Source organism: Calliphora vicina, chromosome 3, assembly GCF_958450345.1.
Source record: "Calliphora vicina chromosome 3, idCalVici1.1, whole genome shotgun sequence".
Lineage (NCBI taxonomy): Eukaryota > Metazoa > Arthropoda > Insecta > Diptera > Calliphoridae > Calliphora > Calliphora vicina.
This window is the reverse complement of record NC_088782.1, coordinates 91,596,724-91,668,812: the sequence shown is the minus strand read 5'-3', so window position 1 is coordinate 91,668,812 and position 72,089 is coordinate 91,596,724.

Genomic DNA, 72,089 nt, shown 5'->3' with positions numbered 1-72,089 from the left:
TCTAGCTGAAGTGTTTTCGAGTTGATTTACGATTGCTCAGTTTACTATCGCTAATAGGGGCCAGTACGTAACCCCTCAAATTTGGTCACCTCGGGTCTCAAATTGTTTTAAAAAAAAATCGCCAAAATTCCATTTATGATCACAATGAACTGAAATTTTAAATATATGTAAATAGTCCTTGAGAAGATCTACAATAAATACTCATACATGTGTAGGTTATCTCTATCGGTTAAAGAGATATTCAGGTTTATTAATGAAACGCATTATATTAAACAAGTAAGAGAGATATATTCGGTGCCGAATCTTATATACCATTCACCAAATTATACTTCAAAATAAAAATTTTAAATATTTTAAGGTAAACAAAATTTTTATTTTTTCAATTTTTTGGAATTTTCTTTTGTAATACAGTAATTTTGACTTACCTGCACAATCAACTTTGCACGATATTTTGTGCAAGTAAGTTAAAAATGCAGTTAACCTCAATGCACTTACCTGCTCATTGATGCTGGTAAGTGCATTTACTGTTTACTGCACAAAAAAGCAGCTAACGGCAAATAATTTACACGAAGCATTGTGATTTTTCCGTCTAAAAATAATTTCAAATTGGTATTTTAGCTACTTTTACAACTATTAAGAAGTGTACAACATATTTTTTCATTAAAAATCGTATTTTTCTTATATGTTTTGATTTAATTTTGTATTAGGCAGCTAAATTAAATTTTTTTCATGAAAACCAGTTATAGCTTCCAAAAGTATTATGCACTTATCTTAAATGTGCAGGTATGAACAATGTACTTAAATTAACGAATTTATATGGAGTTTGGTAAATAAATATACAAAACACAAGTTTTGTGCACTTATATGCAAAATGCTCTTAAGTGAAAGTCAGGTAAGTCAAAACTACTGTATATAGCGAAAAAAAAAACTTTCGGGTTAAAAAATATTATATGGTCTTATATACGTCATTGCAAAGGTCTTTGAAACATCTATCATTAGATATCCATATTGTATATATTAATGACTTAGTAATCCAGATATAGGTTAAAAATCGAGGTTGTTCTGGTTTTTTCCTTATGTCTCAGCCATTTGTGGACCCATTTTCTCGATGATTTCAACAGACAGACACACGGACATGGCTTAATCGACTCCGCTCTCTATAAGGATCCAGAATATATATACTTTATAGGGTCGGAAAAAAATATAAAACTTTAATTAATGTAAAATTTTAAAGGTTAAAGATATCATAACAAAATTTGGAACCAATATAGACTCAAATGTCCTTAAATCAATGACATTAGAATTTTTGATAGTTTTTATTTTCAAATACCGAAATTCCTAAAACGGGGAAAATGTGTTCCAAAAACTGATTTTTTTTAGAAAAGTGCCTACTGTCACGTTATTTACCTTGTGAAAGAAAAAAACTTTGTAAGTATATATTTAAGAAATATATAGGGCTATACAAATATGAAGTTATTTTGGTCGATCGGTGCTTTGGTAGTAAAATAACACAATATCAAAAAACTAAAAAAAAAATACATTAGAAATTGAAATGTTTGTCAATAAATAGCATTTCTGCTTTTTTACTAGGCCAAGTAGTCTACATTGTGAATACCGCTATTATAAACATAAATAGATATTATTGTGCGTATGACTTAAAAATGAGAGATTTTTTTCAAATTTTTAGCTTTTATATTGAAACATTTGTACAATATAAATTTATTCCAATTATTGGCCATAGTTAGCTATGACCTTTTCCCATCTTTCCGGAAACATATGGATTCCGGTCCAAAATAATTACTCATCTTTAGAGACCAAGAACTAATCAAGCCAATTTCGGATACTCTGTTCTGAAGTAAAGCGAATCCCAGAGAGAGCATGGTCTGGACTATAAGACGGGTGAGGCAAAACTTCCCAACAACATATTTCTGGATGGCAAGTTTTTGTCATGATGGAATATAACAGTTTTATATCTTTTTTTGACCAATACTCAAACGAAACAGTTGCGTTCGGTACAGGATCCCTTTGATGGTCTGGCCAGAATTCAGCAACTTTTGGTCCCACTAAATACAAAGCATTACCTTAACACCATCGATATTTCTTCACATACGATCTCTTACGCTTCGAGTTGGATCCATTTTTTTTATCGCAAGTAATGATTCGGTGCAAAAATGGTTTTCTTTTATAGCATTCAAGCAGCATTTCAGACATTCTATCAGACTATTTCAAAGTCTCTCAGCTTCAATTCGTGTGGTACCCAATTTCCCTGCCTTTGCTTGTAAATGTTTTGAAATTATTGATTGAGTAGCTCCCAATGATTTTGCAAGCTCTTGTTGATTTTGACAATAACCTTCACGGAGTAATGCCTCCAATTCTTGGTCTTCAAACATTTTTGGCTGGTCTGAACCAAACAAACCATCCCTCGCACGTTGTTACCGATGAAACCATAAGCTTTGATCAGAAATTCGAGTGATTCAGTGGCACTTTTGCAAATTGAAGAAGTAAACCAAAACTTCCGACATATGACGCTTTGTTGGCACAAAATTCGACATTTTCGAAGCAAAAAAAAAAATTATTTTTGATCGATATTGACTTTTATGCGAGGTAATGTATTTTTCGGAAATGGGATATGGGAGATAAGACCTATTATGGGCCGATCGATTTTAAAGTCGATTTAAAAAGACATCAGACCCAATCGAGAAAAACTGAGTACGCAGTGTAACTATATATGATCACTACTTTCTCGTATATATAAAATTTTCCAGGTGTATGGAAAAAATATTAAAATTGTTACAGGGTGTAACAACTCATTAATTGAGTTGTAAATACTGAATGTCAGATTAGTTTCTATTGTACGATACGTATCAGGTAAAACGCTCCATCTTCTTCGGATAAACGGAACTAATTATGAGTAATACATTTTAAAGGATTTCAAAGAATCATAATGTCACATTGAAAAATTATAAAGTAAAAGAGTGAATTAAAAATGCCTGAATGACATTTCCTATTTGGCATATCTTTTTATAATATTACCATCCTTAAGAAATATACTTATGTGTAACGATATCATTAAACTTCTTATATAAAATGCATCACAACTCGTTTTTCCTGCGACATAAGTATTTATCAAAACTGTGCACTATATGCTCAATCTATTTTAACATATATAATTTAATTGAGTCAAGCTAATATCAGTGATATACATCCCCGAATACAAATTGAACAAAGTACAAGTATAGATTTTGCGATTCATTAAGCACTGGTTATAATCGATTATCAGAAATAAAAAGCTAAAGTTGTTGTACAAGTCATATTTTTAAATTAATATGGAGTCTTTTATTTTAAATGAAGCAATTCACTTGACTTCAAAAGCTCAAAAATGCAAATCATTGTTATATGCTAACAAATAGTCGTCCTTCTTAAAATAAAATCGCAGTATTTCCCATCAACATTGTGAATAATAAGATATTTTTAATTATAGTGCATAATTTGTACATTAATCTTTGCAGAGTATTAAACATCTAAACGGTTTGAATTGTACCAAAAAATAACAGACGCCAACAATTGTAATTAATGAAAAATTCCTATGTTAATTTAGTATTTTTGTTTCATTACATTCGCGAAATTATCCATTACAAAGAAAATTAAACATTCGTAAAAAAACATAATATGTAAGTAATTTGTTCCTTTTCGTATCTAAAATTTACATAACACAAGAACAAGTAAAGCAGATTTCTATTTTTATATTAAAAGTGGCGAATAAAACAGATTAAATGTATTTTTAGATGAAATATTATTATATCCTTCACCACTAGTGGTATATATCGTCACATTAAAAAATGCAAACGGACGTAACTACAATTTTACTTTTTTAACAGGAAAAGAAAAAAATTAAATACAATCAATAATAATAAAGTCTAACGTCCATTTGAATTTCTTTAATAAAGTTCTCATTTTTGATCGCAAGGATCTGAAAATTTGCGTGAGCATGTAGTTTAATAAAAAGAACCATAATCAAAACCTGGATTTTGAATTTTTGTGTATGTATGTATATTAGAATGACAGACGATATTTTTTTAGATTTCAAAGATTGCCGGGTAGAATTTGTGACACTAGGCTTAAAAGATAAGTGCTGAGAATTTGAGCCAAATTGGACAACGATTTCTGGACGCGCGTCGAGGTCAACGTTCAGATATATGCAAATTTTTACTATTTATATGGAATAAATAGATGAAACCCTTTAACTTTCTGCATTGTTTTCTAGAAATATGTAGACTTATCTATATTAAAGAATATTACATTAACATTTTTTTTTTTAAATTAACCGTATTATCGCCAAAATTCGAAAAAAATACAAATTTTTAAGTTTTTGTAAAAAATTTGCTACTAAATAAAATGTAAAAGTGTATGTGATTATCGTTGTAATGAGATATACATAAATGACAAAATTTGGTTAAAAAATGTTTAAGTTATTAAAAATTCGCCAGACCATTAACTTGACCAAGAAATTTATGAAAAAAATAAAAAAAAATTTCGAGAAAAATTAAATTAAAATAAAATCTAATTTTTATTTAAAACTAGTTGACCACCACGGCTTCACCAATAGCAGTTACTCTGTTCTTATTTGCAAATAAAATATCTAAATTTGTACTGCATACTTAGGGAGCTTTTATATTAGAGTTGACTGGACTCAAAAAAAATCCTAGTTTTACCCGGAATTTGTTTTCTTTATAAACCATCTCCTGAAAATTTCGAATAAAAAACAAGTAAGAAAGTATGGTCGGTCAAGCCCGACCATATAATACCCTACACTAAGTAAAAGAGCAAAAAAAATTTTCTTTTAAAATTTCAATAATTTATAATTTTGAGTGATTTTCGGAAGTGGGCCTTATATGGGGGCTATGACCAATTATGGACCAATCACCATGAAATTAGGTCGTTTGATTTATCTCTATATTAAAGTTAACTATGTGGAATTTTGTGTGTATACCAACATTTTTAAGCGATTTATGCACGTTAAAGTGTTTTCGGAAGCGGGTCTATATGGGAGCTATGACTAATTATGGGCCGATCGTAACAAAATTTGGTGACATGAAATTTGTGTATATAGAACTTATTTGGAGCGGAATTTGTGGAGATACATATACAAATTAAACATTTATGACAGATAAAGTCCAATTTCGGGAGGACATTTGTATGGGGGCTAGGTGAAATAATGGACCGATTTCAGCCAGTTTCAATAGGCTTGGTCCTTGAGCCGAAAAAATAATATGTACCAAATTTCATCGAAATATCTTCAAAATTGCGACCTGTACTCTGCACATAAGGTTTACATGGACAGCCAGCCGACCAGACGGACGGATGGACATCGTTTAATCGACTCAGAAAGTGATTCTAAGTCGATGGGTATACTTTAAGGTGGGTGTTAGACTAATATTTTTGGGCGTTACAAACATCTGCACAAACGCATAATACCCTCCCCACTATGGTGGTGTAGATATTTTGAAGATATTTCGATCAAATTTGGTACATATTATTTTATCGGCTCAAGGACCAAGCCTATTGAAACTGGCTGAAATCGGTCCACTATTTCACCTAGCCCCCATACAAATGTCCTCCCGAAATTGGACTTTATCGGTCATAAATGTTTAATTAAAAAACGCGATTTTTCGCTATTTTTTTTGGGAAAAAAGCACTTTTATTCTCTTTAAGTTATCTAAAAAATCTCTAAAAGGATGTATAATGAATTTGTACTTTTTGAAATATTTTAAATGAAAAAAAATATAATTTTTGATACCGAGGGGACCAGGTCCATTCAAAAACGTCTATTTTTTCTGTAAAATTCAAATTTAGGGCAAAAATTCTGAAATCTCATAGTCGATATCAAAATATAGTAATGTATTTTGGATGACCCAATATGTTCTTAATTATTTTGTAAAGGGTTTCGATAACCCCGCCCTTGGTATGGATATAATAGCCTAAAAACTAAAAAAGTCCATTTTTGGGATTTTTCAACACTTTTTGGGATTTGCGGGATTCCTGATTACAAATTTTAAAATTAGTTTTTATTTTTGCATTTTCAATAAAAAAATCTATATAAGTGTAAAATTTCATTAAAAAATATTCATAAATAAAAATTTTATTTCAATTTGAAAAATTTGTATCTATGCTAAAACTCAATAAAAAGCATTTTTTGTCATATTTTTCAAAAAAGTATTCCATACATTTTTTAATTGTCAAAAGTTATATACATTTTTGAAAAGTAGACAAAGTCCTCTATCCACTGATATATAACATGTCTACCTCATGTTTTTTTTTCGTGACAAATTAATTGGGGAAAACTCAACAACTCGCAGAGAATTTACCTAACATAGAAATTCATAAAAAAAAGTATGTTGCCTACGTAACAGCATCTTTATGAATGAAAATAACAGTGCTATGTAAATTCTCTGCGAATTGTTAAGTTTTCCCTAATTAATTTGCCACGAAAAAACATGAGGTAGACATGTTATATAGCACTTGAGGTCCAAATGACTCTGAACTTTGAAAAACACAGTCATTTTGACCCCTAGTGCTCTTAAGGGTTAATTTCCATTTGACTAGACTTCATAGACTTCATTTTATATTTTTCTTAAGTTTCATCAAAATCTGCCCAAAAATATATAATATTTCGCTATCTTTCCATTAGAAATTTCAAATATTGAAAAATTTGACTTTTGACCTTCACGATTTAAGGGTTAACGTTTCCGATTTTAGGAAAACTTTTAGACTATATTTTAAATTACCTGCACTATAATATTCTGAACAGATTTTACTTAAAATTATTAACAGTAAGGAAATTGGGCTCATTCGCCAAAATATGGCCAAAAAATTAGTTTTTCTCGAAAATCGCAAAATTTATATCGCAGGTACGGGAAAACTATAGGAGGTATTGACATATATTTTCACATTTTTACTCCCTTTTATGTTGTAAATATATCCCCATGTGATGATCAAAAAATTCTGAAATTTGTTTAACAAAATTTTTAAAAATTTTAAATTAGAGTTTTGAAACTGACGTTTTTTTTGGTTATACCTGCGAATAGGTTAACTGTATCCTATGAAGATAAAAACTCATATACAAGTAAATATGGATATATTTTAAGTAAGAATAAACTTTTGTTTTAATATTTCTCAAAATATGTTAATTTTGTTCCTACATTTATTGTTCTAGTGGCCTGAGACACGTTAATGGCCTGGCGATTTCTTAATAACTTTAAATTTTTTAACCAATTTTTGTCTTTAATATCTCATTAGAACGACAATTACGTACACATTTCTATTCTCTTTCTATTAAATTGCAAAAGTAATTACTTAATAGCAAAGTTTTTTAAAAAAAAAACTAAAATAAATGCATTTTTCCCCAACACCTCAAAACTAAATCGAAAGTCGGCACTGGTTGCCCTTCTTAGAACAAGCTAAACATTTTTTTGGTGGTATTTTAGGTCATTACGAAAGTTTTCAGCGGGTACCGTTTCAACATTTCAAAAAATTTAATTCTAAGGGACACTCTAATATACATATATTCTGTATTCTTATAGAATGAAGTGGAGTCGGTATAGGGATGCCCGCCTGTTTGTTGAAATAAACTCACAAATTGAATAAAATAAAACGACGACTGTATCGATATTTCGCCAGTATTTTGAATACTAAATGTGACAGGCATTCAAAGACCTTTTCAACGACGTATTCGGACCGACAATGGGTCAATTTTGGGACAAATAAATTGCAATATATTGATTTTATGAAAACCTTACTGTATACATAAAATTTATCATAATTATTACAATAAAAAGCGCCAAAATGCGATTAATCAACAAATCTGGCAGCAGTGATTCAATAGAAAATATTTTTATCTCTTACCATGATACAATAATACACAAGGTAGAAACATTATGCATAGCTTTCAATATTTACCCCAATAACGTCAAACTGTGGATTTAACACTTAAATTTGTTATCTTTTTTATCGCGATATTTAATAAATTTAGACATGTTAATTTTTTGGAAAAATATAAAATTGTTATTCCACTATTTTATAAAAAATACATGTTTGAAAATAATTTTTTTTAACAAAACTAGAAATTATTTATTTTGTTCATAGACATTTCATTAGGATTTTTTTCATATTTTCTATAGTTTGACGATACAATTCGGTATCTCGGTAACTCTTAGAGATATAGTACCGAAATTTCACAAGGTTGTGGGGATTGTTCAGCTTCGGAGTGGGTAGCCCTTCAAAGTTGATCACCTCAGGTCTCACATTATTTTAAAATATCGCCAAAAATCCATTGTTTAGAATTTTTTTTTGGAAAAAATTTTTTGCTTGGATTTCGTTTCTTTAATTTTTGTATTTTTGAGAATATTTTTTATTTTATTAGTTTTACTAGAAATGTATTCGAACAAATAAACAAATAACAAATAAATATTATTCAATTCTAAAATATAAATTTCCATTTAGCGGTTTAAATTATTTGAACACTTAATAGGAATACCGATTAATGCTTAACCGATTGAATGCCCTAATATACTCACATAAATACACTAATTACACTCACACTCACTTAATCTCATCTACGACACATTTGTATTAAATTTATTAATCACTTCATACAGAAAAGTTGATTTTTGTGCAAAATAAATTTCTTTTCAAATTATTTACACTTCTTGTTATTGTTATTGTGACAGTTCAGTTCAATAATCTTACGCCCACACATTTATTAAAATTAGACGTGCCCTTAAAAAATGTGTTGATTTACATTGAATCGGTTTTATTTTGTTATTTAGTAGCTAAAACAAACTAATTCAAAAGTTATTAATTTGAATAAACAATGGTGCTTTTTTTGATTTCATAAAAAAATGTGGTGTTTTTAACTTTATTTTTGAAAAGTTTTCTAAAGAATATTATCTTTCCAATAAGGAATAAAACTTTAATATCAAAGAATATCAGCATAACCCACATCTTTCGCAATGTTTATCAATTTTCCTGAATGCAGACATTGTGTAAATCAGTAGTTAGCAAATAGAGACATCTGCAACAACATAAGAAACTGAATGAAATATTTGTATTTTTACACTCTATTGTTTACATTCGGGTTGTGTACATGTAAATTGACCAAAATTTACTTCGTAACCTGAACAATATTAACATTTTTATAATCAAGCAAATAATACAGCAAATATTCTTTTTGGGGCCAGTCTAATGTAAATACATATGTATATTAGAGTGCTCCAAGATTGTACTCTTAAGGGTTAATTTCCATTTTTGTACTGTTATTGTGAATACTAGACTTCATTTTATATTTTTCTTAAGTTTCATCAAAATCGGCCCAAAAATATATAATATTTCGCTATCTTTCCATGAGAAATTCCAAATATTGAAAAAATTGACCTTTGACCTTCACGATTTAAGGGTTAAAGTTTTCCGATTTTAGTAAAACTTTCAGACTATATTTAAAATTACCTGGACTATATTATTCTGAATAGCTTTTACTTAAAAATCATTACAGTAAGGAAATTCTGGTCATTCCCCAAAATTTGGCCAAAAAATTAGTTTTTCTCGAAAATCGCTAAATTTATATCGCAGGTACGGAAAAACTATAGGAGGTATTGACATACTTTTTTCACATTTTTATTCAATATTATGTTGTTAATAAATCCCCATGTGATGATCAAAAAATTCTGAAATTTGTTTAACAAAATTTTTAAAAATTTGAAATTGGAGTTTTGAAACTGCCGTTAAAAAAATTTAATTTTTTTGGTCATACCTGCGAATAGGTTAACGGTATCCTACGAGGACAAAAACTCATATACAAGTAAATATGGATATATTTTAAGTAAAAATAAGCTTTTATTTTAATATTTCTCAAAATATGTTAATTTTGTTCATAAATTTCTTGTTCTAGTGGCCTGAGACACGTTAATGGCCTGGCGATTTTTTAATAACTTTAACATTTTTTCACCAATTTTTGTCTTTTATATCTTATTATAACGACAATTACGTACACATTTCGATTCTTTTAAATTAAATTGTAAAAGCCATTATTTAATGGCAAAATTTTTACAAAAACTGAAATAATTGCATATTTTCCCCTTATAAATGCACCTCAAAACTTCAGCGTCGTTGCGCCACCAGTTAACGTTATCCTATCATCCTAATATTTTACACAATGTGTTTCTACAATACATAGAACAATTCTAGAGGGGGGGACGGTCAAAATTCGCAATTTTATTTTTTTGGAGCACTCTAATGTATATGCATGTATATAGCATCTCACATCCACACACCGTAAAATCAAGTAATATATTTAATGTACAATAAATTTCAAAATTCAATACTCATTGAAAAGTGGCAAAGATATTTATGGATTTTCATTTAAACAACTGAGAGAATGAAAAAACTCAAAATTAAACGAACTGTGCTAAAAATACTACAAAAAAAATTAAACGCAAACACATCGGCGGACGATCGATAAGACAAATACAAACATTTTGTAATCATATTTGTCTGTCTAGAAGTTAGTGAGAAGAGAATGAATGTATCATTCATGCGTACAAATGGTTTTCAAGCTTAATTTTTCAATACATCACAACAATTTCCAATAAGTCGTTTGAACAAAATTAACAAATATATATTAGAGTCACATTTTCGTAAATCTTAACAAAATGAATTCTTACTTAAATACTGAAAACAAAACTTCGTATTAAACTACAAATATTTAGAGCCTGTATTTATACCCCACACCACCATAGTGGGGAAGGTATATTGGGTTAGAGCTGATGTTTGTAACGAGCAAATATATTTTCCCAAAACCCACCTACTTTCTGATTACCCCAAGAACGAGATTGCCACCAATGATGAAGCCTATTGAATTTGGCTAGAATCGGTTCAATGTTTCTCGTAGAGCTCATACAACTGCTAAACTTGCACTACCAAATTTTGTAACTATCGGTCTATAATTTACCATAGCTCTATAAAAGGACCAACAAATTTCATTAATGATCATAAATCTCTGAAATATATTAGTATCCAAATGAAATTCAAAACAAATAAGTTTCTTATATAAACACACTATTCCACCTAATTTTATGATGATCAGTCCCTAATTAGTCATAGCTCCGATATAAGGTCCGCTTACTACAATCACCACTTTAACAAGCATAAATCCATTAAAAATTCATACATTACTGTATCTATGAGGTGGCTTTTATTTTATTATACCCTTCGCCATCAGTGGCAAGGGTATACACATATAAGTTTGTCATTCCGTTTGTAATTTCTACATTTTTCATTTGCGACTAGGGTTCGTAATTTCCCGGACTTTTTTCTTTCCCGGGAGGAAATTAAAAAATCGTTTCATTCCCGGGAATTTTTTAACACTAAATTAAATTAAAAACCAGAAAATTGTTTCCGAATAAATTGACTTATAATTGAAACAGGGTTTTAAAAGTATAACAAACTATATTTTGTTGTACATACAATGTCGGTCCAGCCTTTATAAGGGTTTCTAATTTAATAGTGGCATTTTATCGGTATTGTCACAGTCGAAGTTTTAATCAGTATAAAATCAATAAATTCTTTGTTTAATTAAAAAACTTAAGAATTTCGAATATGTTAAATCTATAAAACATGCGTAGTTAGAGATATTTTTCATATCTGATTGTAGATAAACAAATTTGAACCACTATTATTGGTAAATATTGGTAAATAAATATGAATAATATTCATTGAGTATCCCCAACCCCCATTTTCTCAATATCTGGTTATCGTTTTTCGTAATGATAAACCTCCAATTAACATATTTTTTGTATGCGAACTGTCAGTTTATCGTCACGATAAAAAATAACCAGAAATTGAGAAAATGGGGGTAAAATTTGTAATGTTAGGCATCTTAATAATTCCTTTAACCATAGAAAGATAATCTTATTCATGCGTAAAATTTACGCATGCGTTTTGGAAAGCGAAATTTTGCCATATTGTTGATTAATTTAAAATATACTAATGTTGATTACTTTTTTCAATACAGTTGAATATCTTCTTTATACATATGGGGCATTTCATGTCAAGTGAACCAACTTTTGAAATCGATGTCTTCCGATCGGGATGAAATTTGCACCAAGGTTAGCTCTATTGGATAGTAACTCAGACACAATTTTTCAACAACATCGGTCGAGAACTCTCTGAGTTATAGGGGGTAAAATTTTGACAATTTGGTCAAACAGGGTTTTTTTCTTATCCATGTAACTTATTACCTATTGTTCTTAGCAAAATGTGTCCCAAATAGTATAGATAGCTATTTCTTCGATCTTTCGAAAAAAAATATTTAAAAAAAAAATAAAAAATTTTTAATATTTTTTTTCCGAAATCAAAAACTTTTTTGACTTTTTTTTAAAATGCGTCCTTTTTTTTTTTTTTTTTTTTTTTCTTAAAATAAAGTTTAGATATTTTCCTTGAACACCTACTTGGTCGCTTAGTGGGATGCGAGTGGGATATCTATCAAAATAAATATTTTGTAACTCAAAACATAAAATTTTTGACTTTTTTTGCAAAATCAAAAACTTTGTTGACTTTTTTTTTCAAAATGGACCCTTTTTTAATCTTTTTTTTTAGGTCAAACAAAAGCTTAGATATTATCCTTGAAGACCCTTTTGGTCGCTTAGTGGGATGCCAGTGGGATATCTATCAAAATAAATATTTTTTAACTCAAGACTTACAATTTTTGACTTTTTTTTTGCAAATACGATTTTTTTTCCAAATGGGCCCTTTTGCCAAAAAATCAAAAATTGTATATCTTGAGTTACAAAATATTTATTTTGATAGATATCCCACTCGTATCCCACTAAGGGACCTAAAATATCTTAAAGGAATGGACCTAAGCTTTCTTTTGACTAAAAAAAAATTTTTAAAAAAGGGCCCATTTTGAAAAAAAATTCGAATTTGCAAAAAAAAAGTCAATAATTGAATGTCTTGAGTTACAACATTTTTATTTTAATAGATATCCTACTCACATCTTCCTAAGTGACAAAATAGGTCTTAAAGGAAAAGACCTAAGCTTTCTTTTGAGCAAAAAAAAATTTTTAAAAAAAAGTCCCATATTGGAAAAAAATTTCGATTTTGCAAAAAAAAATTAAAAAATTGTTACAAAATATTTATTTTGATAGATATCCCACTCGCATCCCACTAAGGGACTAAAAATATCTTAAAGGAATGGACCTAGGCTTTCTTTTGAGCAAAAAAAAAAAATAAAAAAGGGCCCATATTGGAAAAAAATTTTGATTTTGCAAAAAAAAAGTCAAAAATTGTAAGTCTTGAGTTAAAAAATATTTATTTTGATAGATATCCCACTCGCATCCCACTAAGGGACTAAAAATATCTTAAAGGAATGGACCTAAGCTTTCTTTTGACTACAAAAAAAATTTTAAAAAAAGGGCCCATTTGGAAAAAAAATCGTATTTGCAAAAAAAAAAGTCAAAAATTGTAAGTCTTGAGTTAAAAAATATTTATTTTGATAGATATCCCACTCGCATCCCACTAAGCGACCAAAAGGGTCTTCAAGGATAATATCTAAGCTTTTGTTTGACCTAAAAAAAAAAATTAAAAAAGGGTCCATTTTGAAAAAAAAAAGTCAACAAAGTTTTTGATTTTGCAAAAAAAGTCAAAAATTTTATGTTTTGAGTTACAAAATATTTATTTTGATAGATATCCCACTCGCATCCCACTAAGCGACCAAGTAGGTGTTCAAGGAAAATATCTAAACTTTATTTTAAGAAAAAAAAAAAAAAAAAAAAAAAGGACGTGTTTTAAAAAAAAGTCAAAAAAGTTTTTGATTTCGGAAAAAAAATATTAAAAATTTTTTATTTTTTTTTTTAAATATTTTTTTTCGAAAGATCGAAGAAATAGCTATCTAAACTATTTGGGACACATTTTGCTAAGAACAATAGGTAATAAGTTACATGGATAAGAAAAAACCCCTGTTTGACCAAATTGTCAAAATTTTACCCCCTATAACTCAGAGAGTTCTCGACCGATGTTGTTGAAAAATTGTGTCTGAGTTACTATCCAATAGAGCTAACCTTGGTGCAAATTTCATCCCGATCGGAAGACATCGATTTCAAAAGTTGGTTCACTTGACATGAAATGCCCCATATATTTATTATCAGAAAAAACAAAAACAAAACTATTTTTGAAAGAGTATGCGTAAATTTTACGCGATTATCTTTTTAGGGTTAAGAGTATAAACTTTAAATTAGATTCATTCTTAATAACCAAATTTTTCAGCTGTGGCATGAGTTGAGTGATAATAATTCGGTTATTTCAACCGTAATACTTCTTTGGAAACTGACTATCTGTTGTAAGACACGAGAAAATCTATGGATATAATAGAATGATTCAATTAGCAACAAATTTGGCCATCGAAACGAATCTAAAAATTGTAACTTTTAGAAGAAAACTTATGAAGAAATTCCCGACAAACATTTCCCGAAAATTAATCAAAAAATAATCCCGGGAATTCCCGGGAAATTTTTCCCGCGTAGCAACCCTATTTGCGACCCCACAAAATATATATATTCTGGATAGTTATAGATAGCGAAGTCGATATAGCCATGTCCGTCTGTATGTTGACAAATATTTTTTAACCCCAATTTTTTTTTTCACCAAAAGTTTTTTTTTCGCTAAATTAAATAACAAAAAAAAAATTTAAATTTAAAAAAAAAATTATTTTAAATTTAAAAATTTTAAAAAACAATTCGAAAATTTTTTTTTTTTTCAAAAAAATGAAAATAAATCTTTGGAAAAAAATACATTTTGTTTACCTAAAAGTATTTAAAATTTTTATTTTGAAGTATAATTTCGTGAAGGGTATATAAGATTCGGCGCAGCCGAATATAGCTCTCTTACTTGTTTTTAGGTATTTTTGTACAGACCTGTCCAAATAAAAAATTCTTAAATAAAATGTTTTTGTTTTAAATTTTAGTGGTTACTATGTATTTGTACGGATTTTTGTACTGAACATTTTCAAGTTTTGTACTGAAAAATCAGCGTAGTGATTTTTCAAAAAATATGCTGGCAACACATAAATTTTTAATCAGCATTTATTTGAATCAAAAAAATAAACTTTTCAAGTAGTTTTATGATTTTTTTTTATCAAGTTATAATGGATTATCGATGTCAGACATTTTTTATATTCTATTTTATATTCAAACATCATTGAAAATATTGCTAATTTTACCCAAAAATAGAAATAAAATGTGTAAATTCTAACCGTTATCTAATATTGCATTTGGTTTTTCGATGGCGTGGAAAAATTTTTAGGATGATCAAAAATCCAAAAAGTGCAAAATAAGGGTTAACCTAATATACATACATATGTTAGGGCGGATTAGTGTTTTTAATCCGGTTTATCCACTATTTCTTATTTTTGAGCTGGTTAATTTAAAGCGTTGATTTTTGGTTAAAAGGTTTACCCGAATTTTATATCACTAAATATTTGCCACTCAAATCAATAAATGTTATGATTTGGTGGATGTTTTTACATGTTTTGTCACACACATTTTTTAAAATGTCGGTTCTTTATAAACTCTAATACAGATAGTTGGATTCTAATATAAGTGAAACATGCGTTGCTAACACACTGATTAAGTTGTTTTCTATCATTTGCAACTATCAATTGCAGTTGTAGCAAATTGAATTTCGGTTGTGGCTTTACAAATAGGTTCATATTAACACGACCCACCTGCTTGTAGTGTTGTGTAGGCTACATAAATTAGGTGGTGTAAATTGTAAGCAGCCTAAAATTCGTATGTAGAGTGTTCCTACTGCTCATAGGGGTTTCCAATTTAGCAAATACATAACTAAAGGTAAGGTCAGACTAGGCAAATTATTTAAATTATTGCATGTGTTTAATCAAAACTACGTCACATTTCACACACTGTACACATTTATTTGCCATATTTGTTTAATCAAACTACAGCGAAATAGTATCAAACACACGATGGGGAAATATAATAATTAGTGAATTAATTTCTTTTTACGATAAATCAGATTATGTAGCTAGAAAGTGAAATTTTAATAGAGTTTGCTTTACATTTGAAACAAGTGTAGAATTTCATATATTTCTAGTTTGAACAAAACATATTTTTGCAAGACAAACAAGAAAACAGCTAAATTTCTCCAAACAAATTTATTTGCCGATAAGTACACATTTTTTGCAATGTGACCGCTAAACATCAAATATTTTCCTCCAGTTTGGGTAATATTTTATTTGATCATGCAAGTCACTGTTATCAAAAATCGCTAAATAATGAAAACAAATCGGAAAAAGACAAATAATACAAATAAGTTAAATTGTTTTTTTATGTATACATTGAAATTACGAAAATTTAATAAATAAAATTTTTTTTTGAAGAAATATTTATAAACTTATGGACTTCGATAAAGACTTAATTTATTGATGCCATTTTTTTAGTGAAATTAATTTAAATAAAAATGTTCAAGAAACATTGAATATGTATTTATAGCTAAAGAATAAAATTAGTGAAATTATTTCTTTAGTTTATCAAAAATATTTAAATAATCTCCTTTTATTTTCCCACCATGCTCAGCAAATAATTTTTTTTTTTTTGCTCTATTTGATCAAACTATTAATAGTGAAAGTATTTTATATATTGTGACCATACGGCAAATATATTTAATGATCCTTTTTCGCAGCAGTTTGGTCAAATAAAAAGTGAAAAATTAAATTCACTATATGGTAACAAAATTCAATAAAACTTTAGTAAACCAATTCGAAATAAGTGTTTTAGTCTTAAAAATATTTGGTCACATTAAGAAAATATTTTGATTGCCGACAAATAATTTTGTTTGACGAAAATCATTTGTTTGGTTGTTTGCTTTAAATTGTATTAGTGGTCAGATTCAGGCCATGAAATATTTGACGAAAAACGTCAAATGTTAGCGTAGTGTGTCCTTAAATTAAGTAGTAGCTTGCCGTGGTTTTTGTTCTTGCTTTCGTTGTATATCTGTTTCATTAACTACTGTTGTCTGTTGTATATTTACCAGGAACAACAACAATCTCGTAAAAATTTAAACACCAGAAACAAGCAACACATATCTCCCACTCATTGAACAAGTACATGCACATTAGGGTGGCCCTAATTCTGCACTTTTTTGGATTTTCGGTGCTTCCGAGGTCAAAAATTGTTATCCGTTATCTAATTGCCAAATGCAGAAATTTAGTTAAATTTATTTGATGTTTCGAATTTTGAGTCTAATTAATATTTTCACTTCCCATCTTCAAATTTAAATAAAATAAAATGTGTATGAGATATAATCGAAATTTTTCATTCGTTTGCAAACGTTTGATAGGGGTATCAATGCCATTCTGTATGGAATGTAACATCGTGCAAATATCCGCCGCGGCTTCGATGGCTGGCGCGTATCCGAAATTTTAAATTTCCCATGACTCTGGCGCAGGCTGAATATGAACGGTAACATGGGTTATGTTGGCTTTGAGAACGCTGTGATTTGTGTCCATTTCATCCTGGTCAACGTCGTTATCAAAGAAATATGGACTGATGATGACACCAGTTCAAAATCCACACCAAACTGTGACTTTTTCGGTATGCATTGGCCGCTCTTGAGTCACATGTGGATTGGTATCGTCCCAAAATTGACAATTTAGTTTGTTGACGTTCATCCAGAAATGGGCCTCATTGCTGAAGATGATTTTTTGATGAAAACGTAGCCCGAAAAGGGGTTAACGATGGGAAAATGGAATACAATACATAAACTATTTTTAATTTCAGTTCAATAGATTTCAATTGGTTTTGATAAAAAGTTAATGGCTGAGCAATACGCAAAACGCCAGGGTATCCCACGTCGGTTCAAGTACGTTCCTAGTCGGCCTATATCTTCATATAGGTAGCTGGAACGCTTAAACCTCATTATTGAAATTAAGAGTAGTAATGGTACGCCACCAGTTGATAAGTTGATAGTTATTGATTGCACTAAAAAAATAACTACAATGACGTGCGAATTGTCGCACTTAATTTTTGGAAGACAGATAACAATTGTAGGTCTTGGTAGCACCGAGAATCAAAAAGTTTAATATAAGAGCCACCCTAATATACATATCTGATGTCTGACTGCCAGAATGTATAAACTTAAATAATGTCTGGCATGTGAGTGTGGTGTAGTAGTATGTACCCGTACTAAATATGAATTTAGTCGTAGTTCGAAAAATACGATACAAAAATACAATGTGTTAATTTTCACCACAATTTTCGAGATGTTTAAGTTTTGCAATTAGTTCAATACTTGAATTTCCCACGTAATGTCGATACTACGAGTACAACATGCAGCAAAAGTGTGTCGGTAGTAGAATTAGAGATACAAGTTGTTCGAATAGAACTGGGGAATTTACTCAGTTCTATTGATTTCAATTGAAACAGTATATACTGCACGTGTGCTTTAAATTGTTACTTGATTGTTACCTCTTTATTGTTTTTTTTTTTTTTTTATTTTAAATAATTATTTTCTTTCTGTTTTAAACAAACAATGTTTTCATTTTTCAATAAATAAAAGATCTTTGATGCGGAAAATTGCTTAAATATCAAAAAATAATTTGAACCGGGAAATAAACAATATTATATGTATATTCACAACAACAAAAAAAAAAGATGAAATAAAAAAAAAATGAAATGTTAATTCAGAATAATAAAATTGTTTTTCAAATGAAATGTGATTATTTTCATTTAGTTGTGATTTTTTAAAAATTTTATTGATGATGAGTGGATGTATTTGCGTTAAATATCTTCTCGTTTATCAAAACAATCAAACATAAACCTTGTGGATGGGTTCATCATTCAGAAATCGTAAAGAATTAATTAAAAAAGTTGCATTTAATATTAAAAACCCAAATTTATTGATAACATTGAATGGTGACAGATATGTGTGGAAAAAAGTTGTAGCAAATATGGTACGCAAGTTGGGTAAGACATATTATTTATGAAATTAAATATTTCAGAATTTGTTTTAATTAATATTTATTCGTTTGGATTGACATTTGAGTCTAGCATCAATCTTAAAATATATCAACAGACTCAGAATTATCGAAAATTTTTTACTCATATACCCCCATTATCACGATGTCTAGTTACAAGTTACTTTTTGTTATTCTGTCGGTTAAAATGATTTTTGAATGAAAACTGTTATTATAACTTTAGACTATACATTGAGATAATGAGGCTAAATCTTAAGTATTCATTTAATATATTCACATACTATTCGGCAAAACCGAATTATGACACGAACGCCATTTTGTATTTATATATGCGCCGATATTTATATTGAACTTGTTCAATTGTCGTTGCTCGCAAGGTCTAAAATTGTTCTCCCATATCTAAAAACTGATTCTGAAAATTTACTTGAACACATCGTGCCCTTAGCTCCAAATTATCGTAAGCGACATTTTCTAATTTTTTTTTTTTTATTGCAAAAATTAAAATTTTATGGACCGACTGATATCTTAGCTTTCTCAGAATATCAAAATTGTTAATAACTTCAAAATTATAGGGGGTAAGATTTTATCATAAGTCAATGTTTACATTTTACAGTAAACGAATTTTATCGTAAGCGACACATAGTGGTATAGAAAAAAAGAAGGAAATAAATCTGTAACTTCTAAATGGTTAGATTGATTTGAATGAATCACATGCGCAAAGAAGAAGTGCTGTCGAGTTTAAGTTCTGAATGTGGACCTCATGGGCCCACCAGGGGCGCGACCAAGGGTCCACAAAGTAGGACACCTCGGGTATGTTACATTTTTAAAACGATCTTATTTCTTCGTTTGTGTTCCGATTTCAAAAAAATTACACATATAAAATCTTTTCATCGAGCGCTACAAAAGACATAGTCGTAGATGTCAATTACCTCTTATAGTTTAGGAGATATTCGCATTTGAAAATTAAATGTTCAATATTTTTACCCAACCTACTCCAGTTTTTTGATAACAGCGTATCCAAATATTTTCCGATTTTCTCTAGTTTTTCTTCATTGGACTAACAACATATTTATGTGTCAAATAGAAAAAGAACTGTTTAAAAATAACGACTAAATCCAAAGTTATATGAATTTGAATTTAAAAAAATTTAAAAAGCCGATTTTTCGCTAATTTTTTGTGAAAAATTAACTGTTTTTCTTTTTAAGTTATCATAAAAAATTTCTAAGAGGATGTATAAGGAATTTATAATTTCTGAAAGCTAAGTTTTCATAAAATATTATAAATGAAAAAGAAATTACAAATTTTTGTTACCGAAGGGACAGGTCCATTAAAAAACACCTTTTTTATGTAAAATTAAACTTTAGGGCAAAAATTCTCAAATCGCACATTCGATATCAAAATATAGTAACCGATTTTGAATGGCCCAATATGCTTTTAATTATTTTGTAAAGGGTCCCGATAACCCCGAACCTGGTATGGATACTATAGCCAAAAAACTAAAAATTTCCATATTTGGGATTTTTCAACACTTTTTTGGAAATTGCGGGATTGCTGATAATAAATTTTAAAGTTCGCTTTTATTTTTCTATTTTAAATCTACATAACTGTGAAATTTCATTAAAAACTATTCATAAATAACAATTTTATTTCAATTCGAAAAATTTGTATATATGCAAAAATTCAATAAAAAACATTTTTTGTCATATTTTTCAATAAAGTATTACATGAATTTTTAATTGTCAAAAGTTATAAATATTTTTGAAAAAAAGACAAATAGCTTGAACAACAACATAAGGTACACTCAGTAAAAAATAAATTCTCAATTATACATTTCTTGTAACGTCAAACAAAAGAAAATATGACAAAATATGAAAAAATCAAAGTTTGCGTTATAGGGCTAAATATTGAAAACTCTCCCAAGTGATTCTACCTTCTACAATTATTGTATCATGGCTTGAACGAAATTATATTATATCGCATCACAACATTTTTAATTCTATGTATAAATTTCAAAATAATCAAAAATCCTTCTCCTGTAAAATTTGTGTTTTGTCGCTTACGATAATTTGGCGCTAAGGGCTCGACATCTTATTTAAAGTGTAGAGTTTTGGGTCAAAATTACACTACATACTTAAAAAAAATAATAATGTTAACCATTTCATAAAGTGCATTTACTTGATATTTTTAATATTTCTTAGTGTAGAGGTTTAACTTTGCTGTCTTAGAAAATGTTCACCCCAGATATAAATAGATTAGAAAGGTTATAGAAATTTAAAATTACAAAATACTAAATAAGCAACACTAAATGTAGGGTCACACATGACAAATATTTGCTCAAAAAAGCGTAACCACTTTGTTGAACATATGCTGGCGAAATATTAGCACAATCGCAATTAATAATCAAAATTTTAACTTAGATTAAAGTGTTGTAATGGCGAATGTGATTTTGAAACGGCCGTCAAAATTGATATCCTCAATATCAATTTTGACGCAGAAATTATGCTACAAAATTGTTTGACGATCAGTCCTTAATAGGTCATAGCTCCGATATAGAGCACAAAAAATATCAAATCCTTGCAATAGACTTCAAGTCTTCATTACTTTTGTACTCATTCGCCAAAGCGAAAAAAATTAAATTTTATAAGCAGGGCAACCAAAAATATACAATATCATATTTTTTTCTGTGCGTCGTAAACAAATATGAGTTAGTTATTTATCCATTTCATACAATTTTAAGAATTTTGGCATCGTTTTGTTAGTGCATATGTTTACATATTTTGCTGTTTACAGCATATTTTTATTTTTATAGCATATTATTGCATATTTAACTCATAACTGCATATTTTTGTTGCATATTTTCTTTTTTTTTCATTATATTTTCTTAATATAATTTTATTGTTTGAAATGTAATTTTTTATTTCAATATATATTGAAATATATTTTACTATTTTGTTAAAGTCCAATGTTAACTGGCCTAACTACTTAATGAAAATGAGAGAGTACCTATAATCGACTTATCTTCATTGAATTTTCGTTGACTTAATGGAGGTGCTTAATTTCCATATATTTGAATTAAAAATATACACACACAAATATCGAAAGTAAGATATTAAGAAATCATTAAAAAAACATTGGATGAGAACTGGAACAAATCAATCCTTTAGAGTTTGGAGTTTTTGAAACATAATTCAAATGATAAAAAAATGCTTTTTAAAGCTTTATGTAGAATAGCAACACCTCGAGAAGTTTATACGGAGCATCCTATAAACATTGGGATTGAGAAACTAAAATATTATGCTACTAATTACTAAACATATTTTCAAGTATTAGGCAGTTTAAAGGATGAGACAATCCAATCGATTAAGATTGTCTAGGAAACTCTACGGAAATCTAAAACAAATAGTTGGTTTGAAAATTTGAAAACTTAAGTAAGCACATTGTAATTTATTGCTAAATATAATAAAATTAATTGAATCAAACTATTTTCATATGGTGCCAAAGTCCATAAAATCGAAAGCCCAAAAATGAACAGTTATTTTATATTTTCTTTTCTTGAATTGGTTGGGTTATTTTCGACTCTAAAGCCCGTTATTAAAAAACTCTAATAAATGGAGACTATGAGAATGTCCTAATGCCTGCCAAGGTTTTGATATCTTCTATAAACTTCTTACACGCAGCAGGTTTGTTTCAATATTACATTTATTAATAAAATGCCATTGAATAACTCATGTGTAATTTAATTTATACTTAATGTACTTATGTGTTTACAATTTATTATTTTAAGTCCCTCTCGAAAATATTTTTATCATTACCTCTACTATATAATCCGTGAAATATTTTATATTTATGGCCTTGCAATGATTTTGTTTCGCTTTATAATGCACTATTTTACTAACTTCTTTGCGCTTAAAACAACGATCCCTCAAGATGAAATATGACAGGCAATTCATGCCATCCTTTTCCTAGTTTTTTTTTTTTATTTCCTTGGCTCATGCATATTGTTTGCGTATCGCGAGATTGGTATCAATTCGTAAGCTACTATAGCGCGGTAGCGGCGGGTACATTTGAGAACTATAAAGAATTTGCCATAAATATTGCCACAAATCAAAAAAAAATGATGATGACGAAAAAGACGAATGAGAAAAATACATACATACAAACGAGTATAAACCAAAAATAACAATAAATATTTACAATCGCAAATATTGAAATAATCCCTAACTATGACAAAGTGTAGGATGATGACGAAGATTTTTATGACGGTGGCATAAACATAAAATGAAAAATAATATTAAAAAAAATCATTTTCCAAACATTATAAAATAGTAAACCTACAAAAAAAGCACAAAACAACAATAACTAAATGAAAAGCGAAAAACAAATAAATAAATATACATATTTGTTTTTCAGTTATAAATGTATTATAGACTATACATACAATAAAAGCCATACACGTCCATATATGCAATGCAATTTAGCATTGCTCGAATAAAAGTGCATATGGTAAAATCCCAGAATTTTTTAATATTTGGGGTATGAAAAAATTAATAATAAAGATCTATTCGCTACCATATCAAATTCGTTCACGTGAAAGATATTCATTTGTTCAATAGACAAAAATCAAAAATAAGAGCATATCTCCGATGCTAATGAAATTTATATTTTTTAATGGAAAACTAAATAACACATTCTCGTAACATTGAATTTTTTACAAATACGTCTTTTAGTCATCACTAGCCAATAAAGCAATAAACAAAGCATACAAAGTAGTATTATTTTAGGACACTTTTTACTTGAAAGGCAATATCAACAATATGACTTGATAGGAGACACATTATTATTTTGGCTATAAAATAACTATATGGTTATTTATAGTGTTTTAAAGCCAAAGGTTTTTTTCTTGTCAATTTAGTATTAAGAAATAATAATCTGCAAAATCGGTCCACAAATGGCTGAGATATGAGGAAAAAACCAGTACAACCTCGATGTTTTTACCTATTTTTTTGACCTATATCTGGATTACTTAGTCATTAATATAGACAATATTGATATATAATGATAGATATTTCAAAGCCTTTGCAACGACGTATATAAGACCATAGTAAGTTGCACCTACAATGGGTCAAAATCGGAAAAAATATTTTTTATCCCGAATTTTTTATTATTTCCAAAAAAAAAAATTAAATTTAAATTTAAAAAACAAAAAATTTTTTTAAAATTTATAAAATTTTAAAATTCGAAAAAAATATAGATCTCTTACTTGATTTACTAAATTTCAGCCACTTGCATTATTTATATGTAATTTTTTATACTTTTAGAACGTCCATGCTTTTTTGGACAAACCCTGTATTTGAACATCGACATATTTTCGATCGATCAGTTATGTTATTCTTAATACAAACACGGCCGGAATTGAACACCGCGCATTGTCACGAAACTAAAAGTTTAATTTTTTTTAATAATTAAATTTTTTCTTTATATTTTTTAAAAAAACGTATTAGTAATTAATAGTATTTAACAAGAACTACACAAATATTTAGATATTTGTTTATTTTCAGGCTTATCGAAATGGATAATTTCAATAAAGTAGTGTTTATTTAAAAAGTCCTTTGGAAAGTTTTAGCGAATTATACAAACACGATTGATGGCAAAATTTGTACAAAAATATTTCTGAACTCATAATGCAGAAGAAACCATGAAATCACCTTAAACAATTTAAAAGTTTACTTAGTTTAAAGTGTACATTTCTTAACAAAATTAAAAGTAATTTATATGAAAAAGTTAATGCTATTCTGTTATTTTTGAAATTATTTTGATTTTAAGCATTTTTGGAATTTCTAAATATTTTCTCCTTACCCCTAGTAACACGAAGTCTAGTTATGTGTTAACTAATAGTTATACTAACAGTTTTCATACAAAAATAATTTTAACCAAGAGTATAACTATTAGTTAAGGCATTACCAGGCTTCGTGTTAATGGGAGTTAGATTGATAAAATATGTATATCAAATACTATAGTAAAGAACTCTGTAGCTGGTTTATGCACCATAATCCTAAGAAAAATGCATGTCTTTGAGACAAAATCGCGATTGCAATTTGTTTTAATTCAACGACTTTTCAAAACTTTGTTTATTAAAATTCAAAAATTTATAAATGATTTGCTGGAATAAATCAGTTTCACTGATGTGAAAATATTGTTGGATTTAACCATATATATACATACATATGTATGTTTACGTGAACATTCATGACAAACATACATTTTAATATTACTTTCAAAAATGTACATTTTCCGACTATATACTAACATACATACATATATACTGTCAGACAAAACATTACTCAAAATTAAATATTGATATGCGTAAATAAAGGCATTTAGTAATGTTATGTCTAAACTTTTTAGTTTCTTAAAAATTTTAAAATATCGAAAGTTTTTACCAACAAATATTACTTATGTATTTTGTCATACAAAGCTTTTTTTCACAAACACAAATTTATGAATTTGTTTTGTTGGATAGTGTAAGAATGTATGTATATCATTCTGTAAATATGTATGAATGTGTATTATTAATACAAATAGATCGTACTTGTACTATTTGAACACGTACCAAAAGCTGTACCAGTACACTATTTTGTTGCACACAAAATAAGTACCCGCTAGTTCTTCTTGTGCATATGGGCCTCTATATTTTTGCCAGTGATTTACTCAAGGTACCCACTCCAACTTATCGAGTGTTTGTAAATTGTCTACTTAGGAGTGATGAAATGATTATTCCTATATTATATAAATGGGGTTCCATTACCACATGTCCCTAGAACTACAGGATAAATAAATACATGTATATTAGGGTGGCCAAATATTGTTTAAAATAGTTAAATGTTGAAAAGGAATTTGGGGATTTAGTATTTTTTAGAATTGAAAAAATCTGTATACCAAAACAATTTTAGACTTTGGGAGCATCGAACATGGAAATGGAAAAAGTGAAAAGTATGGACCACCCTAATGTACATACACAAATTCATAATCTATCCAGTGATATCACTTGAAGGTACTTCAACATCTAAAGTATTAAATAGAATATTTGAATAATTTATTACAAAGTTTATACGAAACACACGTTTGTATGATTTTGTCTTTGAAGAGAAGCTGTACTGAAAAAATATAAACTCGCATTTGTAAAATAAAACAATAATCATGCGAAATTAAAGCAATTGGTTACAATTTATTTAGTAAAATAAAAACATAAAACTGCATTGACGATGATGCTTAAAAATGAATAAGGATTCATGTAAAAAAAAACATTATAAATCATAAATCGTTGTAATAAAACGAAACGTTTTAAAGCACAGGTTTGTAAAAACAAAATCGCATTCTGACACAGACGGGTACTCAGTTATTTTTGTTATTGTCTTGGCGAACATTGATGTATTGCTTGCAATAATATCAAATTCTGTTTGCAATCAAACCACTGGAACAGTAATGGAAAATATGGTACAATTGTACTTTTATTTAGTACATTTTAGACGTATTTAGTACCGTATTACTACCAAGACACATTTGGTATAATTTCAAAATCACCCAATTTTATATTGTATTTACAATTTATGCAAAAAAAATCAAAACAATTTTAGTATAATTTTTGTAATGACTTGCAATTACTGAACAACATGCATTACTTAGAAATAGTTTGGTAATGGCTGACATATAATTTTAAGCAAGTACTTGCTTTTTATATACAAATAAATCACACCTCCAAATTTTGTTTCATAATTGGCCATAGCTCCAAAGAGCAAAAAACTCTTAAATAAGTTTTATATAGAAATAAATAAATAATAATATGTCGTAGCTCCCATATCACTGTGGTTCCAAATCAAAATCTAGGTGTACAAAATTATTTGGCGATCTTTTTATATAGAATTGGTATCTCCGATTCCAAAAAAAAATCTTTAAAAGATCAATATAAACTTTTTTCAAGTACATATAAAAAACATTAATAAAAAATTTAAAAAAAATACGTTTTCATGACTTTCTGAAACTAAATTTTTAAAAAGATTTGTGTTTACTATATTTCAAGTTGCAGTAGGGTCTAGATATATAAAAATCAATAATAAATAAAGAAATATTTCTAAAAATTCCATTCCGTAAAAATTAAAAAAGCTACAATTTTTTACAAAGACATTCCCCAGAAGTTTCTTTAAATGATGTATATAGTCATTGGACGGGCTTCGACGGTCTTTTTTTTTGGCAAGCTATATAACATTCTTAAAAAAAAACAAGTATGAAAGTATGGTCGGCCAAGCCCGACCAAGCCCTACACCAAGTAAATGAGTAAAAATATTTTTCTTTTAAAATATCAATAATTTATATTCGTGAGTGAGCAATTATGGACCGATCACCATGAAATTAGGTCGTGTGATTTATGTCTATATGAAAGTTATTTATGTTGAATTTTGTGTATATACCAACATTTTTAAGCGATTTATGCACGTTAAAGTGATTTTCGGAAGCGGGTCTATATGGGAGCTATGACTAATTATGGACCGATCGTAACAAAATTTGGTGACATGAATTTTGTATACATAAAACTTATTTGGAGCGAAATTTGTGTAGATACATGGATAAATTAAACATTTATGACCGATAAAGTCCAATTTCGAGGGGACATTTGTATGGGGGCTAGGTGAAATAATAGACCGATTTTAGTCAGTTTCAATAGGCTTGGTCCTTGGACCGAAAAAGTAATATGTACCAAATTTGATCGAAATATCTTCAAAATTGCGACCTGTACTCTGCGCACAAAGTTTACATGGACAGCCAGCCAGCCAACCAGACGGACGGACATCGTTTAATCGACTCAGAAAGTGATTCTAAGTCGATCGGTATACTTTAAGGTGGGTGTTAGACAAATATTTGTGTGCGTTACAAACATCTGCAAAAACGCATAATACCCTCCCCACTATGATGGTGTAGGGTATAAAAATATCAGTATATTTGAGAACCAAGTTTAAAGGACTATAACAGGAAAATGGAGAGGCCCATAAATATAAGATATACATTTAATAAAAGCCTATATCAATTTTTATCTATGTTTTGAAGTATGAATTTCTATATGGTAAAACCATTGAGATATATCTAATTTAGTAAAGCAGTAAAATATTAAAAAAAATTAACGAAAATATGATTAAAAATTTGTTGAACTTCTGGCGCTTCTGTCGAGAAAACAAAATGTCCAATTGAAAAACCCATTTGTATTGGAGGAAAGCAGATTGTCAGCTTCCGAAAAAACTTAGTTTTTCCAAATTTTTTTGTTACTTTGGATAAAATCTCTTTCAATACTTTAACAAAAGAGCAATAAATAGTTTAATATATAGAATCTACATCAAAGCAACAACTTTAAGAAAACAACTTTATTTCATGTAAAATTCCAATGTTTTTCTTATTTTTTGTTATTAAAGAAATTGTACTGATTTGTTCATAAAAAATGTTTGGCTTTAAAAGATTATAGATTTAAGAGCATATTTTTCAGTTTTTACTGAATATTTTATGCACATAAAACAGTTTGTTTATATCTTGTGTTTGGTTTCCATGATAATATCTTATTTAACTCCCCATTTGTAAGCTAATGTGGTAATTACTTATTTAACTCCCTATGTGTCAGCGTTTGTGGTAAGTACTGCAACGACATCAACGAAAATTAATGAGTTAATATGTAAATGAAGAGTAATTGTGGATTTTCATAGCAAAATGCAATAATTTCACTTTAACAAGTTTTTGGATTAATGTTAGTCAATGGGATATTTAATTTTGGTATGAACCATTGAGTATTGAATTATGGTACAATTAATACCATTTGGTATGGTTTTTAACCATGCTCCATAGATCTGAATGTGTAAAAACTTAAAAAGCAGAATTATTGTGTTTTGTTATGGACTTTGCAATATATGTTTTGCAGGGATAATTTATTTTACTACATTTTGCAAGGAAGACAAGTTCAGTAAAAACTACATACTAGTTAATAAGCTAAATATTTTCTCTGGAAATGCATACTAGATTGATTTGAAAATTGTTTGTGTAAAATACAGGAACTTTATTTATTTATTATTACTAGTAAAACCAGTAAAATTATTTGGCAAACGAATGTATGTTTCTAGTTAAGTTTATATGTTATTTAATAAATGGTAAAGTAAAGGCCTAAAAATCACATTTTATGTCTATAGTTGGTAAAAAAGTCGAAAAAGCTATTTTCTATACCTAATCTGAAATGTCTATATGGACACACACGTATGTATGTAGACAAGTGAAAATGTCCATACATACATATGTATATGTATACTTACCCAGCAGTTCTAGGAGACTGTTCCGCACTACTGAATTTACCTGAAACTAGCAACGTGCATGTAACTAGCAGATGGTCAATTGACCCTTTTTTATTACAATGAGACTATCTGATTGCTGGTCCAAAATAGTTAACGCACTCGATTCACATACCCGTTACATGGAGTCAATTACCTTACTAGTTATATAATTGGTTACTTGATTAGCCACATAGCTAGTTATTTTAACATGTATGGTGCTAATTGACCTCAAATAGTTAGTTAAGAAGACATCTCATGCTTGTAAGCATACCTCTCCCACAAATCTACAATAGATTACTTCTGGTGGGTAAAATAACTTTCTAAAGTGCAGTACTAATGAAACGTTTAAAGTGACTACACCCTTGATTACATAGAGACAATGAAGTGACAGATGACTTCACGCTAGGGGAAGCAAAAAGAAAATAAACCGTATGAGAATTATATCAACACAATTTGTATAAAACCAGTTAAAACGCATTACTTACAAAAAATGCAATACAAAATAAAAGTTAAAGGGACTACACTCTAGACCTGTCAAATGACCTAAAATAAATTGGAGGCAGCCAAGTGATCAGACATTAGTGATAATTATTGTCTATAAGGGATACATTGACTACTTGCTTAACTGCTGGGTATAGTATGTATCACTAAAATGTCAAACATTTTACAAAGTTGCTTTCCTAGGAATCCTTTATTAGATTGAGTGCAAAATTGTTACAATTTACAGTCATGTACTCAGACCCAGACAGAAAGGGCTATTAGATGCAACTTGCAAAATGAAAATGTGAATAAGCTGAAAAAATATGTCGTTATTTATGCTGGTTGCATCACATTAAACATTGGTTTCATATCGAATATTATACAGGACTACTTACACATTTATTGGAATATTATTGGCTGACAACGTTGTTTCACATTTTCACAATCCACAGACTGTTGTTAGTGAGAATATATCAATGAATTATTAATGTTACTTGCATGCATTTTTACCCATGAGTGCATGTACTATGCCAAAATAAAATTCTGAACATAAATAAAGCGCACATTTGAAGAATAGATAAGCAGATTTTTTCTAGGAAACAATTAATCTATAACACATAACACTATGAGACAAAAAAAACTAAAGTAGAAATACCTGGAAAGTAATAATATTTTTCTGATAGGCTTTATCGAGTACAATAAGAATATGTTTTTGAAATTTGCAAAACACCTCCAAAATCTTGAGTTACGGGTAAAAAACCGGGTTTTCATACCTTTAAGCACTTATAAGCCATTAACTAAGCAGATTCTCAACCGATTTTAATTTTTTAAACGGATTTAAAAAGAAGAAACTGTGGCCTTTCCAATGGTATATATATTATTTTTGTTTTTATTTTTTCACCATTTTCCAACTTTGAAGAAGATTTTACATAGTATTTTATAAAGGAACCGTACTATTTATGCATTGATTTAAAAAACCAGTTTATTTATGCGTGAAGCGCAATATTGCTTTTATAAATCCATTGGAAATTGACAATGTTATTAAAAATTTTGGCCTTTTCTTGAATTTAAAAAAATAAAAAAGGGGATTTTTCGCTATTTTATGGGGAAAAAAGTACTTTTATTCTTTTTAAGTTATCTAAAAAATTTCTAAGAGGTTATATAATAAATTTGTACTTTTTGAAAAGCTAACTTTACGTCAAATATTTTATTAAATGAAAAAAAATTATAATTTTTGATACCGAGGGGACCAGGTCCATTAAAAAAATGCCTATTTTTTATGTAAAATTCAATTTTAGAGCAAAAATTCTTAAATCGCATAGTTGATATCAAATTATAATAATCTATTTTAGATGGCCCAATATGTTCTTAATTATTTTGTAAAGGGTTCCGATAACCACGTCCCTGGTGTGGATATTATATCCAAAAAACGAAAAAATCCCATTTTTGGAATTTTTCAATACTTTTTTGGGAATTGCGGGATTCCTGATTACAAATTTCAAAATTCATTTTTTCATTTTCAATAAAAAAATCTATATAACTGTAAAATTTCATTACAAAATATTCATAAATAAAAATTTCATTTCAATTTGAAAATTTGTATCTATGCTAAAACTCATTAAAAAGCATTTTTTGTCATATTTTTCAAAAAAGTATTGCATGAATTTGTTAATTGTCAAAAGTTATATACATTATTGGAAAGTAGACAAAATCCTCTATCCATTGATATATGTATAACATGTCTACCTTATGTTTTTTACGTGGCAAATTAATTGGGGAAAACCTAACAACTCTCTGTGAATTTACCTAGCACTGTTATTTACATCCATAAAAATGTTGTTATGTATGCAACATGCTTCATTTTGAATTTCTATGTTAGGTAAATTCTCAGCGAGTTGTTTTGATTTCCCTAATTTATTTGACACGTAAAAACATAAGGTAGACATGTTATATATCAATGGATAGAGAATTTTGTCTACTTTCCAATAATGTATATAACTTTTGACAATTAACAAATTCATGCAATACTTTTTTGAAAAATATGACAAAAAATGCTTTTTAATGAGTTTTGGCATCACATACCCGAGGTGCCCTACTTTAGGTGGAGTCAAGAGGTTCGAGTTCAAAACTTAAACTCGACAACACTTCCTCTTTGCGCATGTGAAATTTCGTTTAAATTGGACTAAGGGCTTAGAAGTTACAGATTTATTTCCCTCTTTTTTTCTCATACCACTGTGCGACGTATATAAGACCATAGTAAATTGGACCTACAATGGATCAAAATCGGAAAAAATATTTTTTTTTAATAAAAACAAAAAAATTTAATTAAATTAAAATAACAATTCGAAAAAAAATAGTTTCCAAAAAATTAAAAAAACAATAAAAAAATAAATTTTTGTTTACCTAAAAATATTTAAAATTTGTATTTTGAAGTATAATTTGGTGAAGGGTAAATAAGATTCGGCACAGCCGAATATAGCTCTCTTACTTGTTTTTCTACTCTTTTTGTAAATAAATAACCATGTTAGCAAATTTAAAGGGGAATTATACATTTGTTAATAAAAACAAAAGTTAGTGAAAAAGTACTTAGCCAGTTTTTATAAAATTAAAATTTCTTCAGATCAAGGTTCGCTACCGATTCGAAAAGGTAAAAAAAGGGCAACGGTAACGCTAATTTGTATTATTTCGATAGCAATATTTACTGGCTAACATAAATTATTAATAAAATTTACAAAAACTTAAAATAAGTTTACAAAGGTGGTATTGTATTTACATTTCCTAATTTCCGGGACATTTTTAATTGCCGTGAAATTTAGAAAACAAAATTTCATTCTTAACCCATTGAAGGTCACGGGAACACCGGTGTCCCAACACATAAATATTGAATAACTAAAAAAGGAAAAAAAGAATGGATTCCATTTGAATTTTAATTCGTTCGTAAACATATCTCTCTATGTGTTTAGATTAAAACAAGTTCGGTTACAGCACTTATTTTTTATTGTCTTAGAAAATTTACAGTTTTATTGGTAGTGTTCAAGAATTGTTCAAAAATTAGTTTTATAGTCGTGAAAGGGTTAATAGTAAGAAAAAGAAAATGATTTAAGAAGTCCGACTAAATTAAATCTGAAAAATTCGTAATATAATGTAAATTTATACCATTAGAGATAATAAATATTAATTTCCTTAAAAATTTTAATGTTAAGCAACTCAATATTTTCTTTAAGAACTTAAAATTTTAATTTCTGTTAAGTCGATCTACCATAAATCTTAATTTTCCTATTTTAAATAAACATTTTTCTATATTTGTCACAGTGAAAATAGTTTTGGTTGCGAAAACCGAATTTATTGCTAATCAAATGATTTGATCTAAATGACCGATTGGCAATAAATCACAAGAAATCTTCTCTATCTGCGCAGAAAAATTACTGCAAAGCCCTATATATAGTTTAAATGCACTTAAAGTTAATAAGATAAAACACGATAAATAATAACAGAGTGGTCTCTTTTATGAAAAAACTTAAATTTTGAAATATTTTTCCCCCATTTTATGTATTTAGTAGGGTGCCAGTTTTATTTTTGCAAAAAGCGGGACAATTTTAAAAATAGGTGAAAAATGGAGGGATTTTCATAATATACGCGGGACAAAAGATAATAAATTATATCTCAACTATCTTAACACTAGCGGAGTTCACTATTAAGTGCGAATGGTCTTGCATCATTGCAAATGCAAAATTTTAAAGGTTTTTTTTGTGTATTTTGTTATTGGATTACGGTAAAATTTGGCATTTGCAATGATGCTAGACCATTCGCACTGCATTTTTCCCAAATTGTAAATTTACGCAATAAATGTGTAAATCTTATAACAGAGTTAAATTAAAGAAAATTTCGTCCTATATAAAAAATACTTTGCTACTTTAACTTGATTTGGAAATTTTCCATACAAAAAAAAAAAAAAAAATATTGGAAAATATTGCGAGCCAAAATAACTACACATCTTTTGAGGCCAAGAACGAATCAAGGCAATATCGGATACTCTGTTGAAGTGAAGCGTATTGCAGAGAGAACGTTCTGCTTCAATCGAAACAAATAGAAGTCGGGCGGGTCAACCTTTGGACTATAAAGCGGATGAGGCAAAACTTCCCAACCACTTTATTTTAACTGGTTTTTAACAGGTACTGCAGCATTTCAGACATAAAAAATCGTCTTTCAATGTGTCATTATGAAATAACTGGTTAAGTATACAAACTCTTTTCTGAATAAATATTTGCTCACGGGAAATACATAAATATCAGTTCCACTTAATTTTTGATTTTTTTTATACATTTCCAACATAATGATGTTCTTTAAAACTAGATATGAAATAAGTATGGAAAATCCAAAAAAGCGGAAATTACGAATCTCGAGCGGGACGCGGGATATCATAACTAAAAGCGGGACAATCCCGCGAAAATCGGGACATTTGGCAACCCTACTATTTAGACATGGGTGTTTCGATCTACATATATAAGTTCCAAAATTTATTACGATATCTTAAACCGTTCGACGATATCTTAAGCCTAATTCGAATTTTAAATTTTTCTTTACGACGCGTCGCTCAGTGTTGTGAGCGTGGCCATAAATAGATAAATCGAATTTTGGAAATTAGAAAAATGGCTAATTTTATTTAATAGAAGACACTTTTACTAATAAGTATGAAAAAAATTAAATTAAAATAATAATTTTTTCCAAAGATATGGCTCTTCAAAGGATTAAAAATTAGCATGTACTTCATAGGGTTAAATAATTGAATTTAGTTAACAAATAAACAAAACTTGTACTAAATTAGTTATTGTACTATGTTTTAACTATACTACCGCTATTTTTAATTATATATGTTAACAACACTGTATGTTTCATTATAAGAATGAGATGAACAAAATAAAACAAGATTTGTTGTGAAAAGTTGAAATTTAATAGTGATACAAAAAAATGTTCAATAATTACCGGTATAATTTATCTCTTATTTTATAGCAAAAATTATATAAATTTATTAAAATAAAAATTTAGCTCCGCTTACTTGCGCCATTTTTAATAATTCTTATTTTTTTAGTGTCAGCCCAATGAAAATGCGACACTATTTTCAGTATATTATTTAGATCCAGGATATATGGGAAGGATTTCAAGTCCTTGAAATTAAAATGGCCAAAGTTATGGTGTGATTTATATTATATATTGTGTATAATTAAACATTTAACTCATTATAAGTGAAGAAAATAAATTTTTTGTTCCTTTTAACTTTTTTGAAAAATGTCATTTTTGAAGTATGCGTATCCTTCCTCTGAGTTGAACAAAATTTAGACGAATCATTAACTATATAAAAATTAATGTCTGTACAAAATTTAGTTAAGTTACAATTTTTTTTTTCTCTCTGTTATTGCATTTTTTTATTTCAGGATATATGGGAAGGACACGAATCCTTGAGGTTTAAATGATAAAATTTAAATGACGCGTCGCGACATATCACTAAATCATGTAATTGTAGGATTTTATGATAAATGTTATTCTGACATTGATAGGATACATTTTTTCTTCAAAATGTTAGTCATATCCTTTAAGAGATACACAAACTGTGCCATCTTTTGTTTGGTATACAAAATGTGTATTTTTATTTCAATCAGTTTACATTTGTGTTCAGAAATTATTTTTTAATTGAACCACACACATTTTGCACAAAATCAATTAACAATTTCAAGAGATGTGAAGGTTCGTGAGTATCCTGGCACACATACATCATACAACACTTATGTGTGCCATATTTAACCTCGAAATCAAATCTTTTAAGAGAACTTTCTAAACGCTGTGTTTTAATTGTGAATGTCTTATATTTGAACAATTATTAACCCATCCTTGCAACATTTGATAGGAGATTTTTACATATATGAAACATATGTATCCGTTATTTTTAACTGATTTAAAAACATCTCAAAACATTTATTTTGAGACGTTAAACTTTTCTTAGGAGCAATAATTCATTATTATTGTAATTACACACCATAGCCTAAATCCTTTTGAAATTATTTGTAGACTTCGTATTAAACCCAAATTCATTTTTAATAAAATTTACATTAATTTTCACTAAATTTTGTATGTATGTTTGTTGTAGTGTTGTTGTAACTGGCGCTGAATAGTATTGTTTAATAAAATTTATGGTAATTATAGTGCTTCAGGCATTGTTTGTGTTTTCAACTATTTACATATAAACTCCGCAAACGTTAAACCAACAATATACAAATATTTAAATTTTCTGCTGCCTTCAATCGTACCAGTAGACACATCAATATTTTAAAATTCCTGCAGAATTTAAGTAAGATTAACCACTTCCTTTTGAACTTTGTGTTATTGAATTTAAAATAATCAGTTTGACGATTTATATGTGTTCTAATAAGAAACTCACAGTTCTTCTTGTTTGATTTTTAAAAGGATTAAGTCAAAAGGATTTTCCTTTCCTTACAAATAAAACCCCAAATATACATTAAAATTAATTTCTGTATTATTATTAACAGGAATAGACTCATAGCAATATTAACAAAATTAAGACTCATACACAAATATTCAAAATTTGAGAAAATATATTTAAGTCAAGACTCCATTACTCAAAGGTTAGTGTTAAGAAACGTAATATTACACATTGTTCCAGACGAAACTAGAAAAAAACTCAAACAAAAAAATTACTCAAAATAATCACACATACGAGTGTTGTTTTTGTTTTCACATAGTTCATTTTCACTACTAATACATTCTCACCACTTATGTTTCTGACAACTGAGTTAGGTCTTTGACAGCAGAGTTTCTGCTCTATATCTATTCTCTATGGTCCCAGATACTTAAAATACGTAAACGTTGCACATGTTTTATTTTGTATCTTCTAAATTTATGTTTTTTTAATAATTGGTGAATTCACAAGGTCTCCTATCATATCATAATACACAAATAACTGAAAATTACGTAGGCATTATAGAGTACCATTGATGCTCAAGTTTTAATAAACCTCTTTTAGATAAACGAAATTTTCAAATGGTTGAAATTTATTTGTTATGTGTTCTACCAAAATCAAATAAGTTTATATATCATTAAGTCCTCAATTAGGCCTATAGTTATACCCATTTGAAAATTAAAATTTTAAAGTTTTGTCTGTTAGTTAAACAATATATAAAACTATCAAAGTCTGAACACAATATCTTGTACGAGATAAAAAAATAATACATTTTAAAATTGAGAAAATGTTGCTCTATCTAGCCCCTGGAAATAAAAAAGTTTGCAAACGTACAATATTCGTATACCATAAATTATTCCAAAATAAGAAATCAAAAGTAGATTAAAATGTAACTCATCGGAATAAAGTTTTATATATCCCAGTATATTTTAAATATCTCGGGTTAGCCGGATAGAAATGGCAGATTTATTTACAACATATTTGGTTTCTAGACACACCTAGACACTACACTACATTTAAAAAAAAGTACTATTGCTACACAAAACGTAACATTTACATTTACGTCGGAGTGTTTCTGTCTTTACGTTTATACCCAGCAAAAAAAGTGAGGAAGAAGATGCAGAATTTTCACAACAAATAGCATGCTTGATGTACTTCCAATTTTGGTGAAAAAGCTATGAATTTTACATTAGCTTGTCATTGGAGGGATGTTGTTCATTTTTGACAACTTTTTACTTAATAAATTCGATGCTTTCGATGCGATTAAATTTCGATTTTAAGGTGTTATTTTAATGTAGGTAGTGGATACCTATATTTTTTGGCATCTTGGATGGAAATATAAATAATAGAAAAAAAGTGATGTAATTGAGCATTTATGAACTGATTTTAATTTAGTTATAAAATTTATGAAACAATGGTTGATTAATTTTAATGATTAAAAAATGTAAAAATTGTTTGTATAACAATTTTTACAGGTTTTAATAAATTTTATAAAATTCAAAAAATGTAGGAAACAATTACATCAACGAAATATTTATAATTCAGTGTCAAATACCCATATTTAAAATCACATCTTCAGAGGTAGAAAAGATTCATTTGCAACTTTAGATGTGATTAAAATGTCATATGTAAAGATGCACTTCCATTATTTTTTGCTGGGTATGTATGAAAGCATGAGTTAAATTTGTATAAAGTTTTTTATACCCCCTAGTAATGAAATTTCTTCACAAATTCCATTTACGAATAAGATTAATTTCTTCTAGATTCATTACATTCAGTACATTAAAAATATTAATTTTATCAACAAATTTAAAAAATAACAACACTCGAAAGGTTGTAAATATATAAATGTATGTATCTATGAATGAATGTGTAATGTATGTACAATACACATATTAGACTCTTCTATATAAATGTGGAGAAATAATGAGAACAACATTTGACGGAAATCTAAAGTCAAAGATAGCTTTCTGCCATTTTCCTATAAATGACAGGGCTGAGTGTTTACACCAACGATTTTCAATAGGATCAGCGAACAGGACATTGATATTACACTGGTAGGTAATACTGACTCTGACCACAACAGCATAGCTTTTACTTAGGTCATTGAGGGAAGCTTCTTGTATTCTGCGAAATAGACCTAGCAAATCCCGGCAACCATGGTGTAATAACTGACTAATGCAGCTAAGGAATGAATGTAGGAAGCTTTCTAATGATGCGAAGAGGAGCCAACATCGATTGAGTTGTTTGAGACTATCGCCACATCTTTAATTCTGTAAAGAGATAAACTAGAAGGGCAAAATGGGAATCATTAGTCTGTTTTTGGGGATATTTCAAAAATACCATGGATGATTCAAGTACTATCTAAAACAGTACCGAAACGTTGGAACTGCTTATGGAAACACACTGTAAGGGTAAAAGGGACGTTAGAAATTAAGATTATCAGATTCAGATTATCTTTCAGATTCTCAATCCAAAATAAGCAGTGGAATCTTTTAAGCCATATAAATCTTCCAATAACATGCGAACTGGTACGAATATTGAAAATTTGATAAACAAACTATTTCTTAAATCAAATATTGGGTGTATGACTTAAAAATGCGGGATTTACAATAGATTGTGTATCTTTGGAATGCGGATTTTGTATTTAATAACTTATCTGTCATTTATTCTCAATTAGTTATTGAACATTACAGAGTAAACAACAAATTTTTTTTGCTTCGAAAATGTGAGAAATTTTTCTTTAATTTGAAAAAAAAGAGCCGCTGAAGCACAGCGATTGCAACTAAAGCTTATGGTGAATGTATTCCATTGCTTTCGACGTGCGTGAGATGGTTTGTTTGGTTCAGAAGTGGTAATTATGACACGGAAAACAAATATCGCCTAGGCCAGCCAAAAAAGGTTGAAGTCCAAGAATTTGAAACATTACTCCATGAAGATTATTTCAAACGTTTTTGAGCAACAGGATTCATCCAAAAACAGGGAAATTGGGTACCATACGAATTGAAGCCGAGAGACCTTGAATGACAATTTTCATGTTCGAAATGCTGCTTAAAAGCTATAAAAGAAAATCAGTTTTGCATCGAATCATTACTTGCGATGAAAAATGGATCTATTATTATAAAACGAAGCATAAGAGATCGTATGTTAAGCTCGGCCAACCAGCCGAATCGACACCAAAGCCAAATATCCATGGCGCTAAGGTAATGCTCTGTATTTGGTTGGAGAAAAAGAGTCCTATCTATTATGAGCTGCTGAAATCTGACCAGACCATCACAGGGAACCTGTACCGAACGCAACTGATTCGTTTGAAGCGAGCATTTGCCGAAAAACGCTCAGAATATGCGGCTAGATATGAGACCCTAATTCGTTCATGGCCTCAAAAGATGATCAATTCTTTTAGCTCGGAATCTATATATTACCAGAAAGATGGGAAAAGGTCATAACTAACAATGGCCCTACTTTGAATAAATTTATATTGTACAAATGTTTCAAAATAAAGGCTAAAAATTTGAAAAATACCGAATTTTTAAGTCATACACCCAATAAGTTAAATGTATAAATTTACTTTATAAATAATAAACATTTTTATAAAAAAATCATTGACAAACAAGTAAAAGAGCTATATTCGGCTGTGACGAATCTTATATACTCTTCACCCAATTGTACTTCCAAATACAAATTTTTAGGTAAACAAAATTTATTTTTTTTTCCAAAGTTGTTTTTTTCATTTTTTGGAAAACAATTGTTTTCGAATTGCTATTTAATTTTTTTTTTTAAAGTTTTTAAATTTTAAAATTTTTTTTTTTAAATTTTAAAAAAAATTTTGGTTTTTAAAATTTTTTTTTGTTGAAAACAAAATTCGGTTTAAAAAATTTTTTTCCGGTCTTTGAAATAAGATATCCATATTGTCTATATTAATGTCTTAGTAATCCAGATATAGGTCCAAAATAGGTAACAAATCGTGGACCGCCATTTGTGGACCGATTTTTCTGATTTTAAATAGGAAACTTCTCGAAAGCATGTCTGACAGAATTATTGAAGATTTGGATCCCTAAGATATCTGGGGTCTTCAGAAAATTGATTTCAACATACAGACAGACGGACATGGCTTAATCGACTCCGCTATCTATAAGGATCCAGAATATATATACTTTATAGGGAAATTACAAACGGAATGACAAACTTATATATACCCTTCCCACGAAGGTGAAACGGTTATCACTAGATTCAAAATAATTTGGGTGACATCCTAAGCAAACCATGGATTTTTTGGAAAATAAGTATGTTTGGAATTGAATTACAGTAAAATTAATAACATTAGATATGGTTTTTAACAATGAATTTAGAATTGGATTCAATAATAAAATTTAAAAAATAAAAAAATTGAATTTATTTCGTTATGTTATGGACCTCCTTAATTTTAATATTTATGCTAATCTGCAGGTATTGGCCATGAAACCAAACATAAAAAATACTGAGTAAAAAAATACTTACAATGTCCAGCGATACGAAACAATCTTGTTAAACTTCGTAAACCTAAGGTAACATATTTAGCTCAGAAAAGTAAATTTTTCAAGCATTTCTAAACTCAAATTTATTTTTAATTTTATAACTTAAAGATTTGCTTCAGCAGTTTCATCAATAGATATGAAAAACCCTCATTGTAATTACTCAACCCTTTGTAATCGAAAATCACAAAATTTAACAATTTTGAATTAGTATGTAAATAACTAATTGAAATTATGTTGTTTGTTTGTGATTATTATGAATCTATTACAACAAACTGCTATTATTTTAAGCAACAGTAAATATTCTAGGGTTGAACATTATATAATAATTAAGAAAACATTTCTTAGAATTATATGAACAAAGTAACAAAAACCAAACAAAAAAAAAGAAAAACATCAACAAATTTATATAAGTAATTTTATAACTTCTAATGATAATGATTGTGATACAGGATTGAAAGTATCTGTGTGTGGGATTGGAAGTGTGAGTGCTGAAATTAAAAGTGATTTTTATCATGTCAATACATTAAACAGTCAAATACAGAAATGTGACGAGGACGGAAAAAAACTTTAAGTTAATTAAATATTAAGATGAAAAGATAATAAGTTATTAGAAGTTAATTACATACATATTTACTAGGGTATTCAATTAATCGGGTTTCTGGTTTAATCGGTTAATCGAGCAAATAATTAATCGAGGTTTAGATTTATTCGGTTAATAATCGGTTAATTTAAAATTATTCGATTAACCGAATAATTTCTATTTTCATTTGAAAATACAACAAAAACATAAAAAACAGGAAATAAGGTATTTGAGATCATTTTTGTAAACATATCGCCTATTTGCTGCAACAACGTCATAACTCAAAATCCGTATTTTTTGAACTGAGTAATGCAAAATATGCGCCGTTCTATAATCTTTCATATAGTTTCATCAGTTTTCAAAAAAGTCAATTATTTTTTGTGTGAGAGTGTTTTTTTGTTGTAAACATCAAAATTAAAATTCATGTTTTCTCGTATATTTGATAAGTAAAAATTTGGGTTAAATACAGAAAGATATTAACATCTACTATTTATATATGTATCTGAAATCGCATGATTTGTTGAAAATTTATTTAACCGATGGTTAACCGATTAACGGTTAATCGATTGAATACCCTAATATTTACTAATATATTAAATGGGTTTCAGTGTGTGTGTATTTGAATTTATATACTGTAAGTATGTATGATTGAGTAACGAACTTATTGTATGAATAAATAAATTCAATCTGTTGGATTTCTAATGTCAGCAGTAATGAAATTCACAACATTAAGCATTAATTAATAACACAAGTTTACAAAATTTTACTTTTTGTCAGTTGCCTTGAAGATTTCACAGGACTACAATGATTATGGTTCCGCCAAAACAAAATCTGATTTGAAGTATATTCTATATCCGTGAATTTTTCGAAAAATTAATCGATAGAATCTTCATGTTTTAGATTTTCTACGCTCGTGTGATGCTCCAACAGTATCTGCCATCATATGTTCAACTTGATTGAAACGTTTTCCATGTTCTTCGCTATAAGATGCAAGATTTTAAGGAAACTTGTCTAAATGACTGATAGTGGACTATTATGCTTATATTACATCTGAAGCAGCCTTTGACGTTGATTATTGCTCTCTTTTTTTAAAACTAATTTCATACTCGGCAGTCAAAACATCATCGAACGAAATCTCATTTTTAAATCCTTTCGGCACACTGAAATTTTATCTCAGGAACGTGAAATTTAATTGAAAATGTTAAAAACTTAAAATTTTAAGAAGTTTTAATGTTTTACCAATTTTAATACAAAATTTTCTAGTTTCTGTAGTACTTAAGAAACTTAATTATATTAGCTGTAAAAAAATCAGATGGCATTAAACTGAAAAATGAGAATTTTTTAATTCCATACACAATTCTGTAAACATCCTTAAGTATAGCTTCGCCCGGTACTAATGTTAGTTCTTCAAGTTTCTCCAATCCACATACACCTGCCTGTTCTTATTTATTTGCAAATAAAATATCTAAATTTGTACTGTATACTTAGGGAGCTTATTTTATTACAGTTGATTGGAGTCAAAAAAAAATTTCCGAGTTTTACCCGGAATATTTAGATTTTTTCTTTATAAACCAACTCCTGAAAATTTCGAATCGAATAAAAAAAAATCAGCCAAATCGTTCCAGCCGTTCTCACGTGATGCCATTACATACATGGACCATTTCATTTTATATATATACTGAAAAGGTCGAAAAACTTAAAATGTCGAATAGTTAATAAAAATTGAAAAATTAAATTTTTTAATTTTAATTTATTTTTTTTTACAAAAATTTGATAAAATTTGTTTTAATAATAAATCTAACATATTGTTTACATTAAAATAGGACTTTACAACAAATATAGTCGAAAAGCCGACTAAAACAAAAATTTAAAAATCGTAGATTTAGAATCCATAAATAGTTTTTGAAACATTCAGTTAAATTCTTCTTGAGGTAAAACTGTTAAATATGTGCTTTTCGTGAAAAAATATCTTAAAAACTTTTCGTAAGATTTTAATATTTTGGACAGATTTGTGTTCAATCAATCAATTTGTATAGTAGTGTTAGAAATTCACATCACATCTAGCTATTTCCTTCACATGTGGTCTACGATACATATTGAAGGAATTTTTTTGTAACTCGAAAACTTTCTAAAAAATGTTGAACCTGTATATCTTTTGAGAAAGATAATTCTGTATAGATTACATTTCCACGAGTTAAAATTATCCAAATTTGATTGATATTTTCTGTTCTATTTTTAATTTTCAGCCATATTTTATTAAACTTTTAAACAATTTTATTGAATTTTATTAAATTAATGTTATATTAAATTTTAATGTTTTTATCTTTGATTTAAGTAATTCCTAATTAGGTTGTATTTGTAAAAATAATTCTTTCCGTATAATAAAATATGTGTATTTCTTTTGATGTTTTTTATTACACTTCATTAACACCAACAGTTGCCACTTCATCTTCTCCATATTGTGTAGATGTAGATACGTACTCGTAGTACCTACTCGTATTTGTGAATAAATTATGGACAATTTGAAACGAATTTTTATTCAACAAATAAATTTTATTTAACATTATTATTATTATATGAAACAGGCTTTTTTTAATTTTTTACCCTACATCATAAATGGTGAGGTAATTGTGTGATGATTTAAATCGACTTAAAATAAAATTCTTAGTAAATCGAAAAGTACTAAATAAAGTACCCTGCAAATATTCTCTTGGAATTTGTTTAAAGTATTCGTTAACTACTATAAAAGTGTACTTACATACTTTATGTATTACTTAAAATTTATTACTCAACAATAAATTTATATACTATAAATAAATCTCTATGGTGATGGGTATAATATTGTCGTAGTGAACCGGAAATAAATATCTTGCATCTTCTTTGAATTTGCAACAGGTATTTTTCTATAACGGTTTGTTGTATCCAAAGGTATTAAAGTTCAATAGATTGTATATTCCAGGTATAGTACTCGTATAAGCTATCACACCATCGATGTTTATTTCAATTATATTAGTTGCAAAATGTTAATAAAAGCTACTTTGAAATAAATAGACAAAAAACAAAAATAAGATCTTATAAGATTATATTTTCGAAAAGCTCAATATTGAATTTGTTTCTTTCAATTTTAAAAGAAGACAAGTGAAATCAATGTGAAAATGTACACTCCCTACAAACATTTTCGTTTGTTTAGTTGTTTATCCATTGCCATCTGTGGCCAAAAAATAGAAATTTTTTTTAATATTTAAGAGAATCGAAAACAATTGTTTTCATTTTTAAAATTTAGTTTCAATCGTATTGTTACATTTTTAAATTTTTCCTGAAATAAACCGCATTCTTTAATTGCAAATAAAAGCGAGTAGAAGTTTAAATTGTAAGAGCTATTTATTTATTTAAATTAACACTACAATTTAAATAGTCACTCTCTTTTAATATTTTTAAAAATACACTTATTGTACACACCGGTAATACAGTTGATGTTAAGTCTAACAGCGCCTACAATACACTAACTATCTGCAACTTGCTGTTACTATTATATACACAGTGCCATCTTCTAGTAGTTTCATGAATTATTTAACGGACAAAACTAGAATGTTCTATTTCTAGAGCTTTTAGCAGCTTTAATGTTAAAGTAGAAGTTTTAAGCACTGGAATGGTTTGAAAATGTTCCAAGCAGTCGTTACAGACCGTTAAATTCAAATTGATAGTCCAAATGTTTGAAGGGTTCTAACTAACATCACACCAACACACAAACTTTTGTGCATTCTCTCATTAATATAAAAACAGTAGTATTACATGTAATAGTACAAGTACAAGTAATACTACACCACTTCCAATCGTATTTTAAAATATTTCAATTGTATTTCAGAAATTTCTAATCCTATTTACTTGGTTTCTGATTCTATTTCAGAAGCTTTCACTTATATTTCAGACTTTTCTAATTGTAGATCTGCAATACAAATGGGAAATTTTAAAATACAATGGGAATTCTCTTAAAAGTAATAGACAATTTTTAAAATATAATTGGAAATGGTGTTTTGTTTTGTTCGAATAAGTAAAAGAATACGACGGTTAGATTTTCTTTAGATATTTAATAAAAGTACTTGGTGTTATTCTATGTTTTCTGTCTTGTTTATCTAAATATTTACAAAGACATAATTATACTAAAAGAAAGTCTATTAAACATGACCAAGGTTGCATGGACATTTTTCAAAATTTAGTTGTATTTTTGTCGAATTTTTACAAATAAAAAAATAAACAAAGATTCAAATAATAATTAACCAAAAACTAAATATTATGTTACTATAATATAAAAGTTAATTTGTAAGCAATTTCTTAGGCCACATTTTCAGCACAATCTATTATAAAATGTTGGCATACAAAAAAATGTGTTAAATTATTTAACACATTTTTTAATTTAAATATGAGTAAATATACTAGTAGTTTCTGATGAATAATCTGTCACATATATCCTACGAAATGTATATATCTTTAGTTATTTTACTCGATATTATTAAATAAGTATAACATTTTTAATCGATTTTAGACTTAAGTTTCCTTTATTCGATTGACTTCAAATTATGCAGAAATTATGTTAAGATACTGAAGAACAAAATTGAAACCATCTAAGATCAAATGATTTTATGAGCTGGTCTAATTTGTAAGTGCGTGAGTTTTAATACACAAATATTATCCAGCAGTTCTGGGTGACTTACCCGAACTAGGGATTTTACCTATCATTTATGATCACCACTGGTTACATTATCAGCTACGTGACTAGTTATTTTAACATGTGCGTGTCTAGACGGAAGTCAATTCTACAAAGAGACTGTCAAAAAAAAATATTTTTGATTACTTCCGACGCCTATTTTTCCCTTGGTACTGAGGAGGTTAAAGAAATTTATAACCAAACAAATCCAATCATCCATGTCGTCAAAACCAAATTTTCATACCCAAGGTCTTTTGGCAAAAAATCCCGGCTTGTTTAAAGTTAAACAATGCTTCTCAAACTTTCTGTTTATGTTAACAGCAGTTAACATATCTGTAGGACATTCAACATTGAATAAAAGCTTTGAGTTGATCATTGTTTGTAAGTATGGCAACAGTAAGTGATTAATTATTAACATCGAAAGCTCTAGAATTCGAATATTCATGTTTTAAGATCATTGTAGAAATATAGCTTTCTAGATGGTAATGCAGTGTATATAAATTGGCCATGAGAACACCAAAAGAGTCAGTCTAATTTGAAGCATCGCGATGCATCGTTAAGTAAAGACAAATTAACTGCCTTTAAGTGTGCTGTATATTCTATACATGTGTAATTCTGCGAATTTCTAAACGTGTATAAAAACACTGATTGACTATTATTTAAACTGTTGTTGTACATTTGAATAAATAAAGACTTGTTATAATTTTAAACTACTATTTGCAATCAAAAGTATCCGGTTTATTTAAAAGAAATAAACCACTGTTTTTAAAAGGTAAAAACGTAACAATATGTATTTGCTGCAAGAAAAACAACCTGTCTTTAAAATCATATATACATTTAATAAGACAGAAAGTGATAGTGAAGTGTCACTTAATTGTGATACGTAACAAATTCATGATCTGCTAAGGGTTATTCAAATACTATTGACCGACTCTAGATTACTTGGCGTAAGTAAAATTATAAAATTGCTTTCAAAATCACTTTTAAAGGAACAGTAATATGTAAATTAACTTTGTCAGATCAGTAGTAAGTAAAGTAGATAGTCCTTAAATATAATTATACTTTTGAAATGATTACATAATGGTCTAATAAGGGACCGTAAAAATATAATATACCCAGCATTATATACGTTGTAATAATTAAAATTGCGTATCACTAAAGTGGAATTAAATTCAACATACTAATGGACACTAAGTGACAATTGTCTCTCCTATAGACTACACTCTAAAGTCCAGTGCAAAATAAAAGTTTAAAGTGGCTTCGCCTTAGATTACTTGGAGACACTAAAGTGACAATAGACTTTACGCTAGATTACCTGAATGTATAAAGTAATCAATTGATTTCCCTTTGAGCTAGAAATAGCACATGTTTGTAAAATGACCCAAAAAACTATAAATTGAAGTATGCTAGTTGATATGAAATTACTGTCTATAAGGGATATATTGACTACTTGTAAAAATGCTGGGTAACTATTCTCCTAATTGAGTGGTTCTGTGTATGAAAAAGTAATTGACACAAACAACTACAGAGCATACATATATTTATTCTCGATGTTTCTGTTGTTTATTACCTGTTACCGTGATAACTACTATTCTCATTTTAATTAATTTTATAAAATGTAATGTTTTTTTGCTATCTTTATAAACTTGTAAAAATTATTCGTAAAAAACTTAAAGAATAAGTTAAATGTTTCATTCAAACATAAAGGTATTTTAATATTGAATATGTATGAGCTATTGTTTAAACTACATCATTTAAAAGTTTGCATCATTAGGTTGTGATATTTAAAGTACGATATCCTTGTCACTTCTATCACATTTATTCCAGCATATACAAATAGTTTTTAAATATTATGTATATAGAGTATATAGAGTTAATTTAAAAAATTTTATTGGCGAGTATCACCATTTTTTAAAGGTTTTTGCGCAAATAAAAATAATGGCGTCCTATTATTTGGAAAATTTTCACTCCTTGTGGTGGTTAATTTTCAACAGAATTTTTCCTTTTGTCATAGGAATAAAGTGTGCAAAATTATATGACATTATTTCAAAAAAATAGATAACAAATATTTATGTTACCATAGTGAACAGGTTATTACATAGATGATGTACTATAATGCAGTGAGATCTGACTATTAGCTTAAAATTTATATTTATATGCCCCATTGTGTAATACCATACACTGAATAGTATTTAATTTTATGTAATTTAATAGGTCATATTATATTAATTACTCGCATTATTATACTTACTTTAATCAATATTCCTCTTTCAATAATTTTAAAATATATATAAACAAAATACGTATTTACATACAAAAATGTAAGAAACCATTTTAAAAATTCAACCTTCTGGGATTAAAGTAATTAAACAGAAACCTCAGACATTTAATTAAACAAATTTGGAAGAAAATTATTCGATTTTTAATCCCAACATCACATTGACAAGGGTCATTATTTCCTTAAGTAAAATGCTTGGTATTTATTACGAACAATTTTACACTTTAAATTGTTTATGGCGGGCCAGATTATGTATACATAAAATAATTAAATACAAACATACATATATACATTTTTATTTACGAGTATAATATTTAAATTAAATACTTGGAGGCCAAGTGAATAAATATTCGTTGATTTATGTTGTTTTCCAAGAAAGTTAAAGTAAACAAGTAAGAGTGCTATATTCGGCTATGCCGAATCTTATATACCCTTCACCTTTGTTGTGGATGCATTATTATTTTTTATAATTAGTATATAGGTATGTATGTACATTAGAGTGCTCCAAGATTGTATGGACGAAAAAAACTTTCTAGGTACAGGCCGTCCCCCCCTCTAGAATTGTTCTATGTATTGTAGAAACACGTTGTGTAAAATATTAGGATGATAGGATAACGTTAACTGGTGGCGCAACGACGCTGAAGTTTTGAGGTGCATTTACAAGGTGAAAATATGCAATTTTTTCAGTTTTTGTAAAAATTTTGCCATTAAATAATGACTTTTACAATTTAATTTAAAAGAATCGAAATGTGTACGTAATTGTCGTTATAATAAGATATAAAAGACAAAAAATGGTGAAAAAATGTTAAAGTTATTAAAAAATCGCCAGGTCATTAACGTGTCTCAGGCCACTAGAACATGAAATTTATGAACAAAATTAACATATTTTGAGAAATATTAAAATAAAAGCTTATTATACCCTTCAGCTTCGTGAGAAGGGTATATATAAGTTTGTCATTCCGTTTGTAATTTCTACATTTTTCATTTCCGACCCTATAAAGTATATATATTCTGGATCCTTATAGATAGCGGAGTCGATTAAGCCATGTCCGTCTGTCTGTCTGTCTGTCTGTCTGTCTGTCTGTCTGTCCGTCTGTCTGTCTGTCTGTCTGTTGAAATCAATTTTCTGAAGGCCCCAGATATCTCCGGGATCCAAATCTTCAACAATTCTGTCAGACATACTTTCGAGAATTTTGCTATTTAAAATCAGCAAAATCCGTCCATAAATAACGGAGATATGAGCAAAAATCCGAGACAACCTCTGAAAATTTCATCAAAAAACACAATGTATTGCATGCTTTGACAAAAAAACAACAAAACGTATGCTTGGATGTGCAAGCTTTGCGTATTTTGTTTTTTTTTTGTGTTTTGTTTCTTTTGGCGTTGTTGTGGTTTTTTATACAACTAAACTTTTGTTTGGTTGTGTATGTTTGAATGTGCATGCTTTGCGTATTTTGTTTCTTTTGGCGTTGTTGTTGTTTTTTATACAATTAAACGTATGTTTGGATGTGTGTTGGTTTCATTGCCTTGCGTATTTTGTTTTTGTTTTTTCTTTTGGTGTTTTGTTTCGTTTGGCGTTGTTGTTGTTTTTTGTGTTCTTGATAAATTTAGGATGCTGTACGCTGAAATTGGGCAATGTACATACATACCTATATACTAATTATAAAAAATAATAATGCATCCACAACAAAGGTGAAGGGTATATAAGATTCGGCATAGCCGAATATAGCACTCTTACTTGTTTTTACTTAAAATATATCCATATTTACTTGTATATGAGTTTTTGTCCTCGTAGGATACCGTTAACCTATTCGCAGGTATGACCAAAAAAATTAAATTTTTTTAACGGCAGTTTCAAAACTCTAATTTCAAATTTTTAAAAATTTTGTTAAACAAATTTCAGAATTTTTTGATCATCACATCACCTCGTAGGATACCGTTAACCTATTCGCAGGTATGACCAAACAAATTAAATTTTTTTAACGGCAGTTTCAAAACTCTAATTTGACAACATAATAGAGAATAAAAATGTGAAAAAAGTATGTCAATACCTCCTGTAGTTTTTCCGTACCTGCGATATAAATTTTGCGATTTTCGAGAAAAACTAATTTTTTGGCCATATTTTGGGGAATGACCAGAATTTCCTTACTGTAATGATTTTTAAGTAAAAGCTATTCAGAATAATATAGTCCAGGTAATTTTAAATATAGTCTGAAAGTTTTACTAAAATCGGAAAACTTTAACCCTTAAATCGTGAAGGTCAAAGGTCAATTTTTTCAATATTTGGAATTTCTCATGGAAAGATAGCGAAATATTATATATTTTTGGGCCGATTTTGATGAAACTTAAGAAAAATATAAAATAAAGTCTAGTATTCACAATAACAGTACAAAAATGGAAATTAACCCTTAAGAGTACTTGGGGTCAAAATGAATGTGTTTTTCGTGATTTTAAAAGTTGAGCGTCATTCCAAATATTGAAAAAAATTACCTTTGACCTTCACGATTTAAGGGTTAAAGTTTTCCGATTTTAGTAAAACTTTCAGACTATATTTAAAATTACCTGGACTATATTATTCTGAATAGCTTTTGCTTAAAAATCATTACAGTAAGGAAATTCTGGTCATTCCCCAAAATATGGCCAAAAAATTAGTTTTTCTCGAAAATCGCAAAATTTATATCGCAGGTACGGAAAAACTATAGGAGGTATTGACATATTTTTTTCACATTTTTATTCCCTATTGTATTCTTAATAAATCCCAATAAGATGATTAAAAAATTCTGAAATTTGTTTAACAAAATTTTTAAAAATTTGAAATTGGAGTTTTGAAACTGCCGTTAAAAAAATTTAATTTTTTTGGTCATACCTGCGAATAGGTTATCGGTATCCTACGAGGACAAAAACTCATATACAAGTAACTATGGATATATTTTAAGTAAAAATAAGCTTTTATTTTAATATTTCTCAAAATATGTTAATTTTGTTCATAAATTTCTTATTCTAGTGGCCTGAGACACGTTAATGGCCTGGCGATTTTTTAATAACTTTAACATTTTTTCACCAATTTTTGTCTTTTATATCTTATTATAACGACAATTACGTACACATTTCGATTCTTTTAAATTAAATTGTAAAAGTCATTATTTAATGGCAAAATTTTTACAAAAACTGAAAAAATTGCATATTTTCCCCTTGTAAATGCACCTCAAAACTTCAGCGTCGTTGCGCCACCAGTTAACGTTATCCTATCATCCTAATATTTTACACAATGTGTTTCTACAATACATAGAACAATTCTAGAGGGGGGGACGGTCAAAATTCGCAATTTTATTTTTTTGGAGCACTCTAATGTACATTGCCCACTTTCAGCGTACAGCATCCTAAATTTATCAAGAACACAAAAAACAACAACAACGCCAAACGAAACAGAACACCGAAAGAAAAAACAAAAACAAAAACAAAATACGCAAGGCAAAAACACACATCCATACATACGTTTAATTGAATAAAAAACAACAACAACGCCAAAAGAAACAATACACAAAAGAAAAACAAAATACGCAAAGCATGCACATTCAAACATACGATTTGTTGATTTTTTGTCAAAAAAACCAACACACAACCAAACAAACGTTTAGTTGTATAAAAAACAACAACAACGCCAAAAGAAACAAAACACAAAAAAAAAAAATACGAAAAGCTGCACATCCAACCATACGTTTTGTTGCTTTTTTGTCAAAGCATGCAATACATTGTGTTTTTTGATGAAATTTTCAGAGGTTGTCTCGGATTTTTGCTCATATCTCCGTTATTTATGGACGGATTTTGCTGATTTTAAATAGCAAAATTCTCGAAAGTATGTCTGACAGAATTGTTGAAGATTTGGATCCCGGAGATATCTGGGGCCTTCAGAAAATTGATTTCAACAGACAGACAGACGGACAGACAGACAGACAGACAGACAGACAGACAGACAGACAGACAGACAGACAGACAGACAGACAGACAGACAGACAGACAGACAGACAGACAGACAGACAGACAGACAGACAGACAGACAGACAGACAGACAGACAGACAGACAGACAGACAGACAGACAGACAGACAGACAGACAGACAGACAGACAGACAGACAGACAGACAGACAGACAGACAGACAGACAGACAGACAGACAGACAGACAGACAGACAGACAGACAGACAGACAGACAGACAGACAGACAGACAGACAGACGGACATGGCTTAATCGACTCCGCTATCTATAAGGATCCAGAATATATATACTTTATAGGGTCGGAAATGAAAAATGTAGAAATTACAAACGGAATGACAAACTTATATATGTATACCCTTCTCACGAAGCTGAAGGGTATAAAAAGGTTAAAAATTCTGTGCCACGCATTTTTAATGGATACACTAGGGTATTCAATTAATCGGGTTTCTGGATTAATCGGTTAATCGAGCAAATAATTAATCGGGGTTTAGATTTAATCGGTTAATATTAAATTATTCGATTAACCGAATAATTTCTATTTTAATTTTAAATTGAAAAGAAAAACACGAATTTTGTATACTTATATAAGCATTTTCTTACTAAAAAGAAGAAAAACATAAAAAACAAACAAAACATAATAATTCAACAAAACAATAAATAAAAATATACACATGTGAGTTCCTTTCTTAGATTTTAAGGAGATCTTCTAAAATAATCTTTTAAAAAAATAATGTAATTTAAATGCTTAAATTTTAAACGATTTTTTTAGTTTTAATTAAACTTGACTTGTGAAAACTACCTCACTGATTGTAGATTTGGAAAAATAGAAAATAAGGCACGATAAAATGTATCCAATTTCTCAGTTCTTTTTTTAGTTTTTTCTAAGCATATTTTTAGATTTTGAATACTTTAATAGTATCGTTAAGTTCTGATTAAAGACTCGTTTCAGTAATGTCTTTAGTTTATCACAAAGTTCATCATAGAATATTCTAGAAAAAATGTCATTTCCAAATTCCTTAGTTTCAGTTTCCGTACTATACTTCAAATAACTATTGCTAGAAGGGAATGTTCACGAGTTAAGAAATTAAATTTTAAAAAATAATTCTGTATAAAGTGCAAAAAAGAGACATTTCGGTTAATCGACACAAATTAATCGGTTTATTCGTTATTTGAAAATCGTCAATTTTAAATTATTCGAACAGTTAACCGACAAAAATTAATCGGTTAACCGATTAACGGTTAATCGATTGAATACCCTAGGATACACTGAGTGTATTACACTCTTTAAAACAACAAAAAACCGACATTTCGACTTTTAAACAATTTTTAGTAGTCAACTTATCGACTTTTGCTATTTTATAATATGTCAACTTTTCAATATTTTATGCTATTTTAATGTAAAACAAGTAAGAGAGCTATATTCGGCTGTGCCGAATCTTATATACCCTTCACCAAATTATACTTTAAAATAAATTTTTTTAGGTAAACAAAATTAATATTTTTTTTTTAATTGTTTTTCAAAAAAAATTTTTTTGAAATTGTTTTTTTATTTTTTTTAAAAAAAGCCCAAATTTCCAACTTTTTTTAAAAAAGTTTTTTAAATTTTTTTTAAAAATTTTTTTTTTACATTTTTTTTTTTAGTTTTTAAATTTTCATCCATTGTAGGTCCAACTTACTATAGCCTTATCTACATCGTTTCAATGGACTTTGAAATATCTATCATTAGCTATCCATGTTGTATATTGTAAGGAACCTCCGGGTTTGAAGCTGGGGTAGCACTCAGCCTAGTCCAGGGTCCTTAACATAAAAACTTTAAAACACTTTTCTTTGTTTATTTTTTTTTCACTTCAGTTTATTTATTGAGCCACAAATGCTTCTTTATTGAGAACAATTTGCTGTTGCTCCGTGAACTCCCGGGTGACACGTACCGATGCCCTATCACTCCTGTCCACTAGTTCCTACTCTTAAAATATTCTAGAATGTAATTCTAGAATCTACACTCGTCCCTGATTTTTCCGAGTGTTACTTCCAAGAAAAATATCTACCACTCTTGCCCTGAGCCAGTGCCCTAATCTCCTCCCTCCACGGATGTAAATCTGTTTTGGGCAAGGTAGGATGTAATCCACCTTGTTTTGTTGATTGTAAACCAGCGCCCTGTTCTCACTATACAAAGGATCGGTGTTACCAAATCCGAATTTTATTACTCCCTAGCACTGCTCTGTAACTTGTTTATTCTTTATCTTACCGGCTTGTCACGTCTTACCCGTTCACTTGTACAACACAAAAGAGAGATCGATTGCTCTGTTACATTAGTTTAAAATTTAAACTTTAAAATTTAAACTTTAAATACATATTATTGTTTTCTACAACTATTGTAGCTTTGTAGCTAATGCAGTAAAAAAATGTTCGAACCGGTAGCGGTTGTAACATAATTCATCTCAATTGTTTGATCCTCTGTGTGTGTTACTCTGTTTGTTTGTGATGCGGACTGCCTGTGTGTGTTGTATTGCTGGTATATATTGTGTTTGTTGTATTTCTTGGCTACTTCCTTCTTTGTCTTGTGTCCTCTTTAATACGGCTGAATATCTTCTCTCTCTCTTGACTACCCTCTCTTGACTCCTCTCTGTGACTCCTCTCTGTTGACTTCTCTCTGTTTGACTTCTCTCTCTGTTGACTCCTCTCTGCTGACACCCTCTGCTGTTGATATTCTGCTGTAGACACTCTGTTGTTTATTTTCGCAGCCAGTATTGTACCCACCACCTGCCCCTGACTGTACGGCTTGTATGACCTCCTGTACCCCATCGTCCTCCGGATCTCTGAAAGTTAATTAAACCCAAATATTGGCGGATGTAATCCGCCCCACTATTATGGATGTCATCCATCATCTGCCCAATAAAACAATAATAGTTTCTTTATTTGGCTTATTCCTAAGTTTTGTACAAATTAATTTATGTGGGTCTAAATTCCAAGAATTTAGGTCCTCACAATATATTAATGACTTAGTAATCCAGATATAGATCAAAAATAGGTCAAAAATCTAGGTTGTCCCTGTTTTTTGCTCATATCTCCGTTATTTATGGACCGATTTTGCAGATTTTAAATAACAAACTTCTCGAAAGCATGTCTGACAGAATTATTGAAGATTTGGATCCCGAAGATATCTGGGGTCTTCAGAAAATTGATTTCAACAGACAGACGGACAGACAGACAGACGGACATGGCTTAATCGACTCCGCTATCTATAAGGATCCAGAATATATATACTTTATAGGGTCGGAAATGAAAAATGTAGAAATTACAAACGGAATGATAAACTTATATATACCCTTCTCACGAAGGTGAAGGGTATAACAAGTAAGAGAGCTATATTCGGCTGTGCCGAATTTTATATAGCCTTCACCAAATTATACTTCCAAAAAAAATTTAAAAAAAATTTTTTTTAAACAAAATTTATATTTTTTTCCAAAGTTGTTTTTGCATTTTTTGGAAAAAAAAAAATTTTCGAATTGTTATTTTAAATTTTTTAAATTTAAAACTTTTTTTTAAATTTTAAAAAAGAATTTTTAGTGTATAATATTATATTATAAAAATATTTTTTTGCCATTTCGAAATAATTGTGTTTAAAATTTTTGTGTTAGTAGACATCTAGAACAAAAGTAATATTTCAATTGATCTTTAGAGCCACTTTGTGGAAGTAGAATTTCACCAAATTTTGACCACATATAGAATCAGTTGTGTAGATTCTTATTATGCAATAAAAAATAATGGTTCTTATGCTTACAGTGGTGGCCACCAATTTAAGACAAATACTTGAATTTTTTTCATCAACTGAATTTTAAGTGCGTTAGAGCCAAAATAAAAGGACCTCTAAGGGTATGAAATTTATTATTAATGTTTCTAGTTTCTGAAAAATGTTTGGAAAAATCGATAAACCATATATGGACAAAGATATGTGGAAATACGTTGACCCACCTCAGCGAACATCCGCTGTTAATAACATGATATGACCGAAACTAATGGAATTAAAAATACGAAATTTGGTCTGAATATTTTATAATAATAAAATTATAATGATATAAATGTGAGAAAATATGTTTATTTAAAAAAAAATTTGTTGGTCAAGTTGTAGAAAAATGTTATGTGTTCATTGTGAATATGTATGAATTGACTCAGTCAAATAAAACACACTTGTGTGTTAAAACAGTCCTCATGCATACATATTTGTGGAAATATTTGAAAAAATAATTGACAATTACATGGAATTTAGCAAAAAAATTTTGTCTTAAATTCCTGGCCACCACTGTATATGTTTAATTGAGGGGACGAAATGTAATTATGTTTTTAATATTAGAAAATATTCAGACCAAATATCGTATTTTTAGTTCTACTTGTTTCGGCCATATCATGTTATTAACAGCAGACGTTCATGTTCAGGCATGTCATCGTATTTCCACATATATTTTTCCATATATCTTGTACCGATTTTTCCAAAAATTTTTGAGCAACTAAAAATATTGATCCTTTTGTTTTGGCACTATCGCACTTAAAATTCGGATGATAAAAATTCAAATATTTGTCCCTAAGTAGCTGGCCGCCACTGTATACATATATACATTTGTTAATGTGAAATGTAATGTATGACATACTCTATATGAATTTTTGTATACTTATTATTAACTAACTAACTTCTTTTATTTATAACTAGCTGAACCCGGTCCGCGTTGCTGACCCTTAGAAAATATCTGTTTTATATTGCATCTCTATTTTAATATACAGTTTCGGACAAAGTCGGTGATCCAATGAATTCAAAAATTCAGTAGGATAATCGACGGCTTGTTCTTCGTTCATCAATCTATTGTATTTTATTTGTATTTTATTGTTTTGCCAGGCAGTTTCAATTGTATTTGCTTATTGATCTTGTTAATATCATAATTTGTTGGTGCCAAAATTGCAAAATTGTAAGACTTGGGAATACTTTGTCGACAACGTCTTGAATATTAATTTGCATTTGGCAGAAGTCCGGAAATGAAATCTCATTTGTGGAGGGATCAATTGGAATTTTTCGTATCGTCATTGAGAAGCGTGAGCAATGATCCAAATCTGTGGTACATTTGGCCTTTAACTTTACAGGTGGGCATGAAGCCGACGTCATTTGAAAGCATGTGTTGTACTTTTGGATATTTTGAAGGAAGTGTTTGGAAATAGGATTGGCGCCGGAAATGTAACTTAGTAGCAGCTCAGACGGCTCAATAACTGGTGGCAGAATAACTTTACCGTTCGAACAGCACATTCCCGGGGATTCCTTAGGGAACTTCAAAATGCTGCAATGTAAGTAATGTTTGTTCATTGCGCCAATTAGTACATCCTTGTGATTGCTGTAGTCATCATACTTATTGTAATAAAATCCGGGCAACTTTAAATCGATTCTTTTTCTTGATCGAGAAATTCGGGAGCGAATAACTATATGCTGTTGAGGTGTTTCTGCAGCACTCGATGAAGATGCACTGCGACGCATTTGCTGAAGCCGTGATTCTCGTTCTCTTCCCATTTCTGCGACTCTAGACGTAGATGCCCTTTCGAAAACAAATTTTATTTGAATAAAACCTTTATTTTTTATTAACCCGGCAATTCCCAGTGTCACCTACAGGTGACAAAGATTAACGGTAGTTTTAAACATAGAAACAGATATCACTGATAAATATTGATATTATTTATATACAGATAAGACCCTGTTTTATATCAGATTTTATTTTGGCAACGCTAGAATTTTATTAACTAGGGGATTTTTAAAAATCTTTAAGCAGTGTTTTTGATTTTAACATACTGGTGTGTGTCTTATGATAAATAAGTTGTTATAAAAATGCCAAACGGTTAAGTATCACAATAATTTTTTTTAATAAATACTGCTAGATATTCAGGCTAACAATATCAGCAAGTATTTTTAGAAAATTATTTTTTCTCTGCCCAGTGTCACCTATTGGTGACCCCGCTATAATATCGCAACTAGCTACATTTTTTTTATTTTAAACTTATTTATAGTGTAAACTAGACGTATATTTACTATTTTTAATAAAAACAAACTGTTTCTCCCTTTGGCGAGGGTATGGGAATTGCCGGGTTAAAAGTATTTAGTATTATCCGCTATGCTTTTCTGAAGATTCCGTGAAAATTTTATCAAAATATGGAACATACGTACACACATCTGTTTTTATATATAATGGCGTTAACGGTTTAATGTAAAAATTAGATTTTTACACACCTCTACGCCCACAGACCGAATATCAAAAATCTGACTTTACAGTGTTGCCCGCCAGGATATTCTGAAGATTCCCTGAAAATTTCATCAAAATCGGTGGAGCCGTTTTTGAGTTCATTCGGAACATACATACACACATACATACATACCCATATACAAACATCCATTTTTATATATATAGATTTTAAAATTTTAACTACATATGTATGTAATTGTTAGTATAATTTAAAGAGTCCTATCTCCTGGGAAGTCTGTTGTGTAATTCTGTCATTGAGCTATCTATAGTTAATTATTTTATGTTTCTGCACAAAAATATAAGTGCACATTTTTTAAATTTTTACGATTTGGATTTTTTGTTAAAATTATGAATTCAAATCAATGATAGGCAATTCATATCATTTACATATCTACACAATTTTTGTTGTGTTGTGTAGTTTTTTTTTATCATTTATTTATTATATCTGGCCACGATTATCTAATATGTTGCGGGCCAGCGAGTTTGGGTGAACTTCAAGTTTTTTTTAAATATTTTTGTACATTTTTCGAGATTTCAGTTTTTACAATGGGCACGTTTAGATCTTTGTGTATATTAGCGTTTTTGATATACCAGGGGGCAACTGTGATCATTCTTATAAACTTGTTTTGGCGTCTTTGGATCTTTTCTACATTTGACGCTGAGGCCGTGCCCCATAACTGTATGCCATAACACCATATCGGTTTTATGATCATGTTATAAAGTAGAAGTTTACAATCTAAACTAAGCGTGGAGTTTCTGCCAATAAGCCAAGTAATTTGAATTGATTTCAATTTCATTTGAGTCAACTTTGCATCTATATGACTTTTCCATGTAAGGCGACGATCGAGATGTATTCCGAGGTATTTCACTTCCGATTGTTGAATTATTGTTTGGTTATTGATATGAATAGGGGGGCATGATTCTCTACGCAATGTAAATGTAATGTGTGTTGTTTTAACCATTTTTCTAATTCAAATATGTGGTTTTGTAAGTAACGAGACGCTTTTTGAGGGTTTTCATGAATGCTTAGAATAGCAGTATCATCAGCAAATGTTGATGTATGAGTGCGATTGTTAGTTGGCATATCAGACGAATACATCAAATATAAAAAAGGTCCCAGGATACTGCCTTGGGGGACTCCAGCTTCAATGGGTTGTGCAGTACTTAAAAAGTTTCCCTCTTTAACCTTAAATGTTCGACCAGTTAAATAGCTTTCCAACAGCTTATGTGTGTTTGCCGGTAAATTTTGACTCAATTTGTATATTAATCCAGCATGTCATACCTTATCAAACGCTTGAGAGATGTCGATGAAGAGTGCAGAACAGTATTTCTTTTCTTCAAGCGCTTTTCTCACCATATTTACAAGTCTATGGGTTTGTTCGATAGTACTGTGTTTTCTTCTAAATCCAAATTGATGATTCGGAATACAATTGTTTTCAGTTAACATCGGGTACAACTTGTTCATAAGTATCTTCTCAAATAGCTTTGATATATTAGACAATAGGCTGATGGGTCTGTATGAATCCAATTTTTGTGTGATCTTTTCCAGGCTTGGGTATCATGGTAACCAGTGAAACCTTCCATTCTGTAGGATAATATTCAAGTCGTAATATAGCATTAAAAATAAAAAGAATTATTTTTATTTCTATCCGGGGTAGCTCCATAAGCATCTTGTTGCTGATCTTGTCCATACCAGTCGCTTTCTTGGGATTTAAATCAACAATAGCATTTTCGATATCTCGAATCTCAAAACGTAGGGGTACGGCTGCTCCAAAATGGGGTGCAACAGGTGGCAACTCAATTGCTTCGTTTGATGTGTTCGGTGTAAATACTTTTTTCAAATGATTAACAAACAGATTCCCTTTTTCAGTATCATTTCTTGCCCAACCGCCATTTGAATTTCGCAAGGGGGACTTACATATAACGGGTCTTTTAAGATTTTTTGTTGCTCGCCATAATGAGTAATCCGATTGCGGGGTTGCGTCCAGGCTTTCTAAATATTTATTCAATGATTCCATTTTTCGAAATTCCAAGAGCTTTTTAAGTCTTTTTATACAATCTTTAAGCTTCGATTTTAGTTGGGGGTTCTGTGCAATTGCCACTCTCTTCGAAATCTTTTTTCATTTAAGAGCCGTTCGACATTAATTCTATTATATCTGAATTGTCGGGGGGTTTGGGTAGCATGTTGAGCAGCCAGTTTGAGATTTTTATCGAAATTGATAAGAGAGTGATCGATGTTTTCTGGTGTTCTTAGCGGTATGTTTTCCGAGCAATGGGTGCTGAGTTATTTTTTATATTTGAGCCAATTTATTCTTGTGCCTGCCATCGCTAAATTACCAGTCGTAGTTGAAGTTATTTTATTAAAATACAATAGTGTAAGTTTGTTGTTGAAATTTTTCATATGTATAAAAGTTATTTGGTCAATTCACAAGATCATGTCATATTGTCATAATATTTCAAGTCTCGGCGGCTCGGCTTAAACGACACTTAGGCGTTCGGCGCAGGTCACTGCTGGTTGGTTACGATAACACAATAAATATAGCATACAGAGTAGTATTATTTTAGGAAATTTTTTCCTTGAAAGGCAATATCAACATTTTTAAATCATTGTGACAATATGACATGATAGGTGACTCTGTGAATTATATTTATTGTAAATACATTTATACACCTTTATTTTATGTTTTTAAACAGTTGTATTGATTTTCATGCTATCAATGAAATGTGAATGCCAGTTATTTAGAAAAAAGTGAACATTTAACATCTCAAAATTATAGTTTATTTCTATATTTTATTTATTCTTCTTATGACGTTTAAAATACAAAATTAATACAATTGGGGTATTCACACGGTAGTCATAAAGGCGTATGTCATAAAATAATAACACGAAAAAATATGACTGCTGTGAGCAACCCTCATAAGTTAGTGTGCTATTTCAAATTTGAGTCAGCTGATAAAAGAAAATAAAAAATGCCAAAAACAATTTAATTTAAATAAACTTAATAATAAATTAAATAATATCTTACCTGATAATCTTCTAAACCATCCATTTTTAAAAAAATATATTAAAAAATTTCTTACCACATTTTATGTCCAGTAAAAAAACGTTTAAAATATATATGCGAACAAACCTATTGGGTCATAGGGTAACATAGAGATGAGACGTAATTGTCAAAAACCTAAGTCTGTTGTCAAAAACCTATCTCTTGCAACAACAAAATACATGTTAGTCAATGTATTTTGTTGTTGTATGAAACATATGATTTGTTGTATTTTTGTTTGACAATTCAGAGTGTCTCGTCTCTATGTATAATTCTCTATGCATTGGGTGTTCACACAAACAAATAAACAAAAAGTATATTTAATAAGCAAATATAATATGTAGCATCCGCAGTTCAATAATTACTTCTATAAAATATAATACACAATAATAATTGCATTTGTCCACAAAACTTTTAGATTATTTCAGCACATTGGAAAACTTTATTAAAAATTAAATAAAAAATGGCATAAAGTAAGAAAGAAAATAAATATTTTCTGACAGTTTTTCTCATTACAAATCTCTGTTTCTTAATGAAAAGGAAGAAATGGTAATAGGAAAAATATGCTTTCCAGGTTTTGCATTATTCTGGCTTAAAACGCGCTAGTAAAATTATATGAAAATAAATTAAATAAAAACTATGTATGCATATTAGGGTGGGTCGATTTGTATGGATGCAAAAAATAAAATAAAAAATCGTTTGCCCTAGAAACCATAGGTCTAAAATTGATTTTGACCTTTCATAAATTGAAAAAAATAAGTTGTAAGTAGTGATCCACTGCAAAGTTTCGGTAAAATTTGCGTTAACCCGGATAATAATTATGGACTCTTTTCATTCATTTATCAATTCGATTCCAAATTTTTATTAACATTGTTAACACTTCAGAAGAAAAAAATCGTATTTTTTAATTTTATTTTTATGTATTCGCTATTTCAACATTAGCACTACATTCGACATATTTTTGAATTTCCGCAAGGTCAAAATCCATTTTAGACCTATGGTTTCTAGGGCAAAGTTGCTTAAAATTCTTCATAGAATAATTTCCTTCTTACTAATAGTTGTAGCTAATAATTGACCCACCCTAACGTACATATCTATACTTACAAGTATTAAATGCATAAAGGAGAACTTAGACATCACTGTATTAAGGATATGCTAAACTTTTACGAAGTTCTAATAAATCATTTCTACAGACTGACAACACATTAAATATGTTGCATTAGGCTGCTCTAAATTTGTAAGGAGGAACAAATTTTAACTACGAACCGTAACTATTCTTAAAAGTGTTAATTTTACTATAAAAACGCTTTCAATTCAGAATAGGAAAGAAAAGGTCTAAAATTCAGACTGTTTACGCCAAAAACAAAACTTAGCGATTTTCGTTATTTCATATGTAAATTCAGAATGATATGTATCATTAAATTCTAATTTAAATGTCAAGAGTAGTACATATCGCACACCCAGTTCAAAAGTGACGCAACTCAAAATTTATTTGACGGGTTATATAAACCCAAAAAATGAATTTTACGCCTAAACTATGCACAATACACTTGTTTATCTATACAAAAGATATCAGTGTATTCTGTTGTTGTTAACTGTGGCTAAAAAAAATACTAATGTCTTTCATTATGTTTCAATTGGTATATATTTATTTTCGATTTCAGAAAAAATCAAATTTTGAGTTGTGTCACTTTTGAACTGGGTGTGCGATATGTACTTATTTTCATTGAGATATCAAACTACATTTCTATTGTTCACTGGTAAGAATCCATTCATCCAAATAATTTGATAAATAATTAGAAAATATCATAAACCTTTTGTTTTTATTCATTTATTTTATTTACATATGTATATATTGTTTGTTAAATTATTTTGAGTACTTTGTTTGGGATCAGAGAGTTTAAGTTCATCTTACAATCATCTCCATTAAGAGATTTCAGCTACAAATTTGTTGAAAAAATTTAAAAATTCTGAGAAGAAATTATAAATGCAGAATTTAATCAAACATTATCCAGAATCCTACAAAGATAAATTTCGCCTTGAATATTACCGAGGAAACCATATCCATAGATTAATAAAAATCTTAACCTAACTTGGACTTGCTAGAATTATTTTTCCAGAACGTAGTTTGCTTTCAATTTCTTTGCTACTCACTGGATACACAATCCTCAGGGAATGGTCGAGGGACTTTTTAAACACGAAGGCTAGAAACGAACGTTTCGAAGACGATTGGAAGAAATGCTTAAACTCTCTGAGCTTAAAGTACTCAGAATAATTTAACAAACAATATGAAAACTTATGGCGTTTTCTTTTCTGGCATAAATGATGCCTTTATTCTACCTTTTACACTTTTCTGTGTTCTTTTCTAAAAAAAATGTAGTCTGGTAAGGGTATAACGTGTTCTTTTTAAATAATGTTGCCCTAAAACCCCGAAGATATGCTACACGTTTCACCCTCAATTTTATCAAAGGAAATGCAGCACTTTTTTAAACAGCAAAATGTATAGTTTTACAACATTTAGAAGGTACATAAAAGAAAATTGCATAAATGGTAATGGTTTTTGTTCTATTGTGATCGTTAAAAATGTAATACATTATGATGGTATGGGTAATATTTAATAAATGGTACAAAATATGTTGGCAACATTTTGTGTCAGAAAAGAAAACGCCATTAATGACATGTGCATTCTGCATTTATATTGTTACGGATTAGCATTAGCGATTTGAATTTAACAGTCTGTAACGATTACCTGGTACATTCATAATGTTTATAAACATGTCCATCAGTAGAACCTTCTACTTATCAACAATGTTGATAGCACGCAGTTATTAGCATTGTTTGCAAGTATGGCAATTCTAAATGTTTAAGCAGCTAACATTAACATGCTGATAAAAGCTCTAGAACCTGAATATTCTAGTTTTGTCCGTTAAGAATTTTCATGAAGCTACTTGGAGGAAGATGGCGCTGTGTATAAATAGTGACTGCGGTTGCAGTAGTTAGTCAGTTTATAATAGGCGTTGTTAGAGTTAACATCAACAGCATTATTTTACATTATTAAGTGTAATTTAAGTGTGTGTATTAAAAACATATAGTGACTATTTAAACTGTTTTGTGTAAATTAGAATAAGTAAATAGTTGTTACAATTTTAAACTACTAAACTGCTTTTATTTGCAATTAAAAGTATCCGGTTTGTTTAAAGGAAATAAACCACCGTTGTAAAAGGTAAAAACATAACAATATATATTGAGGAAAAAGAATTACAGGGATAATAAGGAAAATCCCTAAGTGTTGCTTTTGGCGTAAATTTAGTCAAACTGGACCAAATCGACCATTAGGTTCTCCATGTGTTATTTACTATTTATGGGTGTCTTTCGTGTAACTTCATATCAGCACATTCTTAGAAACGAGTTCTGAGTTGATTTGATATGGGACCACACAGAAAAGAACACAAACTTTTTAATAACATTATAAACAAGGTTCATATAAATAAATGCACCAACTAAATTTCTCAATCTGAATCAATTTATGCAAAACGTCCGCTAAAAAATATAAAAGAAATGAATATAAAATATGTGCATTTTAACAAAAAAAATACTTCTAAAGTTAACTGTACGTTTAGAAATGGCGCGGATCCAGGGGGTGAAAAAAAGAAATAACCCCCCCCTAACACTATAAAAAATGAAGAATGTAAATTAAATTATAGTTTATTTACCCCAGACTTGGGCACTACCAATTACATTTTGTAATTAATTACAGGACCAATTACCAATTACGTGTAATTTGTAATTGGCAATAACCAATTACCAATTATAAGTAATTTGTAATTGGCAAATGCCAATTACCAATTAAATGTAATTTGTAATTGGTGAATGCCAATTACCAATTACATATAATTGGTAGTTGGTTATTGCCAATTACTAATTACATGTAATTGGTATTTGGTTATTGTCAATTACAAATTACATGTAATGGGTAAAAATTAATTGAAATAGAAAGTAATTGATAAAAAATGTGTAATGATTACTTTTAAAGTATTTATTACCAACAATGTAATTATTAAATAACTCGTACATTACACAATATACAAAAAATAAAAAACAAAATAATAGAATCCAAACATATTATTATTAGGGGGCGGATTAATATGTAAATGCATGTTTTTTCTAGAACGTCCAAATAAAATGTAGACTAATTATCTATTAGAATCGCATATTTTGCTGTAAAATGGCATTGATTTGTTAGTGCATATTTTATAAATAATGCATATTTAGTTATATTTAATTTCGAACTGCATATTTATGTGTATATTATCCAAGTTTTTAATAAAAATAGAATTTTTTGTCGTCAATGGGCAACATATTTGTCGAATTTGTTATAGAAATAACTCCAAACGTTGTCGACTAACTTCTTTATTTCTATGAACAATTGAAAATTATCATTTCAAAACATTTCGCTTCAAAAAAGTTTAGAGTTATGTTGTTTCATTACAATTTGCAATTTAAATTTTTAAAAGATTTCGTTATCGAACGATTTTGTAACTTCACATAGATACAAAGTTTTACCGCAGTCATTTCCCAGCGGTTCTATGAGACTAGTAATTTTACCTATCATTTAGGGTGACAACTAGTTACATAACTAGCAGAGGGTTAATTGATCCTTTGTATTACATAGAGATGAATGCAATACTTAGATTACTTAGATGCACTTAAGTGACAATTGTCTTTACGATAGATCGCATGGGATGCATAAAGTAACTAATTGACATCTCTCTGAAATACAAATAGCACATACGTGTCAAATGACAAAATATATCAATTGGAGTCAATCAAGTCATCAAACATTAGTCTATAAGGGATAGATTTACTACTTTCTTAACTGCTGGGTTATTACTTTCAGCTCGATCAAAATATTGATGATTTTAAAATACAATTTTCTGAAAATAAGTGTATTCTCTTAATTGAGGCTTTGCGACAAGGCAATAAATCTGAACAATTTCTGCCGTTTTCCATTTTTTTTGCTCAATTTGTAATTATAACTCCTAAACTACTGAGCTGATTAAAACGCAATAAATAGCGGATTAAAGGTTATGTAACTTTAAACGTTTCTAAGTTTATTTTTATAATATCGGACTAATACGTTTTGAGTTATCATAAATTATGTGGAGAAACGTCTAAAAAAATTCACGATTTTACAAAAAAAACTTTTAGAAAAAAATTTAAATGTAATTACCTTTTATGTAATTAGAATTACTTTTTTATCAATTACTTGCAATTACTTTACCAATTACCAATTATATGTAATTGGTAATTGCCATTTACCAATTACTAATTACAGTAATTGGTAATTGATAAAAGCCAATTACCAATTACTTGTAATTGTAATTGGTATTTGTTGGTTGCCAATTACAAAATGTAATTGGATTTGTAATTGGCAAATTTCAATTACTAATTGCTAGTAATTGGTAATTGGTATTTTTCAATTACCAATTACATGTAATGTAATTGGTAATTGAAAAGTAATGGGCAACGCCCAAGTCTGATTTACCCCCCTACAAATGGTTGAACTGGATCCGCGCCTGGTTTAGTATATGTAAAGAGTTTATGGCAACTGTCTGCTTATTTGTTTATCTACTTACATTTTACTCTGCTGGCATATAATAGTTAAATAAGGAATATAAAAGGTATCACTACCGTTGGATCACTTAAAAATATTGCACATAAACAAAGCATTTTAAGATGCAATACTTGTTTTCTTCAACACGATTTATGAGATTTTTCAACAAAAGCATACAGCTTATGGCCAAGTATTTAAGGACATAGGACATATAAAATACATACGAAGTCAAAGTTTTCAGCAACTTAAATATTTTTTTAGGAGGACTTTCGAAAGACTGAAGAACTAGAAATTTCATATTCAGTTGTGACGCATTTTCCATACAAGAAGTGCTTTGAAGTGGTAAAACATCGGAAGGTATCACCATTTTATTTAGGTACAATATAATTAAACAAACATAAATATACCCAGCAAAAACTTTTATTTCCAAGTAATGATTAACTCAACTTTACAAAATAGTATTTTAACTTGGTGATGTCATTAAAGGGAAGTACTTACCACAACTGTCTATGAATTTGTCATTACTTGTTACAAGTAAACTTCCGAACATGAGGAATAACATGTTATCAATTTTCAGAATAACATTTACCATTAAGACTTGATATTTCGTGACGAAGTGATTTTTCGTGAATAAATATATAAAATTTTAATTAGTGTAAATTTCGAACGGATTACGATATCGTAAAAAATTTTGTTACTTAGATAAATTACCGATATTCTTAAAAAAAATTTAGTTTTTTCATAAAAGAAAATGAATTTAAATTGAATATAGGGCCACCAAAAATTATATATTTTTCTGCTGAGGGTTTCCTAACTCTTTGGTATGGTCGTTAGTTTACTAACCACATTTTCTATAGTCTTTAAAACATAGTTTATTGGCATCTTCATCGAATTCAGTGTTAATTTGATATATCGGTTGTTTGGTCAGAAAATTTAGTCAAAAATATTCGATTTCTAAAAACTTTATACGAAACAAAAATTTGTATGATAGTTATTTTGAATGCCAAACGCCACGGTGCACCGTGGTTTACTAACCACCGCGGTGTTTAGTAGACTAACCACTTCACTCTACAAAAAACCTTGGAATGGTGTAGTTTTTTCATGTTCTGATTAATTTTTTCTTACATACTAATAAACTAACCTTGATTAAAGTAAAAATGCAATTGTTTTGATTTTAAACTTATACATAAAAAAGCGTGGCTGAAAGAGTTAAATGAAACAAAATTTTACACGAATTTTATTTTCAGAAATGTATTTTCTATAAGATAAATAAAATATACTCTATATTACTTGTTCCGAATTTGGATGCGGGTAACTTTTTATATGGACCGGATAACAGTATGAAACTTTTCTTTATTTTATTTAAAATTTTAACAAAAATATAACTGATAATTAAAAAACATTAGCCCAAAACTGAAAAAAACTAATTTTCAACCTAAATATCTCATGAACTAAAAAAGATTATATTCGGATTATAAATTAATTGTTGGTGATTTAATAAGATGCTTGAATGTTATGAAAAATACTTTCTTTAAATGTGTTATAAATGTAAATGGAAACTGTTCACATTAAATTGGGCAAATCATTTAAGTATACTGGCTGCAAGAATGAATGATGATACAAAATTTACACAATAGTTTATAATGCTGAGTAATAAACTTTTCAACTCATCAGACTATCCGAGATTGATGAAAACTTTAATACTATTATATATTTTATAACATAGTAAAGAGATGAAAGTAAAAAAGTAAATAATGTTTAAATGTTTATTACCTGTGGAGAAAATCTAGAATCACACAGAATATTGAGTATTTACCATTTAATCGAAACGAATTTATACGCTGTGATATGAACTCCACAGCTGTTTTGTATGGCAAACGTCAAACTCCTAATATAAATTCGTAACTAACTTGAATCTTAAAATTCAATTCGTTGACATCAATGTTTTTCGCAGCCAATCTAGCACTTTCGCTCAAAAACTCATGAGTTTTGTAAATTTGTGCAATATTTGGAAACACCTTTCGGATGAGTTCTGATTTTGACTCGTGAACTGACAGAAAGCGACGGGAAAATTAATGCAGCCGGTCGAAATGTCAACCGGGATTTTCCCGTTGTCAATGTCTAACCATCGTTTGGAAAATACTTCTTCAGATTGAACACGAATGTTCTAAGTCAATTTGAGTTTCTTGACGACTTCAAACATGCATGAGTTGACCGTGGAATCACTGGCAATGTTTGCCGAAAATTCGGCTTTGATTGTTTCGTAAATCTTTTAACGTTTTGTCTAATGCGCCATTGTCCACTCATCCCCAACGATGAGTTTGACCATCTCTCTATTCTTGGAAATGTTGCATCCAACATGCATTTCATTGATTTGCATATTCAATGAATGTAACTTGAGTGCTGACTGAACTGTTCGACCGCCTTTCAATAACGTAGCTGCAATTCCTGATGAAGCAAGTGTAAGTGCAATATCATTCTGCAAGCGTAACGTTCCCAAAATCAACGGGATCAAAAAAAGTTTTTCCAGTTCCACCGGGAGCGTCAAAAAAATACCTCCAGTTCCATCTTTCACATCAATTAAACAGTGGAAAGTTTGTCCCGTCACACATGGCATATTTGTATTTGCTCCACAAATCAGTCGGTTTCGATGCTTCCCATGTTAAGATAATTATCGAAAACAATATTCGTATTTGAAGAGCATTTGACTAAAGCACAGCATCTCCGAGGGTGTATTCCCAATGAGTGTCATTCTCTAATAATCGCAACCGTTGAAACGCTTCTCTATACGTGTCACTCAAATCACCATTTATAGTTCTCAAATCTTGGAATGATGTTGGGCTACGATCGTTGACTAATAGCAAATGCAAATAGAAATACTGGTCGTTTCTTGGATGGACTGTGTAAATGCGATCTAATGCGTCGATGGAAAATAATTTTCCAGATGTATGGCTAAATGAACTACAGTTAGATATCTTTCATAAATGACAAATGAAAGAATGAGCCAAATTGCTTCGTTACTGCAATTGAGTGACTTTATCGATGGAATTCTCCGCACTAACTGCAATCACAGCAATGATGCCTTTGGTAACATATTCGAAGATGTATTTGATAAGTGGGCGTATTAGGGGGCGTGCCAAATCGGTCCAATCGTTCTGCGATTTTAGATATATCGAAAAAAAGTGCGCGTGGTCAATTTTTCTTTCAGTAAAAACTTAAATTGGATTGCTACGCCGTTTTCCGATTTTATATAAATCGAAAAAAGTGGGCGTGGTCAATTTTTCTATCCGTAAACTTGGATATTGAAAAAATAAGAAAAAAGTTTTTAAAAGCCTTAACAAATTAATGATGACAAGAAACATCTTTAATATTAATTTCTTATGCAGTACATAAGTACAATTGTATCTGTAATATTCATATTCTTTTTTTTGTATTTTTTGATTCTCCCAAGGTCTAAAATTATTCTCCGTCTTCTAAAAATCAAATGCTGAAAATTTGAGAAAATTACAAATATATTTTTATAAATATAGTTTATTTGTTTGTTTCCTTATTACAATAGTTTAATGTTTTGTTATTAGCTCAAAGGTTAATATGTGGGATAAGTTCAATGCCCTTTATCTCAAAAACACAAGTTATTAAGTAAAGGTCAATCAAACAGCTTAATAGTTATTACATTATTAATTCCCTTCCCTAGCAGTATATATAAATTTGTCTTCAACAAAATTTAATTTTTGGTATCTTTTCATTATAATGTCCCAGAAGTTACTGTACTAATTCAACCAATTATTTAATAAATTCTACTTTAAATTAATTAAATACTAGTAAACATTATACATAGATGGCGTTGAAATATTAACAATTCTGCACAAATGATAACAAACCCCTTTGAATGTTATAGTCCACTAAAGGATTCTAATTAGGCAAGAATTATTAAAGAAAATACGAGTTTTTAGCAAGTCCCTTAAAAATTAATGTCCCTTTTATGTTGTAGAACAAATACCCCAACTTAATCAGATAATGTTTGGTTTGTTTGCGACCAAATTCATATTTTTCTAAAGGTTGTCAAACGCCTCTATCAAAACTGAAACTCTATTGTTAGAAAGACACTTTGTCCTTTTGAGAGATTATTTTAGCTTTGAAATTATATTGTCTGTCTAACCAAGCACCACATTCAGCCTTTAATTACCCATCCACTATAGAAAAGTTTTCAAATTTTCTTTCAAATACACACACATACATACAGTTGCGAACACGAAAATAGCAGTAACACTAGGAAATCTGTCAAGCAAATAAAAACAGAATTAAATAGAAGTTAGCGATATGACTGTAAGGAGAATAATTCTAGAAGCAAACATCGCAGAATTAAGTCCAAGAAAAAAGCCTCTACTAACAAAAAATACAAAGTGGCACTCGTTTGGAGTACGCTGGATGCGGACTGGTTTGCAAGCAAATAGCAATAGGCAATATATTCGAAGTCCATCCGTTTCAGAATGTCAAACACATTACACTGTGAAAACAGTTAAAATATTTTATTTATCCATACACGCAAAAACCAAATAAGTTTTTAAATTTAACTTAATATGTATTCAGAGTAACAATTGCGGAAGTATGGTGCTGACTTTTAAACGATTTTATGGTGAAAAACAAAGCCAAATTATAGTTTTATGTTCGTTAAGCATTAATTAGTCAACATTACTGGTACGTATTAACATAATTGAACTGTAAACTTTTTCATTATAT